This window comes from Stigmatopora argus, chromosome 17, assembly GCF_051989625.1.
Source record: "Stigmatopora argus isolate UIUO_Sarg chromosome 17, RoL_Sarg_1.0, whole genome shotgun sequence".
NCBI lineage: Eukaryota > Metazoa > Chordata > Actinopteri > Syngnathiformes > Syngnathidae > Stigmatopora > Stigmatopora argus.
This window is the reverse complement of record NC_135403.1, coordinates 15,035,982-15,101,215: the sequence shown is the minus strand read 5'-3', so window position 1 is coordinate 15,101,215 and position 65,234 is coordinate 15,035,982. Positions and strand designations below refer to the sequence as shown.

General features: G+C 57.1%; 2 protein-coding genes, 1 long non-coding RNA gene and 1 pseudogene across 7 annotated transcripts in view; all 4 read right to left on the bottom strand.

Moving 5' to 3' along the window:
* Positions 1-4,793, bottom strand: part of LOC144091833 (uncharacterized) — a 6,573-nt gene extending 1,780 nt beyond the window's left edge. Inside the window, exons 1-2 of one of the 2 annotated variants that reach the window (XR_013305887.1) lie at positions 4,696-4,793; positions 2,660-2,806 (exon numbers count right to left, since the gene is read on the bottom strand). This is a non-coding gene — a long non-coding RNA (uncharacterized LOC144091833). Of the gene's footprint in view, positions 1-2,659; positions 2,807-3,847; positions 4,198-4,695 lie in introns of those variants that run through there. The other variant, XR_013305888.1, reaches the window with a different exon arrangement.
* A 7,794-nt stretch (positions 4,794-12,587) lies between these two features.
* On the bottom strand, positions 12,588-39,654 carry LOC144091646 (histone-lysine N-methyltransferase 2C-like; annotated as a pseudogene). The gene is made up of 75 exons (XR_013305790.1): positions 39,485-39,654; positions 38,028-38,192; positions 37,614-37,699; positions 37,204-37,519; positions 36,949-37,128; positions 36,789-36,817; positions 36,608-36,697; positions 36,422-36,531; positions 36,197-36,347; positions 35,942-36,122; positions 35,745-35,859; positions 35,518-35,681; positions 30,638-35,433; positions 30,413-30,568; positions 29,667-30,334; positions 29,497-29,598; positions 29,247-29,372; positions 28,976-29,095; positions 28,799-28,900; positions 28,603-28,707; positions 28,339-28,520; positions 28,096-28,260; positions 27,909-28,018; positions 27,756-27,809; positions 27,577-27,679; positions 27,379-27,458; positions 27,190-27,303; positions 27,003-27,113; positions 26,826-26,914; positions 26,610-26,736; positions 26,401-26,472; positions 25,846-25,920; positions 25,741-25,773; positions 25,556-25,648; positions 25,229-25,489; positions 25,070-25,143; positions 24,587-24,754; positions 24,333-24,437; positions 23,292-23,868; positions 22,627-23,186; positions 22,293-22,532; positions 21,798-22,081; positions 21,583-21,722; positions 21,143-21,502; positions 20,680-21,047; positions 20,498-20,567; positions 20,138-20,428; positions 19,945-20,059; positions 19,786-19,861; positions 19,648-19,702; positions 19,337-19,569; positions 18,900-19,250; positions 18,704-18,832; positions 18,067-18,609; positions 17,714-18,007; positions 17,440-17,601; positions 17,078-17,371; positions 16,843-17,018; positions 16,659-16,771; positions 16,478-16,588; positions 16,182-16,412; positions 16,004-16,078; positions 15,771-15,935; positions 15,571-15,686; positions 15,302-15,494; positions 15,010-15,219; positions 14,581-14,909; positions 14,387-14,499; positions 14,184-14,320; positions 13,976-14,103; positions 13,693-13,894; positions 13,507-13,623; positions 13,349-13,422; positions 13,155-13,263; positions 12,588-13,087 (listed from the first exon to the last, which is right to left on the bottom strand). The product of XR_013305790.1 is annotated as a histone-lysine N-methyltransferase 2C-like (transcript).
* A 277-nt stretch (positions 39,655-39,931) lies between these two features.
* xrcc2 (X-ray repair complementing defective repair in Chinese hamster cells 2) lies at positions 39,932-41,770 on the bottom strand. Of its 2 annotated transcripts, XM_077624166.1 has the most exons (6): positions 41,519-41,770; positions 41,344-41,431; positions 40,975-41,010; positions 40,742-40,891; positions 40,345-40,615; positions 39,932-40,271 (listed from the first exon to the last, which is right to left on the bottom strand). In XM_077624166.1, the coding sequence occupies exons 1-6, from the start codon at positions 41,540-41,542 to the stop codon at positions 40,013-40,015; spliced, it is 828 nt and encodes a 275-aa protein (XP_077480292.1). In that variant the 5' UTR covers positions 41,543-41,770; the 3' UTR covers positions 39,932-40,012. The 2 variants fall into 2 exon arrangements, with proteins under 2 accessions (XP_077480292.1, XP_077480291.1); XM_077624165.1 differs by lacking the exons at positions 41,344-41,431; positions 41,519-41,770 and having other exon boundaries at positions 40,975-41,322.
* A 166-nt stretch (positions 41,771-41,936) lies between these two features.
* Positions 41,937-62,738, bottom strand: LOC144091647 (receptor-type tyrosine-protein phosphatase mu-like). 2 transcript variants are annotated; one of them, XM_077624163.1, is made up of 36 exons: positions 61,863-62,738; positions 57,601-57,720; positions 55,769-55,915; positions 55,581-55,690; positions 55,204-55,282; positions 55,012-55,127; positions 54,750-54,924; positions 54,546-54,658; positions 54,140-54,320; positions 52,108-52,410; positions 51,920-52,029; positions 51,644-51,845; positions 51,471-51,573; positions 50,640-50,821; positions 50,425-50,519; positions 49,862-49,898; positions 49,165-49,260; positions 48,825-48,957; positions 48,170-48,282; positions 47,998-48,072; positions 47,843-47,872; positions 46,437-46,624; positions 45,670-45,757; positions 45,516-45,595; positions 45,213-45,249; positions 44,997-45,094; positions 44,528-44,644; positions 44,290-44,444; positions 44,083-44,218; positions 43,824-43,973; positions 43,492-43,665; positions 43,275-43,406; positions 43,041-43,166; positions 42,804-42,967; positions 42,575-42,710; positions 41,937-42,505 (listed from the first exon to the last, which is right to left on the bottom strand). In XM_077624163.1, exons 1-36 carry the CDS (start codon positions 61,957-61,959, stop codon positions 42,452-42,454), a joined length of 4,452 nt encoding a protein of 1,483 aa, XP_077480289.1. In that variant the 5' UTR covers positions 61,960-62,738; the 3' UTR covers positions 41,937-42,451. The 2 variants fall into 2 exon arrangements, with proteins under 2 accessions (XP_077480289.1, XP_077480290.1); XM_077624164.1 differs by lacking the exon at positions 49,165-49,260.
* Positions 62,739-65,234: the final 2,496 nt, after the last annotated feature.

Below are 65,234 nucleotides of genomic sequence, written 5' to 3'. Positions count from 1 at the left end.
GCTGAGCCAAAATGGCCACAAGACCACACAAGCCTAGCCAAAATGGCCGCAAGAAATCCATACGAGTTGAGCCAAAATGGCCGCAAGGAAACCATACGTACGAGCTGAGCCAAAATGGCCACAAGACTACACAAGGGGGCAGCCAGGGGACCACACGAGCCGAGCCAAAATGGCCACAAGACTACACAAGGGGGCAGCCAGGGGACCACACGAGCCGAGCCAAAATGGCCACAAAGGGACCAAGCGCTGAGCCAAAATTGCCACAAGAGGGAAATAAGGTAACCACACGAACTTAGCCAAATATGCCGCAAGGGAACCATACAAGCCGAGCCAAATGGCCACAAGGGGACCACACAAGCTGTGCCAAAATGGCCGCAAGGGAACCATACGACTTGAGCCAAAATGGCCGCAAGGGAACCATACGACTTGAGCCAAAATGGCCGCAAGGAAACCATACGACTTGAGCCAAAATGCCCGCAAGGAAACCATACGAGCTGAGCCAAAATGGCCACAAGACCACACAAGCCTAGCCAAAATGGCCACAAGACCACACAAGCCTAGCCATAATGGCCGCAAGAAAACCATATGAGTTGAGTCAAAATGGCCGCAAGGAAACCATACGTACGAGCTGAGCCAAAATGGCCACAAGACCACACGTGCCTAGCCAAAATGGCCACAAGGGGGCAGCCAGGGGACCACACAAGCCGAGCCAAAATGGCCACAAAGGGACCAAGCGCTGAGCAAAAATGGCTACAAAGGGACCAAGCACTGAGCTAAAATGGCCACAAATGGACCACATGAGTTGAGACAAAATGGCCACAAAGGGACCACAAGAGCAGGGCCAAAATGGCCACAAGAGGGAAGCAAGGTGACCACACGAACTGAGCCAAAGTGGCCAGAAAGGGACAGCAAGGGGACCACACAAGCTGAGCTAAAATGGCCACAAAGGAACTCTATAATTGAGCCAAAATGGCCACAAGAGGGAAATAAGGTAACCACACGAACTGAGGCAAAATGGCCACAGCGGGACCACACGCACTGAGCCAAAATGGCCACAAGGGGGCCATACGACTTGACCCAAAATGGCCGCAAGGGAACCATACGACTTGAGCCAAAATGGCCGCAAGGAAACCATACGACTTGAGCCAAAATGCCCGCAAGGAAACCATTCGAGCTGAGCCAAAATGGCCGCAAGACCACACGAGCCTAGCCAAAATGGCCACAAGGGGGTAGAAAGGGGACCACAAGAGCGGAGCCAAAATTGCCACAAGGGAACTATACGAGCGGAGCCAAAATGGCCACAAGGGGACCACACGAGCTGAGCCAAAATGGCTACAAGGGGACCACACGAGTTGAGCCAAAATGGCCACAAGAGGGAAATAAGGTGACCACACAAACTGAGCCAAAATGGCCACAAGGGGACCACACGAGCTAAGCCAAAATGGCCACAAGGGGGAAAAATGTGAGCACATGAACTGAGCCAAAATGGCCGCAAAGGGAAGCAAGGTGACCACACAAACTGAGCCAAAATTGCCACAAGGGGGAAATAAGGTGACCACGATTTGAGCCAAAGTGGCCGCAAGGGGATCACACAAACAGAGCCAAAATGGTCACAAGGGGGAAGAAAGGTGACCACACGAACTGAGCCAAAATGGCGGCAAAGGGACCACACGAGCTGAACCAAAATTACCAGGAGTTGAGCCAGAATGGCAACAAGAGGGCCACAAGTGGAACACACGAGCTTAGCCAAAATGGCCGCAAGGGAACCACACGAGGGTTAACCCTTACCCTAACACTAATAAATTACTATGAAGACCCGAATAATAGTAGGCACTGGAATAATAGTAGGGAGTGGAAAATTCCAAATGAATTAATAATAGTAGGCACCGGAATAATAGTAGGCAGTGGAAAATTTCAAAAATAATGAATATTAGTAGGCACGAGATAATTAGTGTCTAAACAGATTCGATGCATAGAATTAAAGCTATGATGGAATATTTATTATAAAATCATAACAAGGACAATCATTATTATTTTAATCAACAGTTTACTAGTAGCATGAAACAAAATAATGTTTAAATTCCACAATTAGCTACAAATTAAAGTCATGATGATCGATTACATACTATGCGCACACGCATTCCCCTTTCACACGAAACAGGAAATGATTAAATCATTTCCTGTTTCGTTATTTAAGCAGCTATGAGTCATAGCGCTTGGGTCCGAATACATTCACGGTCGCGTCACGACAACGCGGCGCGACCATAACACTTTTACGTGCACCCTATGTGAGTAAATATGTGCCGCGTTGCATTTGTACGGTTTTCTATTGCTTAATACGGGGAATTCCAATCATTAATACGGGGAGGAATTGGCCCAGGTGGACAGGTATGACATTGTAATTATGTATATTGCAACTCTACCAGTGGCAATTGCACGTTCTTACTAGTACTGGTACGTTAGTAAAAACAGCACGTGTGCTTTACACGTAGAAAGTTAATGACATTGAACAATGTTGCTGCTGCACGGACTTAATTGAGGCAAAAATTAATAATCGTAGGCACCCGAATAAGAATCGTAGGCATGCGAAAATTTGAGTTGAAAAAATAATCGTAGGCATACGATTATTCGGGTCTTCATAGTACAAGAAGTAACTTACTTTTGACGACTTCAACGATGGCATCCACGCGTTGCATTCTGGGATACATTATGCATTCTTTGATATGTGATGCATTCTGGGAGTGCATGTCGTCACACGTCGTCAGTTGGACCCATAGGTGACGTGATCAAGGGTCGGTAGAAGAACCTGTAAACAAACCGTGTTTACCATCCTATTTAGAGCTGTGGTACTTTTTACTTTGAAAAAATTACAAGGCACACCAACATTTGAAAATCTTACAAATTAAAGTTAACAATGTCATTCTCTTTAAACCTTTATCAACAAGAATTAAATAAACCCTCCAAAAAATATTTCAAATTCAAATGTTCACAGTGAGCATTGTCACAAAAAGTTGCACCCAATACCACGACAAGGGACCTGTGCCTAAATAGCCACAAGGTGGCAGCAAGAGACCATATGACCTTAGCCTAAATGGCCAATGGCAATAAATATACTGCAATAATTTTCTACCAATTATTTATTGCGGACCGCTGTGAAGAAGGACTTATCGCCTATCCTAACCCTACCAACCCCATGATCAGATAGTAACAGGCACTAAACTTCAGTAAGAGATTTCAAATATGGCTCAAACTTTTAAGTTACTTTTTATAATAAATAATTCATAACAGCACCTAATACCACGACAAGGAAAAACAGCAACCAAACGAAATTTCTTTAAAAGGACACCTACGTCTAATATGAGTGAATAAAACATCTAATATTCGCCACTTTGAACACATGAATTTGCATTAGACGACAGCTTGAGACGAATTCAAAGATGGGGTCCACACGTGAGGTTGATTAGGGGACTGCCGAAGCACCTGTAGACTTAACAGCTTTTTTCCATAACTATTTGAGCTGCGGTAGTTTTTACTTTGAAAAAAATTACAAGTGACACTGACCATAGTCGCAAAAAGTTGTACCCAATACCACAAGGAAAAAGACCAACCAAACAAAACGGAATTTCTTTAAAACGTCTAATATAAGTAAATAAACGAGCCAATAGTCGCCACTTCGAACAAAACTTGAGTCTTACGGGGTTTGGAACGTTAACATTTATTTCAACAATTTCGACGAAGGGTCACAATGAATAGTTACAATAAACTAGTTTCAGCAAAATACTATCGCCAAATAAGCGTGCAAGAATACGCCAAAACGGAGAAAAACAATCAATTACAAGACACTTACATTCTGCGAGTGCTTGAGACGGCGTTCGACTTGTAAAATGGCGTCCCCCACGTGGCGGCTTGCCTTTGTTCGACAAGGAAACGCACAACGCGCATGCGCGGGCAAAAAGAGGGCTTTCTGGGTAATGAAGTATACTTGTGCACACAACACCGCCCAATTTTACTTCTATTAAACACATGTTATCACTATTAAAACACTAGTTATGTGTTACTTTGTTAATAGATGGCGAATTAGAAGAAATAAAACTTTTTTTTCCAATCCGATATCCTGTTTTTGGTGTTTTTTCAGAGAGTGGGAAAGAATTAACTCCCCCCTCTCTCTGTCCGTCTCTCTATCTCTTCCCCCTTCGAAATCCGTATAATTTTAGTACTATTAAAGACATTTTAGTAATATTAAACCACTAGTTATGTGTTTATTTGTTGATAGATGGCGAATTAAAAACATTTTTTTCCAATACAATATCCTGTTTTTGGTGTTTTTTCAGAGGGTTGGAACGAATTAACTTTTTTTTGAATTGTCGCCACTTTGAACAATACTTAAGTCTCACGCGGACGTCCGGAATGCTAACATTTAATTCGACGTCAATCACGCCTATAAAAAAGTTTCAGGTTAAAATGTTGCTAAAGCCGAATGAACGTCCCACAAAACGCAAAAAAGAGAGAGAAAAATCAAATGCAAGGAGAAAATGACCATACTTCAAAGCCAAACGCTGACCAGACATGGAGGCCATATCGTCAATACACTAACTACTACAGCCATGACTAGGGCAACATTGCAACTGCGGCGCATGTACAACAAAAAGATAAAAATAGCCAACTTTAGAGTTATTATGAATGGAATGTACTCACGTTCTTTCACTGACGCACATCCAAATTCTTGCGACATACATGCGTCACGTGAGTGAGTGGACTCGACGCAGCTTTTCGTCGTCACTCTCGCTCCCATCGTGGCTTTCGCGAGTGACGTAGGGGAAAAGGAAGTTACGGAAGCTTATTGCGTTCACCTTAAAAATCCTCCGTTTTTCAAAATAAAAATACTTTTATGCGGTTGTTTAATTTCTCGCCAGATTTGAGACAGGTTCACAGTTGTACGCCGTAGGGGCTTTATCTTAAATTTAACGTGCAAATAGTATCACAACATTGCCCCTCTTAAACAGGTATAATTACGATGTTTAGCGATACCATTTAATGAGATATCTTCCCCACATCCATCAGAAATCTAAACTCGCGCTAACATAACACACATTCCCCTCTGCGGTGTATGAACAGATGTTTGGTTGGTGATCTGCCTCCTACTAGCTGACTGAGGAAAGGTAAGTGGAAGACAGTGAGAGGTAAGCGACCTGTATCCTCAATAATAATAATAATAATAATAATAATAATAATAATAATAATAATAATAATAATAATCGGACATAGGCCCTGTCGTCATTATCACAACCCAGCAGCAGATTGAAGAGGATAGTCCAAGGTGGGCTACAACAGCCCACAACAACAGCGGAATGACAAATTACAAGTCCGTAACTTACACTTATTAGGTCTTTTGCCGATTAAACGTAGCTTATGGAGAAGCACCATCAATTTCGTCACACGCAGTTTCTGCGTGTGATGACAAGTAGGCTGTTGTGATAATGACGACAGGGCCTATGTCCGATTATCCATATATTCTCAATTTTGATGACGTGCACCAAAAAGATATCAGACTTTAAATACGATCCGTATCTTTTGGTTGCTTGTTTATAAATTGAAGAGTTCAAAAATTGTGTTGACAGTAACACACTTCAACATCGCGGTAAAAATAAAAAATAAAATTAAAAAGACGTTTTGTTAACTCTCTCTTTCTCTCTCTCTCAGACCAAAGTGGGCATTAATTTGAATATTGGGGGGGGGGGGGGGGTGATCAGATACAAAGGAATTTTCATATAAGGATTTTTTTAAAGCTTGCTCGTCTTTTAATTAACTTGATTTAGTACTTAGGTTTTGAGCTCTTTCAGGTTTCTTGGACAGCTAGGAAGAAGGAATTATGGGTCTCAAGATAAGTGTGGAATGTATATAACGTATACAAGACTTGGGTGATATAATATACAAAGTACATGTTCAGTGTAAGTGATGTGAAAGGTTTGCAGACTGGTGATTATTTATATATATATATATATATATATATATATATATATATATATATATATATATATATATATATATATGTGTGTGTGTGAGACATACTAGTGTTTGATTTATTAATGATTGAATGTTGAGAATGCGCAACGAGTTTGGATTGAATGTGTGTATCGGTGTTCGATTGTTGATCCTTGGATCCACATGGCAAGTGTGGGGCATGTTAAAGAAGATCGGTATTCGATTATTGATGTCTTAGCAAATAGCTTGAGGCACGGGAGGTGCGTTGAATCATTACAGTAAAAGTTGGATTGAAGTAACAGCAACATCTCACTGTTCTGATTATTTCCCCGTGTGTGTCAAGGTATGCTGTTTGTTGTAAAGGCTGTTTGAGTTTGGGGTTTGTAATATACACTGTTTAGCGTGTGAGAAAAGAGATAATGGTTATTAATGTTTATTTACTTTAGAATTACGGGCGTGAATGTGAGAGTCTCGGGTCACGCACATGGAATAGCATTTAGCACGCTACCTTCGGCCACCATTATCGTTGACAGTGTCTATAACGGTCATAGAAAGGATTTTATATTATGGATATTGCATTGTTTGCCCTGTTGAATAATAGTAGGACTACTAGAAGTTGTAAAAGGAAAAGATATAACAAGTTATGACCGTGTGTTGAACGAGTGTGTGTGTGTGCATTGGGTTTTAATAATAATAATAATCGGACATAGGCCACTGTCGTCGTTATCACAACACAAAAAGCCTACTTGTCATCACACGCAGAAACTGCGTGTGACGAAATTGATGGTGCTTCTCCATAAGCTACGTTTACTCGGCAAAAGACCTAAATCAGTGTAAGTTACGGACTTGTAGTTTGGCATTCTGCTGTTGTGGATACAGGTCGCTTACCTCTCGCTTACCTCTCACGGTCTTTCACTTACCTTTCCTCAGTCAGCTAGTAGGAGGCAGATCACCACCCAAACCTCTTTTTATATTACCGCAGAAGGGAATGTGTGTTATGTTACCGCGAGTTTAGAGTTCTGATGGATGTGGGGAAAAAACTGTCCTTAAGCCTATTTGTCCGTGCTTTGGTTCTAAAGTGTTGATAATATATATATTTATATATATAGGTGTAATTGTAGTACATTATGTTTTGGGTTCTAACGTGTTGATAATGTATATATATGGGTGTAATTGTATGTTATGGGTTTTTGTGTTAATTGATTACAGGAAAAGTTGGATTGAAGTAACAACAACATCTCACTGTTCTGATTATTTCTCCCTGTGTGTCAAGATCGAATGCAGGGTGTAACATTTTGGAGGCACTGGGATTGCTGTTCAGATGTCCAGTGTCCAAGACCTGCTCACTGAATTCTGAGCCAGCTAAATCCCCCCACAAAACCAGGCCGATGGCAGTGAGAGGAGGTGTTGCTGTTTAAGAAGAACTGGAAGTTGGCGGTTGAGTACTTGTCATCTGAGGCCTACGAGATCATCAGATGGACAGTAAAGACGTGCCAGTTCAGAGTTCACTCCTGTACAGTCAACAGAGCTCCTAGATCGTCAACAAAATGGAACAGTTACTCGAAGAGGTGGTAGGAACATTGAACAACCTGACGGAAAATAACCTACTGGAAATATGTGGTTTTTCTTAACATATTAAGAAGTGTTAAACGGAAATCACGTCTATCATTAGTGGCTCACATTGTGAAGTACCTAGAAAGAGAAGAACTAGAGGAACTGCAGGATGAAGGCATGTCTGAATTGTTGAAACTGAAAGATAAAATATCAGATATGAAGCATGAAGTCAAAATAGATGAAAACGAAAAGCAAGGATCAAGATTGGAAGAGACTCCAATAACTTTGCCCCAGCTACCAGATGCTGCGGACCCTCAAGGGGGTGTGTCTCCCCAGCCAAGCTCATACTGGCGCAAGGACTTCAAAATTGCCGCCCAAATAGGTGAACCAGGCCAGAGGGACAAGCTGACATTCTCCAGCCTTGTTCATCAAATTGAAAATGGACTGAATAGGGGTTACCGAGATGTGGAAATTATTGATGCGGTTATCAGAGCTATCTCCCCCAGTTTGCAGCTACGTAATTATTTGGAAGAGAAACCTAACCTCACTCTTCCCACACTCAAACGCATCCTACGCGCTCATTTTCAGGAAAGGAGTGCTACCGACCTCTATGTGCAGTTAGCTTCAGAAGTGCAGCATATCAAAGAGACTCCTCAAAGTTTCTTAATGCGAGTCTTAGTTCTTAGACAGAAGGTACTGTTTGCATCTCGAGAATCAGAATCAGGACTCCAGTATGACCCAAGTTTAGTCCAGCGTATGTGCTTGCACACGATACTCACTGGTCTCCAGAGTGACAGTGTTAGAGTAGATATGCAGCCTCTCTTGCTGAACTGTAAGACTTCAGATGAGCTTTTGCTAGAGCGGTTAAATGTAGCCTGTGCTAATGAAACAGAAAGGAGAAATAAAAAGAAGTTTAGTACCCCACAGGCAGCGACACATATTAGCAAGGTGCACTCAGAAGAACTACGACCTACCAATTGCCCTGGAGAAGAAAAACCAAAAGTGTCCCGTGAGGTACGAGCGGAGTTGACTGAACTTAAGGCAAGTGTTGCTTCTCTTAAAGATCCGCAGTGCAGAGATAGCTCAGATCAGAGAGACACTACAGCAGGCTATGTTTCAGCCTCAGTCCTACCTCCCACCTTCAGTTAGAAGACCAGTTAGGGAGCCCCAGCCACCTTTTGCAAAACAAAATTACTACAGCAAGCCCCCAGCACCCCCCTGGAACACTAGCCGCCCTGCTTATGTCCCAAGAAGGTGTTTTGCTTGTCAGCAGGGAGGGCGAGATGTGAAGTGCACACATTGTTATCGGTGTGGGAGTGGAGAACATTTCCAAGCTGGATGTAAAATCCGAGGAGGCAGACCACTAAAAGAAGAGACTATAGCAGAGCTAACTCAGGAAAGGGATGGTGTGGTTCGTGTGCTTTGTGGCACACCCAGTCCACTGGCCATCGTCAATCCTCCCAGCATGCAACAGCAGCAGCAGGTGGGAACTCAGCAACACCTGATGGTGGAACCTGCCGATTCAAAGGCAAAGATCAGACGACTTAGACAAGAGCTAGAAGAGAGGAATGAACAACTGCTGGACAACAGACACCAGCAGGAAAACATGGAGGAAGAAATAAAGAGGCTCCAGCAGGAGAATTTGAAGCTGCTCGTAGACGCCCGTGCAGCCCGCGCCTATCGCGATGAACTGGATGCGCTGAGAGAACGCGCAATCAAAGCTGACAAGCTGGAGTTATACAAGGCCAAAGTGGAGAAAGGGAGACAAGGGATGGAGGAGGCGTACACCATTGCCACCGTGAGTGTACGAAAAGCTGCAGAACGAGGTAAAAAGCACTATGACACCAAAGTGAGGAGCTCCGTGCTACAACCAGGAGAGCGCATCCTGATAAAAAACCTGACACCAGAAGGAGGAAAAATTGACAAGAGTATGGAGAGAAATAAACAGCAGCCGGTATCTCATCTTCAAGAGACAGACCAAGACAGTGGTTACGAAGATGACTTTCACTACGAGCCCCTCCAGGTGCTAAATGAGAGAGATGCCCAAGGGATGGAGTCTAAGCACAGGCCACTGCCAGCGAATCAGAGACTCGAAGTGAAGGGCCCTGCTTCCGGACCAGTACAAGCAGAAGATGACTATCAGCTGGAGGACCTGCCTGGTGAGGGAACAAATCTGGCTGTTGAAGATCCTCGTGATGATCATTTATCAGAGACCTCTCCGCCAACCGCTGTGAATGAACCTGAGGCGTTGACTTATGAACGGCCAAGAAGGGAGAGACATCCACCACGACGAACGACCTATGATCAGCTTGGTGTCCCCTCCTGTTATAGTACTCAGTCACCACATCAGCTGCTACCTGCTTACCCTGCACCAGGAGTGGTTCCTTGGTTAGTACACCTGCAGCCATATTACATTCAACCACCCTTTATGTATGGACTCCAACAGGCTTGAGCCTACAAGGGTGACATGTATTATGCGAACATGGACTGTTACGGACTGTGATTACAGTTTCCATCCAGTGAACGTGGACCGTACGGGTTGTGGATTATATTTGAACTGTGGCCCTTGCCGCCTGGCGTTTTCATGAGTATCAGTTTACAAAAGAGGATGTGAAATGACAAGTTCGCTAGACTGTTCAGCATTACAACCAACAAGGGGAAGATATTTGGAATATACTGATATCGGGACGACATTTGTTTTTGTGGGGGAGAATGTGACATACTAGAGTGTTTGATTTATTAACGATTGCATGTAAAGAAGGTATAACGAGTTTGGATTGAATGGGTGTATCGGTGGTCGATTGTTGATCCTTGGATCCACATGGCAAGTGAGGGGCATGTTAAAGAAGATCGGTATTCGATTATTGATGTCTTAACAAATAGCTTGAGGCACGGGAGATGTGTTGATCATTACAGTAAAAGTTGGATTGAAGTAACAACAACATCTCACTGTTCTGATTATTTCCCCCTGTGTGTCAAGGTATGCTGTTTGTTTAAAAGGCTGGTTGAGTTTGGGGTTTGTAATATACAGTGTTTAGCGTGTGAGAAAAGAGATAATGGTTATTAATGTTTATTTACTTTTGAATTAAGGGCGTGAATGTGAGCGTCTCGGGTCATGCACATGGAATAGCATTTAGCACGCTACCTTCGACCACCATTATCGTTGACAGTGTCTATAACGGTCATAGAAAGGATTTTATATTATTGATATTGCATTGTTTGCCCTGTTGAATAATAGTAGGACTACTAGAAGTTGTAAAAGGAAAAGATATAACAAGTTATGACCGTGTGTTGAACGAGTGTGTGTGTGCATTGTGTTTTGGGTTCTAAAGTGTTGCTAATTTATATATTATATATATATATATAGGTGTAATTGTACATTATGTTTTGGGTTCTAACGTGTTGATAATGTATATATATGGGTTTAATTGTATGTTATGGGTTTTTGTGTTAATTGATTACAGTAAAAGTTGGATTGAAGTAACAACAACATCTCACTGATCTGATTATTTCCCCCTGTGTGTCAAGATCAAATGCAGGGTGTAACACGTACTTAAAAAAAATCCCGTCCAAAAGTTGTTATACGGCGTACACAATTTGAAATGATCAAAAAACGTATAAAATATGGGAAAAACGTATAAGTTGACAGGTATGTATTAAACACATTTTATTACTATTAAACCACTAATTATGTGTTAATAGATGGCGAATTAGAAGAAATAAACATGTTTTCCAATCCAATATCCTGTTGTTGTTGTTTTTTCAGCGGGTTGGAAGGAATTAACGCCCCCACCCCTCTCTGTCCGTCTCTCTATCCCTTCCCCCTTCGAAATGCGTCTAATTTTACTTCTATTAAACGCATTTTATTACTATTAAAACACTAGTTATGTTACTTTGTTAATAGATGGCGAAATAGAAGAAATAAAACTTTTTCCAATCCAATATCCTATTTTTTGTGTTTTTCAGAGGGTTGGAAAGAATTAAGGCCCCCACCCCTCTCTGTCCGTCTCTCTATCCCTTCCCCCTTCGAAATGCGTCTAACTTTACTTCTATTAAACACATTTTATTACTATTAAAACACTAGTTATGTTACTTTGTTAATAGATGGCGAAATAGAAGAAATAAAACATTTTTTTCCAATCCAATATCCTATTTTTTGTGTTTTTTCAGAGGGTTTGAACGAATTAACGCCCCCACCCTTCTCTCTGTCCGTCTCTCTCTCCCTTCCCCCTTCGAAATTCGTCTAATTTTACTTCTATTAAACATGTTATTACTATTAAACCACTAGTTATGTGTTACTTTGTTAATAGATGGTGAATTAGAGGAAATAAAACATTTTTTCCAATCCAATATCCTGTTTTTGGTGTTATTTTTCATAGGGTTGGAACGAATTAACGCCCCCACCCTTCTCTCTGTCCGTCTCTCTCTCTCTTCCCCCTTTGAAATGCGTCTAATTTTACTTCTATTAAACACATTTTATTACTATTAAACAGTGGCGGGCGGTGCATTTTCTGGTAGCGCCTTCAACGTATCAATCCAACCCTCAAAAACTATTTTATGGCTATAAAACCTCTACTGCAGCTACAGCTGCGACACATAAAAAATAATCAATAAATTAATGCACAAAAATGGGGGAAAAATCCACTTCCTAGCAGCATTTCATGATTAAATACAAATACTGGAGCTTTTCAGATATTAAAACCAGGCCAGGGGGTGATTTTCCTGGGAAAAGACAGCGATGAACGTCAATGGCGTACGGGCAAACATTGGGGTGGGGGGTGGGGGGGGGGTGATTTTTCCCGGGAAAAGACAGCGATACATATATAGCCCAGTGTTATTTCGACAAAACAAGTTTTGTGTTACCTCGAACCTTACTTACTTGGCCAAAAGTCTGGACTCGCTGGTGCGGATGGTCTCGCAGCCTCCCCTCCGTTCGTTCGTTTGACGCCAACTAGCGTTCAGGGCGAGAAGTGCAACAGAACGGAGGCCCAAGTCAAGCCTCTCTGTCGAGACCGTCGCAACGCGATGCAACCCAGGCGACAGGCATCATCTCAAAGTGTCAGCTCTTTTATTTTCTGGAAATGTTTTGACTACACGGTCACGCAGCGGGGTACAAAAAAAAACACAAAAAAAGGAGTCAAAGTAAGCGGCGGGCGGCGTGGCCGCAGGGCCAATCCCAGCACGGGGGACGAAAGAAAAGCCTTCCGAGTGAGAGGATAGCTCTTATTTAGATTGACGCTCTGCCTGCCAAGGGCCACCCGGCCCGAGTCAGCGTGATTAGAAAATAAGTTCATTTAGTAATAAATACAAAAACAAAGCCGGGTTATTTTACACAAAAGCCTCTGCTGATCTTTGTACATATTTACAGGCAGGCAGAGGAGAGGAGAGGGGAGGGGAGGAGAGACGAGGAGGAGGAGAAGACAGGAGAGGACCAGCCTCTTGTCAGCCCGCTCTCGGCTCAGTTCATCCACTTGCGACAGTTGAAGGCGCCGCAGTGGCACGGAATCTTGTGCTGGTCGTCTTCCAGGTCGAACTTGTAGTCGTAAGACAGCTGAAGAGTGGAGGCGATTGGACGGTGAGACCCATGGAGCCCAAGGATGACAACACCGGCGGCCTACCTCCTCGCCCCTCTGGATACGTCGACACGAGCTGATGACGATCTTGTTCTCCTTCTCCACGCTCACCACCTCCGTGATGCAGTTGGGCGAGCACGAGTGGTTGACGTACCTGCGGATCGGATCGGATCGTAGCCAAAGGTCGGCAGGATGAGTTGAGATGAGTGAGAGAGAGAGAGACGCCGACGCCCGCTCACCTGGCCGGTCCTCCGGCGATGGTGGCGTCGATCACGTAGTCGTTGTCGATCCGGAACATGTAGACACCTCGGTTCTAGGAGCGTTGCGGGAGTGAGACCTCGGGCGCCAAAAGACGGGAGGGATGGAACCCCGCCCTTCACGTCCCCGGCAAAATTACCTGACTCTCATAGAGGCGCTCCTTCCGGTTGGCCACCTCGCTCCTGATGATGGCGCCGATGTACTCGATGACCATGGTGCACTTCTCGATATCTCTGGCGGCGTACAAGCCCAGGCCCTGCGGCGGGTGGACCGCCGGTCAGGGCGCGGCCGCCGAGGTTGACAAAAGGGCGGGGCGTCGGCTGACCTGGATGCGCGAGCGCGCCAGGTAGACGTTGGTCTTCCAGTCGGCCTTCATGCGCCGGTACTGCGCCAGCTTGGAGTGGCGCCCCTGATGAGCGCCGGCAACCGCCTCGCCCGGCGACAGAGAGATGACGCCTGGGACCAGGCCTACGATGGAACCCACCGAGCCCTGGCAGCGGGGAGCCGTGCTGGTTGGCAGGTAGGGCCTGGGGGGGGGGGCGTCCTGGGGTCAGCCCTGTACAACTGGGGCGCTCGCTCTCCCCGCCCACCCGCTCGTCATTCGCTACCTCTTGGCCTGGCTGGCTTTGGGCTCCGAGCGCGCCGAGCCGGACGGGTTGAAGGCCAGCGGCCACTCCATCAGAGGGTTGCGGCCGTAACGGAAGGTGTAACGCTCGCACGCCTCCACGCCGGGCAACTGCGCGCGGCGACAGTAGGTCAGAGAGGTCCGAACCGTGGGGGACACAGATTTTTTCTCTCTCCCCCCCGTGGACTTACCGACTCCACGATCCTGCAGACGGCCGAGGCGCTGAGCCCAAAGAGGTCTTCTCCTCTCAGGAAGTCGGGGAAGAGTTTGAGCGTGCCCCCAGCGCTCCGTAGTCGGGCCACGGAGTCCAGGATTTTCTCCCAGGCCCCTGCGGGCCAGCCGGTCAGCTCGGGGCGCCCGCGCTCGCTCGGCCGCCCTTTTCGGCGCGACGTACCTTTGGGCGTGGGCGCCGTCAGGAGCAGGTCGTCGTAGCCTTTCTCCACCACCTTCACCTTGAAGAGCGGCCGGGCGTCGCACTCCTCGATGATGCACGTGTACTTGCAGCGTCTGAATGTGGCGTCAGGGGGGGAAAACGGACCGGGTTAGGACACACCCTCTTCCCCTCGGCCAAGACCGCGCCTCAGTTACCTGTCGTGGTGGCGCGTGCTCCAGTAGATGCGGTCGGCGCGGTAGCCCACGGGGAAGATGGCGGCGGCCTCGTGGAAGGCGCTCATCTGACGGGGCAGCAGCCGGCCCACGTCGCCGAAAAGGAGGCCGCCCACGCGGAAGGTGTGGCGCCGCTCGCCGCGCTGCACCATGGCCGCCACCTGCCGCGCCTCGTCCCGCTGCACGTACACGCGGCGGAAGACGGCGAAGCAGCGCAGCTCCGAGTCGTACGGGTCCGGCGCCGGCGGCGGCTCGCCGCTCTGGCTGGGGGGCGCCCTGGGCCGGTGCATTTGGCACAGCATGGTCTTGTCCTGAGCGAAGAAAGGCTCGGCGGGGGTTGATACGTTAGGCCGCCGGCCGGGAGGCCGTCTCCGTCCGTCCGTCCGGCCAAAGTACATCGATAGCGCGTACCTTGAAAAAGGTGCAGTGTGCCCTGAGCGCGCAGGTGAAGTGGTACGTGTTGGGGCAGCGCAGCCTGTTGCAGCCGCTGGTGGCGCCCGTCTGCTGGCAGTGGGCGCAGCGCAGAGCCAGACTGCGGCGCAGCGCCAACTCCACGTTGATCAGCGCGCCCGCCTGAGTCTCGTACACCTCGCTGGACCACAGAGCGCAGTTCAGATGCACCTGAGGGAAAGCAGGCAGACGCCGGCGATGCCGCTTTCAGCGCGCCGACCGGACCGGACCGGACCGCCCGCCGAGCACTCACCCACAAATCCAAGTCCAGGTTGAGCAGTCGGGCGGGTCCGTCGGTTTCTCCGTCTCCCTCCTGGTGACAAAAGCAACACCTCCGCCGGTCCGGGGGAAAGGGTTCGGGACGCAGACACGCCCCCAGCTTCTTCAGCAACGCGTCCACCTCCTCTTCACCGGGCGCGGCCACGGCCCGGTCCGATACGGGGCCCCTGCGCCGCCGGTGACCGACCGCTTTAAAGACGCGGCCCCTCGGAAACATTGACGCCCCCCCTCGCCAAGCCTCACCGGCTCAGAGCGACGTTGACGTTCCAGCGCCGACATCGCGAACTCTTTGCCCTTTTGCCGTGTTGGAGGTCCCCTTCGCAGAAGGCGTGAAGGTGGGGCTTGAGTTTCAGTTTCACCTGTCGGCAGAGCGAGGATGGAAAGCGGCTCCTCCGGCGTGGCCCGCCCGGTCCGTCCCACCCGGTCCGTCTCGCCCGCCTCACCTTGAGGCCCTCCGTGCCGGGTTTGGCCTCCGCCGTGACGCTGGAGGCCGAGGGGAAGCGGAGGGGCGGGGAGGAGCGCCGCGCCCCGGTCGGCGGGGGAGCCGCGGGCAGCGAGTGGACCGCCATGGCCGACATGTTGTTGGCGTAGTGGTGCTGAGGTGGCCGCTGGCGACACAAAAGCCACGGCGTCCTCATCGAGTACGGACTCTTTCCGCGCCGGGTGTCGTACATACCTGCTCGCTGGAGCCGCCGCTAGAGTAGAGCGTGGAGCAGTTCGGGCTGCAGAATAGCACGCCGGAATGAGCCTCCTGCAAGCCGGGGGGACAAAAAAAATTCACGTCACGGGGATCGCGTCTCGGTACGAAGTTGGTGTCCCGTCCTGCGGAGATGCGAACCTCGGCCCAATCTAACCTGTTTGATTTTGCGGACGCAGTTTCCCAGCAAGACCTTGCAGAACCCGCACGACGGAGGCCTGGACACGGCGGGAGCGGCGCCGGCTCCGGATAACTCCGCCCGCGAACCTGCGTCAGAAAGGACTCGGTGGCCGTCGTGAACCGGACGCACGCGGAACGGGCGGGCCGAGGGGTGCGCGGACGGACCGGCCGCTCGCGCCGTTCTCTGCCGTCCGTCGCTCGCCGAACCCTGCGAGGACAAAGCTCAGATTAACGTCGGACGCGGGCCGGGGCGTCGACGGGCGTACGAAACACCTGACGAAACAGCGTGGAGGCTCCGGGCGGCGGGGCGCGGTTCAGCTGGTAGTTGACGGAGGTGGGGACCCGCAGGAGCTTGGCCACCGCCGCCATGACGCCCGGAACATTCTGAAAGGACCGCCCAGTCGTCACGTACCGCCCGGCGGAGGGGGCGGCGGCGGAGAGGGGCGTCCTTTACCTGCGAGGCCGCCGGGTTCAAGGTGATCTCGATGGTGACCAGATCGGTGTCGGCGCAGGAGGGAGGAGCTCCACGCTCCACCTCCGTCTTAACTTCCCGCTTGAGCGGGGAACCTGAAAGGACCAATGGCGGGAGGCGGTCGGGCGGGGAGCGCCCAAAGGAGCCGGCGGGGAAAGGGACCGACCTTTGCCCCAGGAGCAGGGCATGATGGGAATGGGCGGCGACGGACAGGGAGAGAGCCACTCGGTCTTGACCAGGGACAGGTCCGGGTAGCGGCTGACCTCCACCCCTGCCACGCTCTCGGGGGACGAGGACGGCACGTAGCCGTCCGGACTGCCCGGCGGGGACGAGTCTCGGACCCTGCGACCCCAAAGCGGAAATTCAAACCCGCGCCGACGACGCCGGGACACGTCACCCACCGTAATTCTTCCTGATTGTTGTGAGGGGGCGTGGGCAGGGAGGCAGGCACGTCCACGCTCTCGACGGCCCGACGAAGCCCGACCCCCTCGGACGCGGCGCCTTGCACTGGCGGGCGGAGGGGGAGAGCCGGCTCAGAGCCCGAGGTTCGCGGGCGACGCGGGCAGGAAGCACTCACCGTCCTTCCCGCTCACTTCCTCCAGCGTGGCGAAACCGTTGAGCAGCTTGGCCTTGGCCACCGGGGGAGGGGTGGGCGGCAGCGACGCCGGCGGCGTGGGCGGGTTGCCCAGGATATTCTGTGGCGTCGTCAATGTCCGTTCACCACGGCCCCGAGAAAAGCGCGCCGTCGGGCCTCGGGCCATACCTTGCGAGCGAGCTGCGCGTAGAAGTCGGCCACGCCGTCCAGGCAGGCGTTGCCGAAGGAGCCGCTCAGCCTGGAGTCGCGGCCCGGAGACGAGCTTCCGTACGGGGGGAACGGGCTCGGGTCCAGAGCCAGAACGGGCTCCACCAGGGGCAGCGCCGACAGCTGAGAACGCACAGAGGGCGGCGCCGTTAGCGCCAGGACCGCGAGCCCGCCGTCCGATCCGGTCTTTCGTCATTTTCTCATCGCAAAAGGACCGTGGCGGCCGGCGCTCCACCTGCGTAAGGTGGGTCACCGGCTCGCGGGAGGCGAGGGAAGCGCACTCCGGGAGGTCGTCGTCAAGCCTCCTCCTCTTGAGGGCGCTCGGCTCTTTGTCGTTGTCGGCTGGCGTCGCTCTCTTACAGCGCTGGAAGTTCGCCGTGGACAACAAGTCCAGGCCGCCAACGCCGCCCTCCAAATGCGAGGCCTTTTCTCTCAGTAGATGCCTGAGGAGCTCCTTGCCCGGGTCGCCATCCAAAGGCTCCAGCTTGAAGGCGTCACCCGCGCAGGAGCCCCGCTCCTCGCGCTCCTCCTGCCGGCAAACCACTTTAGCGTCGAGGCGCCCGGGAGCGGATCCACCGCGTGGCATACCTTGACCTCAGCGCGGCTCCCTCTAGGCGCCTCCGCGCCCCTCGCCGCAGACGGCCCCACCTCCGGCGCTAGAGCCGAGGGCGGCGCGTCCGAATCCGCCGCCTCCGCGCCGCCCCGGGTGGGGGGCGAACGGGAGGCGTCGGAGAGGGCGGGAGTAGGCACCGCGTCGTTGGAGCGAACGGGCGGCGGCGTGCGGTCGCCCCCCGCCTCCCGGTCCCAATGGACGCCGCCGCGCCTCCTCTTCGAGGGGTCGTCGGGCGAGATGTCGGGGTGGTCCGGACCCGACGAACCGCCGGCGGGAGTCGGAAGGGCCCGACCCGGACCGTCGACGGCTCCGGATTTGGCGGCAAAGCCGGGGGACGGCGGGTCGGCGTCCGGGGTGGCGGGCCCGGGCCGGGAGAAGGGCGGGGGGGACTGCAGGAAGTCCTGCGGCAGCTCGGAGCTGAAGAAAGGCATCTGGGAAAGGGCGTCCCCGCCGGGACCCGGCCGGAGTCTGTGCTGATCCAGATCCAGCCTCTGCAGCAGGGCTCTCTGATGCTCCGCCTGAAACAGCAGCGGAAAACGGGGGGTTCCCAATTTTCTTCCAATTCCCTCGTGGAGCCGTTTGAGAAAATGATGGGAGCGATGGGCCACCCACGCCTTGCACGCCTTGCACGCCTTGCACGAGTTGCACTCGCTGTCGCTGCTCTCGCTTCTCTCTCAAACGCTCCCTCCTTTCTCTCTCCTGGAAACCTTCGCTGAAGGGGTTGTTGTCATCAAATTTCACCTGCGGAGCCACAAAAGCCAAAGCTCACACTAAACATTTCACGTCATCGAGGTGCATAACTAACTACCAGAGGCGAGGGGGCCGAGACGTCGCCCCCGGGGGGTCCTCCGGAGGCAAAGTCAGCCGTTGTCGTCGCCGCCGCCAGAAGCCCGGGTGCGACGGCCGACACCTGGGGAGGTGTCGAGAGGCCGGGCGGCATCTGAGGTGGCGGATGAGATGCTACATTTTGCCCCATCAAGCCCGCAGACGACCAACCGGGGGGCACGTTCTGGACACCACTCTGCAGGGGGAGCATGGGAACGGGCGTGGGGGCGCTGGCCGGGGCGTTGGCCGGGGCGTTGGCCGGGGCTCTTTGCAGCCGGCGCTTGGCCCCGTAGTCCTCGATGAGCACGGCGTGATCTTTCTGCTGCTTCCGGATCTGAACGGGCGACGTGGGCCGGTGGGGAACGTCCACAAAGAGCAGCTACCAAACGCGGCGCGGGGACGGGGACGTCGGCGCTATACCTGCTCCAGCTGTTTCTGGACGGCGGCCTGCTGCTCCAGCACGTAGCGCAGCTGGGCGGCGTCCTCCTCGCCTAGCTCGCGGCCCACTTTCTTGGCCGTCCTCTGTTTGGCCGACAGCGCTTTCTTGGCCTTGCGGTGCGTGGCGATCTGGTCCTCCAAGAGGCGCTGTTGCATTTGCAGGAGTCGCTGCGTCTCTCCCAGCCACTCTTCGTACTGGCGCCTCTGAGCGTCGTCTGCGGCGGCACGGTGGCGCTCACAAAGCCTTTCCGGCGCTCGGCCTTTCCGCCCCAGCGGGGGGGGGGGGGACTTACCGTCGAAGCTGGACGGGTCGGGAGGCCGCGACGGCCGCGACTTCAAATCTGCATCCTGGTGGGGAAGGGGGGAAGAGACGTTTCCAGTTTCACACCTTTGACGTGCGGAGAGACTTTAGAGCGCACGAGGCACACCACCTGTCGCGGAGGCTGCGGGCCGGCCTCGGGAACGCCCACGCCCACGGCGACGGCCACGCCGGGAGTCTGACCAAACCTGAGCAACGGCGCACGGGGGGGGGGCCGTGAGAGCCCGGTTACGCTGAGCCGGCCGACCGACAGAGAGGGCGCCTCGCCTACCTGTGGACGGCCACGTTGTTGAGGCCCAGGTTGCCTTGGCTCATCACCTTGTTGATGCCCTTCAGAGCCACCATCTTGGCCTTCATGATGGGGTCCGAGATGGAGCCAAAGTCTGCTGCGCGCGGGTGGATAACGAGGTCAAGCGTCGATCGAAAGCCACCGCCGCCGTTCGGGGGTGGGGGGTTGGACTTACTCAAATCCGGCACGGCGGGGTCAGGGGCGGACTTGTGTCGGATCAGTGCCTGCATCTGTTTCTGTTGCCTCTGCTCCTGGCGCTCCTGATCCAGGAGATCCTGCAGCAGGAGCGGCTGCTCTTCCAGGAGCAAAGGTTTGCCCCGGTTTTCCAAGTGCTTTTGCGGCAGCTCTTGGCCCCGAGGAGGGTCGAGGAGGAGGCACGGCGGATGGAGCGAAGTGGCCGCCGGGAGACCCTGAGGAACCAGCAGATAACCTTCGGCGGGTCTCTGCTGGAAGCCAGACTGCGGCCCTTGAGGCACACAAACACCGCGCTCAAAGCTCCGTTCCACTCCTGGGCCCAAAACGAAGGCAGACTCACCTGGAGCCGGCGCGGGAGTCGCGGCCCGAAGTTCTGGCAAAAGTCCCGAACAAGAAGCAGCCTCCGAGCCCTGCCGAGACAAAAAAGCAGCATCTATTTTGCAGGATTGGCCATCGACCTCCCCGCTACGCTAACGTGGATAATTGCTCGCCGAAATACATTTGAAGAGCCGGAAGGTGTACCTTGGTCAAAGCGGGCGCTACAGATCCCGCCGCCTGGACCCCGCCGGGAGCTTCGGGTAGTCCAAATGCTCCGTCTGGCCCCGCGAGCGGAGGAAGGTCGAGAGAAGCGGGGCGCTGTAGAGGGACCGCCCCGAGGCGCTCCTCATTCTCCTCGTCGAGCGGATGGGGCGCCACGTCGCCGGGGATCTTTTTGGCCGGCCCCTTCCGGTCCCGCAGAGACTCCCCGAGCTCAAGTTCTTCGTTGAACATGTCCTTCTTGTCCTCCAGGTTGAGCTCCGGGTCAGCGTAAGCGATCAGGTCGAACTTCCCCGACAGCAGGAAGTCGTCGAGGTGAAGGTCATTGGGACCCAGGTCCAAGTCTTCCTTGCCTGATGTGGGAAGAAAGGCCAGATGAGAAACGCAGCTCGCTGCGCTGGTTCTCTCTCTCTCTCTCTCTTTCCACGCGTGAGAATTCAATTCTCACCATCTTCCGGATCCAGGTTGAGATTGAGGTCAACCAGATCTTTGACCTCCACGTCCTCGAGATCTTTGACGGCAGAGTCCACCCCTTCGAGGTGCTCCTCCATGCCGTCGGGAGCTTGCAGCGCCACGTCGCCGACCTGACCCGGCGCCGCGTTCTGCCCGTCCCGCCGGTGGAGCGCGGGGTCCTCGTCGGCCGGCAGGGAGAAGGGGAGCCTCAGCCGCTTCTCGGGAGCGCGGTGACGGAGCTCGATGTAGGGCTGGCCCATGATGCTGTGTTGCTGCACGGGGACGGGAAAGGCCCGTGGGGGGGCGCCGGCGCCGAGGCCGGCGGCCGCTAGTCCTTTCACAAAGGTACCGAGGTCTTCCGTGAACGTCGTTACGGCGGCGAGAGGTGAGGTTGAGATATTTTTATCTTTTTTTTTTTTTTACTCTTCTTCTCACCTGAGGCCACGTGAGGTCGCGGGCCGGGACCGGTCGGTAAACGGAGGACGTTCATCTCGCCGGGGAGCGGCTTCCGAGTCTGCGCCGGGCCTCCAAAAAGGTCAGAGTGAGCGTGCTGGAAGACGTCTCGGGGACTAAACCTGAGAGGGAGGGCGGGAGCTCAAGTCGGGGTCCTTGGCCCGGCCCACTGTACGTACCTCCGCTTGGCCTCTCACCTGGATGCCACCGTTCCTCTCTGTGGGGGAAACGGAGAGGCGTCGGGGGTCGGGCCCCCGAGCCCATCTGCCGGAAGTGCCGGCGCCGGCCCGGGAGGGCGGGGCGTGCCGGGGTAGGGCGGCGGGGGACGGCCAAAAACGTCCGGCCAGCGATGGGACGCCGGCGGTGGCGGCGGCGTGCCGGCAAGCGCGGCCAGGGGCCCGGGGTCCCGAAGGCCCTTCTCCTGCCGCAGAGCGCTCTTCTGTTGCTGCTGCCTCAGGATGAGCTGGCGCAACCTCTGACGCTGAAGGACACAAAGGTCATCCGTTGGGCCTTCACGTAGGCGCACTCGGTCCGCGTTCTCGCTAGTGGGCGTGCTGTGCACGAGCCGCCCATGACAGTTGGCAGACCAACGGCTGCTGGCGTCCGGAGCCCTTTTTTTGCCCCCCCAGGGGGCCACTGTACATTGGCCTGAAAGTAGTTAAGGTTTTGTGCCGAATGACAAAAGCTGGTACCTGTCTCAATCTCTCCTCAGAATCCCCAAGCTGTGGAAGCAAGGCCATGGGACCTTCCAAAGAAGACGCACCCACCGCGGCCGCCGCCACGTCGCCGGCTGCCGTCTCTTCCGTCCGCGGGGGTCCGGACGTCACGTGACCCGCCGCGCCTCTGTCGTCGGAAATCCCGGGGTGCTTTGGGGTGGGGTTACCCGTCGGGGTCCTGGCAAAGGAGTCCTGCTGCGCCACTCTTACCGGCGACTGAGAAATTCCACAAAAGAAAGGTTGCAAACCACACGTGGCGAGCTAGCTAGCTAGCTAATTCCACAGGCGGGCGAGACCGGGGTCCCGTTACCTGCTGGCAGTTTGTCGCCTCGCCGCCAAGAGGAGATCTCGCCAGCTGAGCGGGGAAGCTCTCCGCTTGGGCCCGGCTAAAGGCTTCCGGGTTCTTTTGAACGTTGAGGGTGGAGGGTCGCGGGGTCCCGGGCCCTATGGCGCAGGGATCCGAGCTCAGCGCGGCGTCGGGCGAGCGGGGGATCCGCTCGGGAAACGGGGGCTGGGGAGCGCCGGGCTCCGTCGCCGGACGGAGTGCGGGGGCCGCCCTCGAGCGGGCGAGGCCCAGGTTAGGGAGGTACGAGCCGTCGCGGGGCGTGCCCGGATTCGGCGGGGTGGCGTAGCCGTTGGATTCCGCCATCTGATGGCCGTAGTCCGCTCTGGGCGTCCCCGGTGCGGCGGCGCAAGGGCTCGGGAAGGGCTTGTGAGACTGAGGCTCCCGCCTGGCGCCAAACGAGTCGGCTTGCGACTGGCTCTGGGGCGGGACGGGGGCCCTAAACACCCCGCCGTGGAACGGAGACCTGTGGTACACCTGCGAGCCCGAGGGCGGGCTATTCATGGCCGCTCTGCTGTGCTTCTGACCTGCACGGGGAAGCGCCGAGGCGGTCGGTCGGGGAGAGAGAAACAAAGCTAAATTGGACCACGAGAACGTGGTTACGACAGGGGAGTCTCCACCGGACCACCTACCCGAAAGGCTTCGAGCGCCGTCGGAGGCTTTGGAGTCCGGCGAGGGCACGGGAGAACCCAGGAGGTCGTGGCCGGGCGAAATGCCGGGGGCGCAGCGTTGAGCGGGTCGAGGCGTCCCCGCCGGCTTGCAGTAGGGGTCCCAGGGGGATGCGGGGCGAGAGGAAGGAGGCGAAAACATCTGCGGGGAAGACGGGGGCTGCTGGATCGGAGAGGGAGAGTGAGGCGAGCGCGGGGAGTGGGGAAGGGAGGAGTAGCCCGAAGGCGGGGGGACTTGCGGTCTGAGGAACACGTCGTGGGCCGGCGAGGAGCCTTGGACCGGGATTTGCCTGGCCCCAAAGTCCGGCGAGGAGCCTTGGACCGGGTTTTGCCTGGCCCCAAAATCCGACGAGGAGCCTTGGACCGGGTTTTGCCTGGCTCCAAAGTCCAGCGGGGAGCCTTGGACCGGGTTTTGCCTGCCCCCAAAGTCGGGCAAGGTCGCCTCCTGTCGCTGCCGCTGCTGCTGCTGCTCGCTCTTCACCTGCTCCAGCTTCTGGGTGGCTTCTATCTTGGCCAGCTGCTTGCTCTTATGCCGCATTTGCTGAGGGGCGAGGGACACGGACACACACACACGCAAGCACGCACGTCAGCGTCCGGTGGACCAGACGGACAGAAAATCACGGCAGCGCACGTTCGACTTGCTAGCTAAGGGTTAGGGTCGGGGTCCAGCCCGGACCCCCTCCCCCGCACGAGGTCCGAGACAATCCTGGCAGGTGGTCCTGCTCTCAGGCGGAGAAGCAAACACCCCCGCCACGCACTTTTGCCGCCCCCCTTGACAAAGGTCTCGCCGCGACGGCGCCATAAACGAGTGCTTTTGACCGAGGAAGGGGAGTGCCGCCCGCGTCCGCGAATCTGAAATCCTCCCGCGGAAGGCTGGGAGCGCCAGCGCCGGTCGTTGGATTAGCGAGCCGGCGGGCGTGGGACAAATTTGGGAGTGGCGAGGATTTCAGGGGGGGTGGGTCGCGAACGCGGGCGATCGGGAAGGGCTTCACCTCGAGAGCTTACCAGAGCCTCTTTGCCACCTCCTGCTAGAGTTGTCTGGTAGGGACAAGCGCTATGTGTATTTTCCTGCCTCTTCTTACCGGCTGGCCATCTGTCTTTTACCTCTCCCTTTTCAATGAAACATCAGAGACATTAGTAGAGGAGGCGGGACCGACACACTCATCATCATCATCATCATCATCGCTCCTCAGCAGCCGTTCCATGGCATGCGGGCGGGCGGGCAGCCCCGCGGTTAAGAGAGCAAAGGCCGGACTCACCTGTCTCAACTTCCACTCCTGCTCTTGCTCCGACTCCCTCGGCCTGAGCGGGTCCTGGGGCCCGGCTTCGTCGTAGGTCGACCGACAAGGCGGCGCTTGCGTGAAAGCTTCGCCGGACCCGTGGACCTTGCTGATGCGTTGAGCCGCGCGGTTGTCACGCGCCCGTTGCTGTCCGGTTTACAGTTAGTTAGTTTCATTTATCACATTTATGAGCCATCTTTTTGACATCCATATATCATACATTCAAAATGAATTGGATTTGACTTTCCTACACCGATTTCATCAGCTCACATTGAGCCCCGCTAATGGAGAGGCACGGTCAAAGTGACTCGCTCCATCTCGTAGTATTTAAGATGACAAGCGTAACGGGCCCAACTCAAGCCTCTGGTTCACACCATGTATTGGCGTCCCAAAAAGGGAGCAACCGTAGTTTGGGCACCCCTGGTTAAAACTGCAAATTGGGTTAGACTCAGCGCCACTCACCACGTAAGGCGCACGGTCCTGGGAGCTGGCCTTCCTCCAGAGCTTGGCGATCTGCTTGACTCTCGTGGACCACTCTGGGGACACGCAAAACGTCACCATCACCGTGGCGTCGCGTCGGCGGCCGGCGATTGACCGCCACCCCGGCGCCCACGGGCGTACCCGGGTACTGCTCCCTCAGCTGCGGGAAGTTGGTGTTGCAGTAGAGCACGGGCGCCACGGTGGCTCCTTCCCCCAGAGCCTCCTCCTTCTCCCACTTCAACATGCTCCTTTTGGCCGTAGACATGCCGTCGCGCTCGCCGTCTCCCGCCGGCCGATAATTTGGGGGCCGAGCCGGGGCGGAGGCCGGCGAGGCTCCCCCCGCGTCCGCGTCGGGGGCGCGGCCCCCCGAGCCGTTGGGCAGAGCCGCGCCGAGGAAGGCGCCTGCCGAACGACGCCGGCGTTAATGGCACGTCCCGCGCCTTCCGACCCACGCACCTGCGCGCGTACCCGCGTGCGCCTCGCCGCCCGCCATGGCGCCATCGCCGCGGTCCGGGCTGAGTACGGCGGTGAAGAGGTCCTCGACGTCCTTCCCTCCCAGTTCTGCCGGCAGAGCAGAGGCGCGTGAGCCACTTGCGGCCGCTCGCTCGCTCGCTCGCTGACATTCCGGACCGGACCGACCGGAGCGCACGTACCTGGAATCTTGTACAATTTGCTTAGAAGAGCACCTATAAAGAAAGACAAAGATGGCCGTTAAAACTACGGACTGGGGGACGGGGGCTCGGGCGGGGCCGGCTCACCGTCCGACACCATCTTATCCAGCTCGGGGTTCAAGATGGCGTCCAGAGGCTCTTCGTTCAAGGCTTTTGGGCCAGCTGAGAGGCGACACACAAATGGGCTCGGTGAGGCATCGGGAAGGACAGACGAGCGTGGCGTGGCGTGGCTCCGGGTGCCCGCCGCGCAAACGTGGCCTGTTTTTTTTCTGGTGGGGGCGCCTGGGCGGCGGCACCGCCAAAAGAAACCTTTGACGCGAGCCACCCGCGACCACGTATCGACATAGATACGAGGGGAGGAAGAGCGGCAGAGCCCAAACTTAAGTTCAAAGGGGAGCGCTCTCGCCTACCTCCCAGCTAAACCGCCACGGTCCGACCAGAACATCGAGGCTTTTGACGGGCTAGCGGGAGCGAGCGCGCCCCAAATGTTTGAACAGCCCCAATTTAGGTTGATCCGGAAATTTCTCCGCCAAAGCGTGACGTCCCCGAGCATTGGCGCCAAGTCTTTGCTTTGGACCAAATGATGACGAGAGAGGTGCGAGAATGGGGCGGGGGGAAAGGACAGACAGCGGCCCCGCCTACCTGTTGGTCCCGTGGCCAGAATGTGAGTGTGGAGAACGTCACACAGATCCACCAGCGCGTCGTCCGACGGCGCTGCTCGGCGACACGCAAGCAATGAGGTCACGACGAGGTCGCCGCGTCCTCGCGACGGCCCGTGTCGAGGACGCCAGATCCGGGGAGAAGGGCCGTCCTCAACACGGGCGCTCGCTTTTGGGAGGCGTCCGACTCACCGAGTCTTTGGTGCTCTCGGCCGCTCGTCTTCTCCCAGGGACCTTTGGCGTCCCGCGCCGCCTCCGAGGTCACCCGCCGGTCCACCTGACGGATGCCATAGAGGAGATCCCGACCGAAGAAGGCTTCCTTGAGGGGACACCCGGAGCGGGCGGGGTTAGCGTCGGCGTGAGCCCGGGCCGGAGTCGAGCCAGCGCCCGCGACCAGCGTCGTCTTACTTGGAGGTAAGACGGGAAGGCCTCCTCCAGCTTGGTCTTCTTCTTTCTGTACCTCTTCTTCACCTTGTCGGCGGTCAGCTCGGCTCCATCTGTGAGGACGAGCACCATGAAGCCGGCGAAGGAGAAAGAGGAGGAGGAGGAGAAGGAGGAGGAGTAGAGGGCGCTTTTTCTCGTCACCGAGGTCACCGTCGTCCGCATGCGGCATCTCGCCGGAATCTCTACGGCATACTTTGATGGCCCCGGGTCCCGCCTTGGCGCCGCGCTGTCGCACCATGAAGCCTCCGATGCCTGGGGAACGGCTTGGCGTTAGCCACGTGTCGGGGCCGGTCTGGCGTCTCGCAACCCCGGCGGGTCCGTCTCTCACCCGGCCTGTACGGCTTCCTCTTTCTCTTGGCCGCGTCCTTGATGACGTCACCCTCGGGGGCTTGGTGGTCTCTCTCGGGGCTGGAATCTGACTTGAGGTCGCACTCGGCGTGGCCTGCTCAAAGACACGCGGGCGTTGACGGAGAAGCGCCTCCGGACCACCGACCGTGACCGTGTGCGTGCGTGAAACCTGTATCCGGATGGGGCGGGGTCTGCAGGACGGACACGCTGTTCTGGTTAATGATCCTCAGCTTGAGTTTGGGTTTGCACCTAAGAGAAAAGAGCAGATAGACACTTGGGTGGAGTCCACCAAAGCGGGGTCGACCGTGGTGGTGACGGCGGCAGGTGGGAAAAGGATCCGACCCTTCTCTCTCTCTCTCTCTCTCACCTGCGGTACCTGCGAGCCGAGGTCAAGGGTTCAACTAGCGCTTGGAGTTGAGAGAGTCCCGACTCGGTCAGACAAACTCCATCCTGATTATATGTCTTGGAATCTGTGCAAGCGCGTGTTCATTTTCCTTGATGAACTCTCATGAAACATTTGGCGACTGGGCTGCGATGGAAACGCACCTGCTTCCCGACTCCTGGAGATGATTTGAGCCACGTCCAAGTGATCTGGTCTCCCTGCAACATTCACCCCGGTCACGGTCGGCGTCACACGGGCGCCTCGCCGGCGCCCCGCCGGCGCCCCGCCCCGCCATCGTCCGTCGACGTGGGCCATACCGTACGGGAGGCGACGGCGGGTTCGGCACAGCGAACAGTCGAAGCCCCGGTCGGCGCTCGTCTCCGCCTCTCCTTCGGTGTTTAAGCCCTCGCAGATGGCGTGCAGCCACCTGGCGGACGCGCGATATGCGCCACGACGTCAGCGGGGAAGAAAAGGCGGGCGGGGGTGGTCGCAATCGCAAACTACCGGTCACACTGCTGGCACTGGAGAATGAGGTCGTCGTCGGCGTAGCTTCGCTGGCAGAGGGGGCAGCGGGCCAGACTGGCGCAGGGGCCGCAACGACTGTAGTTACTCTGCCAATCGCAGTGGAGCCCGGGGGAGGCCGAACCGCACTGGACGCACCACACGCACCTGGGGGGCGGACGGGGGCGATTGGGGACCGGGGCGCCCGCCATCGGGCTCGAGCGAACATCACGTTTGGAGACCCACCACTTGCACTTCCAGGCGCCTTTGGGGACGGTGTGCAGGGGGGGGTCCAGGCAGTACGTGTGGTAACTGATGTCGCAGTCGTCGCACAGCAGCAGACGGCCGGGGTCCGAGGCCTGGCCGCACGCCTCGCACACGGTACACTCCAGACAGCGCCAGCCTTTGGTTAGGATGACCCGAGTCACCTGCGTGGGAGCCCAGGGGGCGGGGGGCCTTCTTTTAGGGTCCCGTGGTCAAAGCCCTCCCGGGAGTTCGGGGTCAGCCTACCTTGACGTTGACGCAGTACGGGTGGTAACACTGGCCGCACTGAGAGCAGGCCAAGAGTCGACCTTCGGCTCCCCGCCCGAAGCTGCCGCAGACCACGCACATGTCCTAGGCGACAAAGGGCAGAGGGAGGGCTCGGTCGGCGTTTCCCGTGGTGACGCCGGCCGGCCGCCCACCCTCCGTCCGTCCGTCCGTCTACCTGTCTGAGCGTGAAGTTGTCGGACGTGGAGAACATCACCACCGTGTTGTGCATGGAGTTTTCCTCCTCTTCCTTGGGTGGGACGGCCTCAACGAAGGTGTGCTGCAACGACACCACGTCTTGCCGTCTTCCCCGAGGGCCGACGGCGATTTCCCCAGCGCTCCCAAAGGCGCTTACCGCGGGAGAGACGGAGAGGCGGTCCGGCGTCTTGATTCGACTCCTGCCTCGGGCGCCACGGCCCGCTCCGACGCCTCCTCCTCTGGACCTGCGCCTCCCCGGGAAGCCCGAGCCCCGACCCTGCAAAGCGCACGGTGGGACCGAGCGACCGGCTTTCAAGACTCATGTGAAATCACACTCGCGCACACAGCGGGAGGAGGCCCGACATGGCCCGGACAGGTGTGGCTCGGTGTCGGGTCAACGTGCCGCCAACGAGTTGGCGCTTCCTTACCATTCTAGCACTCCAGAGAGGCCAGTCCGCCCGACGGGCCTTGGGGCTGTCCCGGCCCCCTTCGCTCATGGAGTCCAGGGAGGAAGAGGGTGGGCTGACCGCCCTGATGTTAGTCCACCACGAACCCTAAGGTGGGGGAGCAGAGGAAGCGTCCAGATGACAGGGACAGGGGAGGTGGGGATTCAGGGAATTTTCGCCAGCAACGGAGAAGTCGTGCGGAACAGAACCGCCGCGCCGAGCTCACCCCTACCTGCCTCACCCGGGCTCGGCCGGGCGAGAACTTCCTCTTCGAGATGGCGGGCTTGCCCATGCCGATCTTACGGGTCAGCGGGATCACCGTGGTCGGGGGAATCTACGAGACCGGACCAGGGTTCGAACAAAGAACCCCGTCTCGCCTCGGAAGATAAACGACGAACTCACCTCGCAGAGCGGGGGCGACTCTCGGTACGGAGGACTGAAGCCCAGGGGCGGGGAAAGAGGGGAGAGCGGCGGCGGCGTGAGGGGCACCCTGGCGGGGGACGTCTCGGGCGACGCTTCCGTGGAGAAAGGGGACTGTCTGAGACGGATGGAGAGCTCGTCCGACGGGGGCAAAGAGCGATGGGGCGGCCTGAGACTCCGCGGGGAGAAAGACGGGGGACTGACGGAGGAGGGGGACGCGTGGCCGGCGCCCACCGATGACGAGCTCAACAGCATCATCACCTCGGCGTCTAAAGACGGCTCGGTCTCCCCGTCGGTGCTACTCTCCCTCCCGGCTTCCCGCCGGTCGGGCCCGGCGGAGACCCAATCCGGGGTGGAGCCTCCCCTCTCGGGGGGGCCGGCGACTCCCGCGGCGCGGCTTTCCGGTATCTCCGGAGACGGCCCCGCCGCACGCGAGTCCCGGCGTCCCCCGTCGCCTGCCCCCTCCGGAGACGACGAGGGAGCGCCCGGCGCCGACCCGAGGGGAGGGGAAACTTCCCAGGCCACGTCCCCGTGTCCAAGAGTGCCTGGCGATGGTGGCGCAGAGCACTTGGGGGAGGGGGAGGAAGGAGAGGCAGGGGTGGAGAAGATGGGGGGCGATGCCGCGGGCTCCCCAGGAGACCGACGGATTCCTAACAAGACACGGAACATTGTTAGGGAGGTCAATCAAACGCCGATTACTACACTTTGAACGAGACGGCGCTCCTCACGGTTCTGCTCCTTGATCTGGTCCCGCTCGCTATTCTTCTCTTGCTTGTTCCCCTCCCTCTGCTCCTGCTGCTGCTGCTCCTCCTCCTCTCCCTCCTCCAGTATGGCTTCTTCTTTCTTCTGGTGCAAGTGGAGATGTTCTCTCTGTTCCACCATAACTGTTGGACAAATAGTGTTAGTCATGTGTCTCAAAGTTGGGAGAATGTGGTGTGCTCAACCATACTTACTGAAGGCGGACTCCCTCTCTGTCAACACGGCTTCACTTTCTGGATGCACGCGAGTACCAAGAGATGAAACGGGGGCCTCGGGAATTTGGACAAGCTCTGCGTCGGGCGACCCCCGAGGATTCCAACAACGGCGCTCGTTCACTTCCACGGGGTGTGGAGCGCCAGTGGAGTGGGGCGTCTCGGGCTTTTCCGGAGAGCAAACGCTTTGAGGCGTTTCGCCCGGAACTACGGCCTGGCTAGCGACCGACGAGGCGCCGGGTGGGCAGCTCGGAGATTCCGGGGGCGTATTCGAACTACCGTCCGGTATAAGTGAACCGCCAATGACCGAATGCTCGTCCGGGGAGGCGCCCCGTGAGTCCGATTCCTTGCGGTCGTTCATTTCGCCGGCCCGGATCGGAGGTGGGCCGGCGGTCGTCTGCGGTGAGCTAGGCGTTTGGAAGGAATTTTGGCCGCCGACCTCCGAAATGTCCTTGGGAGATTGACTAGCGTGGCCGTCGGCGACAAATGTGCAGCCGGCGGGACTGTCGCTAGTCAAAGCGAGAGGCTCTGTTCTCGGGGAATTGCTGCAAGTCGAGACCTTGGCGGGACCAGAACGGCCAGACCGCGCCAGGTGAGGAGGCTCTGGATCGTGTACATGTGCGGTTGAACCGCCACCGAGCCCCGGGCCGGGACCGCTTTCAAATCCGCTAACGGGGCACGGACGGGCGGCTGTCTTGGTATCTTCACTTTGAGCTGTGGAGAAAATTGCCAGGGGGTCTGCTGGCTCTTGGGGAGAGCGACCCGTTAGGACCGCAAAGCTACCCGGTTGGCTCAGAGGACTAATGGGCATTTCATCGGCACACCGGGGGCTAGCGGGGAGACGTTCCGAGCTTGCCCGCCCGGCCACGGGGTCGGGAGACGGGCTACCGTCGTCCACCGAAGCGCTTAGGCCAGCCAGACTTTCCGGTGTGGGCGACGGCGGATCGTGAGCTGAACTCGACGGCTCCATCTGCAAACGGCAATATGGCGGGGGCGAGGGCACGACAACGGCAGAAGAAGTGTGAAGAACCGTTGGAGGCGGTTGTAAATCCAGGTTGATATCCGCTCCCACCTCGGCAGGCTCCGCCTCTTGGCAGACGCCATTTTGAGAGAGGGCAGTTGCCACGGTCTCGAGAGCAGAAGGCACCGGCGCGAGCAAATCCTTTACAGATTGCGTGGAGGGAGTGGTCGCTGCCGGACTGGCAGGCTGGGACAGATTACGCGCCAAGCAGCTAATGGGGCCTCTGGCGGGGCTACCGGGAGCCGAACGGGGGCGGCGAGCGGAGCATCGACTTCCCGCTCTCGACTCCGGTTTCAAAGTGATCCCACGAGCAGAAGCGCCCTCGCCGTCCGGTGCCGCTTCGACAAGCTCTGCGGGACTCCGCCCAGCTTCCGTCGCGACCCGGGAAGGACCGGGCAGATTGGGAAGGCATTTTCCTTGACCGATTTGGAGCATCGGCGCTTCGTGGGTGACGTCTAGCTCGCGGCTCTCAAAGTGGATGGTCTGGGGCTTCGCTTCATCACCGTGACATCCAAGAGCGGACACGGCACAATCCCGCCCGACGCTTTCGGGAGGCACTCCGGTGGCGAGGTCTTCCCCGCTCCTGTCCACCCACGGAGGACCCGCTTGAGGCGATGTGGACGTCGAAAGGACGGAGCTTTCCCGCGGATCCGAAGGAACACTAGGCAACTGAGGTGGTGTGGAACAAATGGGAGCTATTGGCGACTCGCTGTCTTTTTCTTTATCCTCCAAAAGAATGCGATCGACTAGCAGGTCGGTCTTTTGGCGGCCCGGACTAGGCCAACACGGAGCGGTATATTCGTGGAGCTCCGTAAACTCAAAGCGAGACCCGTGGCTGCTGGCGACGAGCTCGGGGGGACCGGGTGGGGATGCCGGAGCAACTTTTTTCAAGTCTACTTTACAAACAGGAGCAGGACAGGGGCCTTCCCTCGTGCTTTCCTCATCCACGATAGGCTCCGGTTCTATAGACGTGGAATTGGGTGTCAGACTTTGGAGGCGTTCCGCAGAGACCGGGGATGACGGGGCCGGTCTCGGGGGACGCTCCGGGGTCGCCGGTGGCGAGGGGACCGGACTTGACCCCGTGTCCGTCAAAGCAGAAGGGGATCGGACCGGACTTGGCCGGACCCCGGAGGGCTTCCATGAAGACGGCGATGAACTTTTTGGACACGCGTCGACGTGTGAAGATGGTGTTGGGTTTTGTTGGAGCTCCCTGGCGCCAGAAGGCGATGCTACTGCATTCTGACAAGGCTCGGAGACAGGAGGAGGAGGAGGAGAAGGGGGAGGAAGAGGAAGAGGATTTGGGGATGGAATTGGATCAAGTTGGTTGAGATTAGATGGAGATGGGACTGGACTTTGATGGAGCTCAGTGACGGGAGAAGGAGATGGGACTGGACTTTGAAGGAGCTCAGGCGGCGTTAAACTTTCAGGGAGCGCTCTTACTTCTGGAGGAAATAGGAGCGGACTCCCAGGACGCTCCATCGCGTTGGAAGGCGTTGTCTCTGGACTTGGTTGGGGCTCTGCGATGCAAGAAGCAGGACTTTGCGCGCTCTCTGTGAGGTCAGGAAGAGATGGGCTTTGGTTTTCTTGGAGCTTTGTCGTTTGAACGGGAGAAAGGACTGGACTTGGATGGACCTCCATGGCATTGGCGGGAGAAGGGACCAAGCTTTGCTCAACTTCTGCGGGCTTTGAGGAAGATGCTACTGGACTTGGCGAAGGCTCGCTGATTTCATTTGGACTTTGTGCCATATCTGTGACTTTTGAAGGGAGGCTTAATGGGGACTCTGCACTGCCTGAAGGGGAAGGGACTGGACTTTCCCGGAGACTGGCGGCGTCGGGAGACGGCGCTCCATTTTGATGATGCGCTCTGACCTCAGAAGAATGGGGTGGGTCGAGATTCTTTGTCGTAGAAGGAGATTGGTCCGGACATTGTGGGAACTCTACGGCTTTCAAAAACGCTGAGCCTGGAATTGGATGAAGCTCTGTGATGTTAGAAGGTGGTGGTGTTGGACTGAGATGGGGATCCCTTGGGTCAGAAGGAGGTGGGACTGGACTTAGAGGGGGATCATTTGCAGCAGGAGGAGATGGGACTGGACATAGATGGGGATCATCTGTGCCAGAGGGGGGTGGGACTGGGCTTAGATGGGGATCCTTTGTGTCAGAAGGAGATGATGCTGGGCTTAGAAGGGGATCTATTTCATCAGGAGGAGCTGGAACTGGGCTTAGATGGGGATCTTCTGTGCCAGAAGGAGATAGGACTGGACATAGATGGGGATCCTTTGTGTCAGGAGGAGATGGGACGGGGCTTAGATGGGGTTCTTTTGCGTTAGAAGGAGGTGGGACTGGACTTAGATAGAGGTCTTTGACATCGGGGCACGAGAGTGAACTGTGCAATAGGTCGGCCGGCTTCGGAGATTGGACTGAACTTAGAGAAGCATCCTTGGAATTGGGAGATGGGACAGGACTTTGCTGGCACTCTATTGGCCTTGAAGAATATGGGACTAGACTCTGGGGGAGCTCTGTGACATTTGGAGATAGGTCTGGACTATTCTGATGATCCGTTGTGCTCGAGAAAGGTAGGACTGAACTTGGTGGAAGTTCTGCCGCGTCAGAAGGGGATGGAACGGGACTCGCTAGTAGCTCTGTCGGGTCAGGCGTTAACGCTTTTAGTTGGAAGTCCGCGCTCTCGCATTGAGAGTTCGGCGGCGGTTCGCCAAGCTGCGATGGGCTCCGGTGACTCGTCTGCGGCTCGGTACCGCCTGAAGGACTCTGCCGAGGCTCCGAGTGGAAAAAGGAAGATGGCGTTGGACCGCGCGAAAGCTCGGTGAGGTTAGCATTTGATGGCGGGGGACTTTGTCTCGGCGCTTTGGAGCTAGAGGGTGATGCTACTGGACTTTTCTGCAGGTCTGCCGTGTTAGACGAAGAGAGCGTGGGATTTAGTTTCTGTTCCGCGGGGTCGGAAGGGGATACATCGGGGCTATGCTGAAGTCCTGGGGGGTCAGAGGGGGACACAACTAGACTAGGTCCAAGTTCTGCGGGGTGAGAAGGAGATGGTTCAGAGTCGAGAGAGGGAGAGGATTTGAATGGCTCGGCCCAAGGAGGCCATGAAGTCGGGCTTTGCCTAATCTCCGCTGCTTCAGAGGGAGACAACGCCGGACTTGGTCTCTGAGCGGTGGCACAAGTGGGAGACGGCGTGGCACGTTGCTCTCGTTCAGAGGGAGACGGGACCAAACCCACTTCTTCCTCCGTGGCATCCGACGGGGAGGGCGCCGGACTTGGCCGGAGCTCCGTCGGCTCGGAGGGAGACGGGACTAGACTCGCTCTTTGCTCCGCACAACCGGCAGGGGAGAGCGCCGGACTTTGCCCAAGGTCCGTCGGGCCGGGAGGAGACGGGACCGGATCTAGACCCGGCCCCGTGGGACCGAGACCGGAGGAAGTCGGACTTTGCCGGAGCTCCGTGCAAGCGGACGCGGAGGGCATTGGGCTTTCGGGTGACGCTCCGGTGAGCCCGGTCGGACTCGGAGCCCGCCCCGAACGTGAGGGCGGGCCCGGGCTGCGCGCAGTAGTATTCACGGAGAGAACTTCAGTAGGACTTTCCACGCGGGGCACCCGCGCGGGAACGGGAGGCGGCTCTCCGGCGGGACCCTTCTCGACCCGCGCTTTCTGAAGCCGACAGGTAGAGCAGACGTAACTTTGGTTGTGGCGTTGCGTCGCGTCCACGCCCGCCTGCTCCACGGCGACGCACTGGCCGTGGACACACCTGCGGCACAAAACGGGCCCAAGGGTGAGGTGAGAATTTTCTGCCGAGAACAGAGGAGGAAGTACCGTCCTCGGGGGTCCCCACCTGTAGCAGCAAGCGCACGTCACGTCGTCCCGCGTGGAAGACGGGTCCGGGGCTCGGCCGCAGAGAGGGCAAGGCAGAGCCGGGTCGCACGACACGCAAAGGAAGGGGTGATTGGCCCAGGGACCCGCCGACCTCACGCCACAGCGGAGACACACGCGACAGTTCTGAGGGAAGAGCGCCGACGTTAGACGGCGAGAGCGGCGTTGGTGCCGGCGCGGGCGCATCACCTGGCAGGTCCAATTGCCGTCGGGCGCGTGACCCAGCGGTGGAGTCAGACAGTGGGCGTGGTAAGCTTTATCGCAGCGAGCACACACCAGCAACACAGATGTGTCCTCTCGCGACCTACCGGGGGACGGCGGGAGGGACGCACGTTACGGTGCGTCGTTCCGCGTGCGCGCGTGCGCGCGTACGGCCAACGCGTTACCTGCAGATCTGACACGCGCGACACGGAGAACATTGCCATCCGGCCCGGATCAGGGAGGAGGGAGCGAGGGGCGGGGCCAGGCATCTGGCGTGGTATCGCCGACCGCAGACACAGCACATCAGCAGATCGCCGACGTCATCGTCGTCGCCGCCGCGCAAGCAGGACGTGCACGACCGAGCCGCTGAAACCAAAGAGCTCGCTCACACCTTTGAAAGCGGTGCCCTCGAGTCCCGCGGCCCACGCGCTCGTTCGTACCCGCGTGGGCGTGTCTCGTACACAGCGTACGTCTGCTCTCCCAGTCCTGGTGCGCCCCAGCGGCGGCGGCGCACGGAAAGTGGTAGCTCCGCCCGCAGCCCGTCTCTTGGCAACGCAGCGAGGCTCCGAAGCCACCGCAGAACACGCAGACCTGCGTGGGAAGGGGCTCGGTCAATGGCGCGCCGGACTCCATCGAGTCCACGGCCTCCCACTTTGCGAACCCACCTGCGCGCTCCCCGAGTCGATGGCTTTGTCCACGTAAAGCAACGACTGCCCCTCTCCGCGCCGCACGCCCTCGGACCAGGCGGCACACTGAAAGTGGGCGCAGCATTGACCTGCGCAGGCGAGAAAAGAAATGCAAATGGACTCCACCCACAAGCGTGCGCGCACTCGCTCGGGAGCGACGGTTACCCGTGGGGTCGAACAGCGATTGGACGTCGACGTCGCGCGGAAGGCCGATGGCGCCGAGCTGCTCCAGCAACAGCGAGGAAGACTCGCCGTCTGGAAAACCGGAAACGGCTGATCGTGCTGCTGTCGTCGTCGCCGCCGCCGCCGCCAAATCCGACAGCCAAAGGCGTAAGGGAGGACTTACCGCAGTGCGCCGGACTGTTGCCGCTGCTCCTACAAAAGCACAAACGGATGACCGACGTAAGGTCTGAGACGACGGCGCGCGATAACAACCATCAAGTATATATTTAACAATAAAGCCATTTTTAAAACACGTTTTTTAGCGCCGTCACGCATCAACTCACGTGTGCGCGCCCTGGCCGCGTCGGTAGCAGAGGTCGTGACAATCGCCGTCGCGGTCCGAAGAGGTTCTGCGGCTGAGGACGTGAAGGGGGATGTAGCCCGGCGTGGGTCCGAACACCACCAGCGGGCCCTGGCCCAGAGCGGGCCGGTCGCCGTGGTGACAAAAGGCACACTGCCGCAGGCTGGGGAGACGCCACGGCGGTGAGGGCCGGGGCCGCGGAGAGACGTGCGCCTGGCGCCGGCGGACGTGAACCCACCGTCTTTCCGTGTGTCCCGGGCTGGGGGCGGGGGACCCCGAGTCTTCCGACGCCGAACGGCGGCGGAAGAGCGGAGACGCCGCGTCCTCGTCCTCGGAGCGAAGGCGGGGAGACGGCGGGGGGCCGGAGCCCGCGGCCGACTCCGCGGGGCTCGGCGAGGCCCGCGGAGAAAGGGGCGGGGCCCGAGCACTCCTCTCGGGCGCTTCCTCCTCCGAGACGGACGCGGGCGGCAAAGGAAGGGGGGCCTCGGGCACGGGCTGGCTGCGCGATCTCCTTCTGGAGGCGGAGCTGCGCCGTCCGCTGGGGGCCTGGTCCGCTGAGCGACAAATTGGGACGGACGTAGCAGTTTGACTTTCCTCGTCTGTTGAGGGTTGCCGTCCAAGCATCCCATGAGAAATGCACCTCCTCACCTGAGGTCTTGTCTGGAGGAGGCTTTTTTTCCGCGGCATCCACGCCCTCTTCATCCTCCACCTGGGCTTGGCCTCGACTCCTCCCCCTGCGGGAGCGGGTCAAAAGAGACCATTTAGGGCGTCCTCTTCCTAAAAGGGGATGCTACAAAGTGGATGAGCCGAGCACCTGCCGATCATTTTGTCAGATGGCGCGTCTCTCTTTTAAGCACCCTCGGGAACGCAGCCCACTCGGCTACCCAACGCGAGCGACATTGGCTACCATTTCTTCCCACCCAACGCGTGACGCCCGAGTGCCCGCCAACACGGCGCCCCCGGCGGCAAATTTCAAGGCGGCAGAAATGGCGTCCGTGTACTCCATCGATGTGCCGTGATCACATATTGACAGAGTTGGCGATGCAGGTGGGACATACTTACTTCTTCCTGGATTTGGGAGGCGGGGGCGCAGGGGGAGGCGGAGGCGCAGCGCGGCCACCTACGCCATCTTTCCGGGGTCGCCCGCGAGGGCGCTTCTCCGACGCGGCGGCTTTGCGTCCGGCCCGAGTGACAGGAGGTGGCGCTCTTCGGTCCTCTGCGGGCATTCTGGGTCAGAACACAAGAAGCGGTCAACGCCCGCTCCGCTTGACGGCGTGGCCCCGGGCCCATTCCAAATGTTTCCAGCCACATATTTCATTGTTTCTCCCAACTATATGATTAGTAAGCAATCTGTGCGATCTTGGCGCATTCGACCCGCCAACTTGACCTTTAGCGTGACCGAGTCACAGTCGTTGTAAATCTAAGAAGTCAACGACAAGCTCAGGGGTGAAAAAAAGCAATTGTACTCAAGACGAATTGGAAAAGTGGCCATTATTGAACGGCATCAACAAGTGCCCTAAACTACCCACGGTGGCTAGGTGACTAAGCACGGCATCAAAACAAAAAAACACTGGCTCAGGTAGAGCCAACTTGGGAGTGAGGACACTTCCAAAACACGGCGATAGAAGGCACGCGGGCTTGGAATAACAAAAAAGGGGCTTTTACAAGAGGTGCCGTGTAGAGAAGCCGTCTAAATGTCGCCTCTCATTCTATTGGCATAGATGAGACGCTTACCTGCGCAGGCTATAGGTGTCCCGGACAGAAAAGAAAAAACCTGACAGATGTCAGCGAGCGAACACTTACGGAAGTGAGCTAAACGAGTGGCAAAAGTCGACCAAGTTGATTTGGGGAGGCGACGTTGGCTGTCGGGCGGAGAAGAGCCGTAACGCCGTGTTGCGTTTAAACGTGTAAACACGGGAGCCAGTCGCTAGCATTAGCATTTAGCTCGGCGGCGGGGTTAGCGCGAAACTAGCGTCAGCGAGCTCGAGGCGCCCCTTTCTCTCCCGCGGTCGAAAGCCGACCAAAGTCCGGGACCCCAGCGGCCCCGAAGACGCCCCACCGAAGCAGCTTACGGATTTGACGCGCTTCTCCGTTTCCTCTCCAGCTTGCCGTTTGCCCGCCGTGCTCAAGTCGAGCGACGGACGACGTGTTTACAGGCGACTTGTCGCTCCTCCGCCGCCGGCCGACATCGGCCGGCGTGCACTTTTGGGGTCCAATTAACAGCGGCTCGACCGCCCGCCCGCCGCCCTTTCGCTCGGCGCCGAGAAAATTGCAAAAGGAGCAAGGCGAACGTTCAAGTTACAGCGGATGATCCATCATGGAGGCCATGTTTGAGAGGACCCGAGCACCGCCCGCCTGTCACTGGCGCTAGAAAAAGTAGGGCCGATGGCCCAGCAACGAGCTAACGAGCGAGCTAGCTAGTTATCCGACAAGCTCGCTAGACAGCTAGCTAGACAGTCACCCGACTAGCTCGCTAGCTAGCTATCCAGTCATCCAACTAGCTCCTCCGCGTTACTCACCGGCGGCACTCTGTCCCTTCGTCGCTCTGTCCGTCTCCGCGTAGCGCGCTTGACTAGCATATAGCCGCGGCGACAGGTTATGGCTTCGAGCCGCGGGTGCTCGGGAGGCGTCAAAAGTGCATTTGACCCCGCGCAAGGATACGCTGCTGGCGGTGACACGGTTTGTGTCATCAGACCTCAAGTCCCGGACTGGCTTTCCACTCATTCGGATCCGGACTACGGTCGCCTGCCAACGAACGGCGGATGCCAAAGTGGATTTACGAAAAGGGCGGACGGGATTCTCCAATCTGGACGAGCATTAGGACTCGCTCTAGATTGGAGAGTTCCTGAATTTCGGACCTAACTACTTTGGATCCAGACTTGCAAAATACCTACGCCGACTAAATTCACAAGGATGGGGTCTGGATTGACCTCACCCGTGAGGTTCGAAGAACACAACACGAGTCGTTCCCAATTGTACCTCCAAAACTTTATGTACGTATACATCATTCAGCGCAACGCAATCCGTATGGTGCCGCCGACCGGGCGTCAAACAAATTCCAGGCCGGCGTCACCCACGCGGAAAGAGCAGCTTCGGTAGACTTTGCTTCCCGAGGAGGACGAGGACGTGCAGTGCGCGCTGAAGATGTGACTTCTGGGGGCCCCAGCGGTGGCGACTTCCTGTCTGGTGCAGAGCACGCGATGGGTGACCAGCTGTTGCCAGGGGCGACACAGGTCTGAGAAGGAGCCCTGAACGCAGCGCCTCCTGTTGGCGTGGCAGGTGGCCAACACGCTGATTCTGTAATCCCTGAGAGGATGCGTTCGTCCGGTCAAAAAGGGCGGCGGCGGGAGGCCCTCGGACGGACGGACCCCCCGCCCACCTGAGCAGCCGGCCCAACAGCCGCGAAGAGCGGCTCAGCTTCTCTTCGCCTTTGGTCACGCTGGCCCCACCCTCGCCACGGTCCAGCCAGTAGAAGGCGGACGCGCTGTCCAGGAGGAGGAGCGCCGGGCCGGACTCGGACACCAGACGCGCCTCTAGCGCGTGCAGCGTGAAGAGGAGCTCGCGCGAAGAGCGGCAGTGCGCCACCAGCAGGCGGGACAGGCAGGCGCGTAAATCCGCGTCGCGGGACGACGGCGAGCTCGGCGCTCCGGCTGAGGGGAGAAAGAAAGAAAGGACCGAGTTCGGGACCCGTCTCCGCAAAAGGACGGCGCAAAGAGCCAAGTGGCATCTTGAGCACGGTTCTAAAAAAAAAACACCGACTACTTCGGGCAGCGTACCGGCGGCGAGCTTGGCGTCCAGGACGGCGACCAGCCGCAACATGTCCAGACTGCCGTCGGCGTCCACGAAGATGACCCGGAGGCCCAGTCCGCCGGCCTGGGCGGGCAGAGCGGCACGGCACAGGAAGTGGTAGAGCAGCTCCGTCTTCCCTGCGTGCGGGTTACAAAGAGCGAGCGCTGGGGGCTCCCCGCCAAGTCCACTCGGCCAATCCGTCAATGGGCGGGCCACTCACCCGTTCCCTCCGTGCCGTAGAACTCCACCAACGCACCTGACGCAGAGACCTGGCGTGAGTGGGCGTCCCCGCACGGGCAGAGGAGCGAGGCGACCGGGGACCAAGAGGCCGCAGTGGCTTTGGCGTGGCATTGTTGCCGTCCGTATTTACTCATGAACACGGACGGTGTCAATACAATGAATGGAAAGATGCCTTTGGTGCACGAGTTGGGACTTTGGCGACACGCCCAATTTGTCTTGACTTTTATATGAAAAAGGATACGTGCCGATAGTAATGGGTGTATACGTAGTTTTAAAAACATTTGGACTAGGTGTCAACTTGTGAACTCGTTAGCCCCTCCCAGTCTAAAGGCAGTGGCCTGTGACTAACCGGTTCCTGTTCCGATTCCGTCGTCTGGAGGGAAAAGGCGAGGCTCGATGTCGCAAACGCTTCGGCGTCCGTCCAAGCGAGCGAACAGCTAAAACAACAAGAGCAGCAGCAAAGTTCTCGTCCACTTGTGTTACGGTGAACGGAAGTCATAGGACAACGACAAGACGAGTTTCACCTGTGCGCCACTTTCCGTCATCATAGCATCGCTTCTCGCTTTGTCTTCTTCGGCGCTCGTCTGTCCGTCCGTCCGAGCGAGCGAGCGAGCGAGCGAACAGCAAAGTTCTCGTGCGCTTCTGTCACGGTGAACGGAACCCCAACCGACAACTGCGACAAGACGAATTTGACCTGGGCGCCACTTTCCGTCATCAGAGCATCGCTTCCTGGTTTGGTTTTCTTCGGCGCCTACCGAAGGGGCCTGGCGGCAGCAGCGCCGCCCGCTGGTGGGGGTGGGAAATAAAAAGCCAAAGCCAAAGCAAAATGCACGTTGCCAAATGAGCAGCAGGTGGCAGTAGTCATCCGGGACCCCAAGTGGAACGGGCTCCCCAGAAAAGCCACTCATCTTCGTCACACTCTGTCAATGACACAATCGAGAGTTTCATCACTTGGACTTCTTTAATGAGTAGACTTAGCTTTCGACGCCTTCTACGGAGCGAACAACACAAATACAATACTTTTCAATAAATACAATGAACGACGGCGGCATGCATCGCGAGCACAACAAGGAAAGAATAAATAGTGCACTTTCATGTACAAAATACCAAACTAACTCCCCGCACGCGTGCACTTCCACCAGTACTCTCGCCGCCGTTGATGGCAAGAGGCGCACAGTTTCTTAGGGATGGGACGTCTGCGGTCCGTTCCGGTCCTCGAGGCCGAGAAACGACCACGACGAGGGGGAAGGCCTTCGGAACCGTCCGCACGCGACACGTCACAAATAAACAAACAAATAAACCCGTGTAGGTGCGTGCGTTTCAACTTGTTTTTTTGTTTTTTTATATACAAGTCAGTGCAAAAACATGCCCCCCCTCCCCCCACCAACATCTTCCTCGGTCAGTAGTCGGGCAGTCGGTTTTGACCGGCATCATCCGGACCGCGTGGTCGTGGTCCGCTACGCCGACGACAAATACTCCAGAGCCACTTCGTAACAAAACTTGTACTGTTCCTGTCGAGCCAAAGTGCAAACAAATAAGAAAAGTGCGTGGCGCCCGGCGCTAAAGTGCGCGCGTCTTACCAAGAGGTCCACCATGTTTGGTTTGTTGTTTCGCAGAGTCTTCACCGCGTGAAAAACATCCACGCAACGCTGTTGTCGCAACATGTCGCACACAATGTGGACACTGCAGAAGACGCCGCTGCGGCCCCCGCCGTTCCTGAAAAGGCCAAAAGGGGAGGGGAAAAAAACGTAAGCCACACTCGGGCGGCAAACTCGGAGCCCGCGGCGAGCGAGCCATCGTTGCCCGTACAGGCAGTGGACGAGCGTGCGTCCGTCGCCGCCGTCGTAGTCCTCCTGCCACTTGTCTACCAGGTGGAGCAGCTTGAGGAAGGAGCGCTTGTTGACCGGCGTGTCTCGGTAGCGGGGCCAGCCCAGGAACTGGAACTGCTGGACCAGACGGCAGCCGTCTTGGGGCTGCGGGGCGATGAAAAGGTCAGAGGCCGGGTCGGAGGCCGGCCGAACCCGGCAGTCATCGACGGCGCCGCACCCTAGCGTTGTTGTAGATCCGGAAGATGCGGCTGATCACGTCCTCTTCCAGGTCGGCCGACACAAACTCCACCTGCAGCGAGCCCAGGCGGTGGACGCCGTTCTCGGGCCAGTACTGAGGACACAGCTGGGGACGGCAAGTGGGGACCGACCGGGCCGTCATGTAACTCGCTGGCTCATCCGCCGCCACGCCGCGACAAATGCCCACGGCGGGGAAGGCGAGGGGGGCGCCCACCTGCGCGGGGTCCACGTCGTTAAGCATGACGACGGCGGTGCAGTGGTAGTCCAGGACCAGGCGCCAGAAGTCCTTGACGGTGTTCGGCAAGGGGTGTTGCGTCACGATGAAGGCGGACGGTTGCTTGTAGCTCTGGGAAGCCAAGGTGTAAGCGCGGGTGTTAGCGCGGGCGTGGCCTTTGGCCCGCCCGACGGAACGAGCCGACCGGGGAGCTTACGTCCATGAGCGCGGCGTTGATGTAGTTGGAGCTCTCGCCGTCCATGGTGATGAGGAAGGGCAGACATCGGTCGGGAGGAAGCACATCCATGCAGCGGTTCTTGTCGTGGTTGCGCGGCAACAAGGCGATGCTGCAGTCCTCCACGCGCAACGTCGGGGTCACCATGTTCAGCGTCTGAGCGCCGGGCCAAAGTTAGCGGCGTCCGTGAGTGAGTGAGTGACGGACAGGACCGGCTTTGAGTGCCCGATGGCTTTTCCGCAGCTAAAATGAGCTCTGGGCAGCCATTTTCCTCTGGGACACTAACGGAGAGTATGGAGACAGCTTTTACTTACCCTGAACTCCTCCTTGACGGGACTGGAGTTGGTCTGCGGGTCCAGTCGGTTGACGTCGTAGTAGACAGAGCGCAGCTGACCGGCGGGGACCGAGGTGTCGCCGCACAGACACGCCTCCAAGATGGCGTCGTGGATGAAGACGTACTGCTCCTGAGAAGGGAAGGTGAGGCGTCACCTTAAGCGGAGGTGGCGTCGGGGCGGGGCGGGGCGGGGCCCGGGCCGAAACCCGGCCGGGCCAAAACCCGGCCGGGCCACGTACCTCGGTCTGGACCATGTTGACCCGTCGCGCTCGCAGCTCTCGTACGCAGTTGTAGATGTCCACCACGCCCTCGCGCTCCGCCATGTCCAGCATGATGTCGATCACCATGAAGCAGCCCGTGCGGCCCGCTCCCGCGCTAAACCGTGGAGGTTTCCGGCGGTGAGGGAGGCGCCGGCCACCGGGGGGGATCGTGCTCGTCACTCTGACCTGCAGTGCACCACGGTGGGCCCCGCGGCCGGCGGCGTCTTGGCCTTGACGCGGCGTACGAAGCCCAGCAGTCCGGTGGCGTGGAGCGGCACCCCGTGGTCAGGCCAGCCCGTGAAGTGGAACTGCCGGATCTCCCGGATCTCGGCCGCGCCCCTCTGAAAGAGCCCGGGTTTAGCCTCGGACCGGGCCAGTACTCCACCGGTAAACCCCCCGCCCCCCCCCCCCGACTCTGGCCCACCTTCTCCACGGCGAAGGTGCGGACGACGTACTCCGACAGCAGCTGCGTCTCCATCAGCGTGACAGAAACGTCGCCGTAGATGTCGCTGTCGTCGGGCCAGTACTTGCAACATTTCACCTGTCAAAGTCATTGGCTGATGGAGGGCGCTGGACAAACATGGCCCACTTGGCGGGGACCCTTTGTCATTGCTTTTCTTCACACTTTTTACATTTCAATTTGATTTGGTCCTTGCAACAAAAAAACCCTCAATGAATAATAATAATAATAGTTAGAGTTGAAGCCCGGCATTCACGTTTAGTTTTGTGGGCCACGCTTGTGATTACGGTTTGATTTTTTTTCCTGATTAAAAAAAAAGTAAGTGAAGAAAAGCAAAACAAAACTTTGGGCGCTTTGGTCAAGTGTGGAGAACTGTTTTTTGTGCCGTTTGGTGGCACCGGCGGGGAAAGGACAGCGGGAGAAAAGCACTTACCCGCCCTACCTCCACCAGGTTGGTTACCATGACGATGGCAGCAGTGTTCTCCTGCCACACCATCCGCCAAAAGTCGTACACCGTCTCCTGCATGGGACCTGGGAGGCGTTCGCGGCAGTCAAGAAACGCCGCCTCTGGGTAAGGCTCGGCATGGGACGGACGATCCGACCGAGCGAGCGAGCGAGCGAGCGACCGGCGGCGGCGGCGGCGGCTAACCTTGCGTGGCAATGTAGTGGTTGGGGCGGTGGTAGCCCTGCAAACATGACACAAGAACAGAGCATAATGGACTTTAGCAACGGACACCCGTGGCCTCTTCAGAAGGTCCAAAGGAGCGGCCGCGGCCGTTTGTTTAACGTTTGTTTACGCCGTGGACCGCGCCGGCATTCGGGCCGACTGCCGTTGCCGTGGAAACAGAGAGGGCCGCCATCTTTCGCGCTGACCTTTAAAGGCGTCCGAGTGTTTATCGAACGCGTGCGCGCACGATTGTTTGTGGAAAAAGCCGCCCCGGCGGTTACTCACGTCCACGTAGTTGGCGTTGATGTAGTCGGAGCCTTTTTCGCCATCTTTGGGCTGCAGAAGACGCACGCGAGAGTGGTCGTCTAGGCGCAGAAAAAGGAGAATTTCAAGCGGCGGATGGATGGTGGTTGGACGCCATTCCCCTCGGCGCACGTACAGGCGATGATGTTGCCGTAGCGATTCTTCAACCGGTTTTCGTCCTTTTTGGCCGAGTCCCAAGGCGCCGACTGACCCTCCAAGAAACTCTGCGCACAAAAAGAAAGGCCGTGACCAAAGGTGGATCGGCCGACTCCCACCGCGTCCAAAAGTAGGCCTCTGTGCCAGGGGTGGCTGGCGAGCCACGCGCGGTTCTTGGGACGGCCGCGGACGCCGGCTCAAATACGCAAACCGCCGGTGACGCGCCAATAGAAGTCGGCACCGTGGCCCCTCGAGTCGCTTTTATCATCGTTGGACTCTTGCGCATGCATACTCATGAATTAGCGACAGCGCGACCATGTCGTCAAAAGAATGTTGTCCTTTGAAAGCGTCCAAACGACTAAAAACGGCACATTTTCAGGTCTTTTGGCTTTTAAATTGGGAATGACGGACGAGGGAAAAAAAGGCTCCTCTCTTCCTTCCATTCTTCTCTTTTTCCTCCCTTTGTTCCTCACTTCCTGCCCCTCGCTCGCAATGAACGCTACGTGTGCTTCCTCCCCTCCCTTGAGCCTTGGGGGGTTGCGGGAGTTCTTTTCGGAAGGGTCACAGATCGGGCGGCGTGCAAGCGGACGACCGACCGACGACCAACCGACCGACGGCTCTCCTACCTGGTTGAGCTGCACGACGGGTTCCATTAAGAAAGGAAAAGGAAGGGGTTAATAGTCACGCTGGCACGTGGGATTAAAGGGTGCGGGTGACGGCGGCGGCCAGCGGTCTCCTTCCACGCACCTCGTACTCCTCCTTGAAGCCGTATCCTTCGGCGCACTTCATCTGGGTGATGTGCTGCAGCAGGTCGGCCACGCGGACGGCCGGGTGCAGCCGGGCCGGGTCGGGGTGGTAGGGGGGCGGCTCGCGCTCCGCCTCGCGCTGCTTCAGGTGGTTCTGGACCAGACTGCTGGTCTCGCTGCTCAGTTCGTCTGCGTCCGGCCAAGAAGAAAAAACAAAAACAAACAAAAACAGGACACTTGTGAAACGGCGTCGGCTCCGTCCGCGTAATCCACAGGCACGCCAAATCGCGGCACACCAAAGGGAAAGTTGGCAGTTCTTGACTAAATTCGCCACTCATTCTTTGGCCGCAGCGCCACGGTTCAATTTCAGAGGGAGGCTTTTTTTGCCAAAAAGTGCAAACTTCCCGTTTCGATCAAACGATAGACGAGCGACCGCCGGGCGACCGCCGGGCGACCGCCGGGCGACCGGCGGGCGACCGCCGGGTGACCGCCGGGCGACCGCCGGGCGACCGGCGGGCAACCCCGAGCGACCGCCGGGCGACCGCCGAGCGAAACCACCCACCCGCCCTCTCTTTTCTCGCGGCCAAAATGACTCCAAAATCAATTGTTGACATTTGCTTTCGATTGGTAGGAGTGGAAAGTTTGGACATTCAGCGGCGCCCAAAGAGAGCCCAAACGCGGCTGAAAAGAGAGGCGTGGTTGGGCGTGCTTTGACGTGGCTCGGCGTGGCTTTCAGCAGACGAACGAAGGACCGTGCTTGGGCAAAAAGGCCAAAAGCGACGTTTCGGGGAGGCCACCGGGGGACACAAATGCACGGGTGACGTCACAGATGGTGATGGCCGTGTTTCCATGCGCCGGGCACGACGCCCAAGGTACCCACGGCCCCCGCCTGACGCCCCCCCCCCCTTGCCACCTGGCACAGACGCCTGCACTTACCATGAATGGGAACTTTTACACGGCAAAGAAGAAGAAGAAGAAGATTGGTTCAAGAAAGAGAGAAAAAGAGAAGTTTAAGCCAGCATTTTAGCTTTAGCCTCGGCCCAAACGCAAGCTAGGCCCACGGAACGCAAAGCCGTCGACAGGAAGCGGACTCTTGTCGCGCAAAAGCGCCAGCGAGCCCGGAACCTTCCACTTGGCTTGGCCCTTTTCCACCCCAAAAAAAGCAAAACGGTGGCCCCATCCAGTTGAAACCAATTGGGATTTGGTGGCTTTCCCGAAGGAGGCAAAAGCGCCAAGCGATGGGATGGGAACCGGCTGCCAGCCGCCAGCCGCCAGATGGACCATTGGTGAGCGGCCGGGCACAAAGCCCCACCCGCCCCGCCCTGCCCGACCCCGCCCACTTCCTGTCTGCGGCTTGAGGCGCGTCGACTTCCCGTCACAAAGCAAAGACAAGGAAAGACGGCTCACCCAAAATGGCGGTCGGCACCGAGGCGTCTGCTGGAAGCGCGCGCACAAAAGACCCACAGGCTTTAATGGCAAAGAGGCAAAAGAGGGGAAAAAGGGGAAAAAGAGGGAAAAAGAGGGAAAAAGAGGCCTGTAGCCAAAAAGGTGGACATTCTTACCCGCGTAGAAGGATTTGGGAATGGTGCCGCCGCCAGTCTTGGTGGCGAAAGACGAAGACAAGGACGACGACGCGGCTGCGGGAGGAGACCGTGACGCCGCGGCGTTCCCGTCACTTTTTGCCGGGCTTGGCGGCCCTTCGGACGGACGGACGGACGGACGGACGACGCTCACCGTGTCCGTTGAGCGCGTGCGTGTCCAACATTGTTGTGCGCTGAGAAGTGTTGACCATGAGAGTCATTTCCTGTCTGGAGCTGAGCGTTTCCTTCCTTTTCTTGGCCAGCTTCCTGCGTGCGCCAACAAACAAGCAATGGCGTAAAGGTCAAAGGCCGCCTAGGTCGCTACGCGGCCGAGCATCTTGGCGAAGAAAAAAGCCTTCTTGGAGCTGCCTTCAGTAAAAGCTTCCTCTATTTTCCATTCCATTCCGAGTGTGCAAATAAAAACATCCATTTGTTTGATTCGCTTTGAAACATGCACACACGCACGCATGCACACACACACACACACACACACACACACACACGCACGCGCACACACACACAAACACACTTGCAACCAGCGACCGACTGTGACCTGAAAATGGAAGAAGTACAGTCCTATGTATAAATAAGCACGAAAAGCGGCTTTTAAAATGGAGAGCGGCGTGTTCTCCCCGAGGCGAGCGCCTGACCCCGCCCCCTCATGTCTTCCGTTCGGGTGCTTTGAATTGACCGGAAAATGTTTTTTTTTCCATTTTGTTTCTTCAAAGTGAGTTAAAATTCTTTTGGACTTATTTTAGCGACTTGGAGTTCCGTCTTAGCCCCGCCCCCGACAAAGCCACGCCATTTACCTTTTCTTCATGAGGAGGACGACCCCGAGGAAGATGATGACGAAGAGCAAGACGCCGGCCGCGGCGCCGGCGATTTTCACCGTGCGGTCCGAGCGCTTCTCCTGATCCGCTTCCGGTTTGCGGGTGGCGGCGCCTGAAACGCGAGCGGAGGCGTTAGCTATATTCCTTTGAACCCGTGCCAAGCGTCCCCCCGGGAGCAAACGGGCGGGACGTCTCGCGTGGTCCCAAGCGCCGGCGTGACGTGTTCTTGTTTTAGTCGTGAGGAGAAAAATGAAGGCGTGCTGTCTTTTTCTTTTTTTTTTTGACCCCCCCGCCCCTCCCACCTTTCTTTGGCTCTGACCTGCGAGCTGCCTGTCGCCGGCGGCGGCGGCCACGCCTCGGAGGCCGAAGCCCGGGGCGGCGTGCGGCGTGCTCAGCTGAGTGCTGATGATGGCGGCTGAAAGGAAGAAAAGGAGGAAGCAAAGATAGAAAGGAAGAAGGAAGGAAGGAAGGAAGGAAGCGCATGCACACAGGTTGTTAACACATGCTGTCATCAAGCCTCACCCATGCCGACAGCGTTGGGTATAAATTAGAATATATCATCATCATCATCATCATCATCACAATGAACCAACTTGGCCTTTTGCAAAAGTAGCGCCATCTTGTACTTCCGGCCGGGAGAAGCCATCCATTCCAGAGGCTCAAATCGGACGTTAGTCAATTGAAAAGAGTTTAGCGGCAGTTTGGCGGAAACGGGAGGCTCCACGGCCCGAGGTTCACCGCTTCGAGGGGGCGGCCGCCGTTGAGCGCCGCGCGCCAATAAAAAGTGCTTGGAGTCACCACCGGTCGGTCCGGTGAGCCGCTGGACTTTTTTTTTAGCTTTGTTTGCCGCTCCGGAGCCGCGGTCGTTAGCGCTGCGTTAAGGTGTGTGTGTGTGTGTTGCACAAAGGACACCTTAGCGCACCTCTAAGCCCCCCCCAAAGCAGCGACCCACCCGGGTTGATTGCGCGGCTCCGCAAATTGGCGAGCGAGCAACATAAAAGTCAACGATGCTTTACCTTTGGTGGCCACGCGGACGCAGTCGATCTTTGTCTCCTGTGGGAGATAACAGCCACGCGCGCACACACACACACACACACACACACACACACACACAAACAAACACACACAAACAGGTTGTAAAGTGAAGGGACAGAAGGAAAATGGCTGCGGCTCAGCCCACGGCGTTTAACGGCCGACGCCGCGGCGTCAGATGGAACATCTTGTGTCTTTCCGCTGATAACAAACAGACGACAAATTAACCACAAGAGCTCATGAATATTCATGCGCACGCACACACACACATCGGCGTTGGACACGGTGGCACGTATGCGCGTGTGTGTTTGTGTGTGTGTGTGTCTGTTTTGTGTGTGTGTTTTGTGTGTTTGTGCGGTGCGGCGACAGTGAAAAGCTCTCCCGTGGCTGCATTATTCAACGCACAAACACACACGGCAATTAAAGCTCCGAGCGTCAATAATTAACACGCGAGACAAGAAGATCTGGGCTGCGTGCGTCGTAAAGCGTCGGCGGCGGTGGCAACGGCGGCGACGGCGGTGGCGAGGCCGTGCGATTGGACAGTTACCCCGTTGGCACTGCTGACGGCCTGGTAGTAGATGGCGTAACTCTTGTGAGGCAGCAGAGGGGCGTTCCAGAAGCCGCCGTAGGTGGCGTTGTCGCCTGAGAAAGCGCACGTTTGGTCAGAGCCGACACGCCGTCGTCTAACGTGGAGCGTCTTCGACGACGACGCCGACGACGTTCCCCGTCCCGGCCGGCCGGCCGGCCGGCGCTCGTCCTCACCCACGCAAAAGGGCGTCGGACGGTCCACGCGGCTCACGCTCAGCTCGGCGCTAAAGTAGTAGCGGGAGTCCAGCTGGGTGGCGTTGAGGAAGTGGACCGGCACCGGATAGCAGCGCAGGATTTCCGCCGTGCCCCGAGTCTGCCTGCGGGGGCGCTCTTCCTCCACCACCACCTGGTACTTGCTGCAAAGACAGGTGTGTGATTGCTACAAGCGGCTTCGGGATCGCCGCCCGACTTTTGCGCTTCAAGCAAAGCGGGCCAACGGATGGAAAAAATCCAATTAAAAAAATGGCCATCGCCGGCGGCGGCGGCCACGAGGCGAGCCGTGACTCTAGCGCCGGTAGCCAAAGGGCCAAACGGCCAAAGAATCGGACGTCTGTCGTCGGCGATGGCGGCCCACCGGTGACCGGTGGAAATAAATGCTTGTTTTGGGGAGAGCCGAGCCGCCAGCCAAAATGGCGTGCTGAAATATTGAGCAGAATCAATCTTCCGCTTCATTAAGTTTTCATGAGGCCCGCATGAAAGATTGAAAGGACATGTTGACACGATCAAAGTGTCACTTGAAATAGTTGACATGGCAAAGCCCAAGCGGATGGGGACGCCATGCTTCTTTTTTACCCCAACCCCTTTGCTTCCTTTCTTCCTTTCAGCTTTGGCGCTGCCGAGTACGGCCGCCACCACCAGACCGAGTTTGGCGTTAGCATCGTTTGACTCCAAAGCGCCTCCCCGTTCGCCCCCGTCCTCCCTTTCGCCCCTCCCTCTCAAGTCACCCCCGACGACAGACGTTTCCGTCCAATTGGTCCTACTCAAATAAGGCAAAAGTTGTCTGACCTGACGGGGGCGCCGCGGCCGCGCGCCGGTCGCAGCAGGACGCTGACGGTGGCCTCGCTCTGGTTGATGGGCGGCTGCCGCTCGTAGGTGGGCATGACCGGCGCTGGGGGGGGGAAAGGGGCGGAGTTGAGACCGGCGCCCCACGCGCGTACGTCTTTGCGTTGGCGGCCCACCTGAGATCTTGGTGGTGAAGCGAGCGGTGGCCGGCGGCCCGAAGCCTTTGGCGGTGGCCGCCCTCACGGTGAAGGAGTAGGTGGAGCCCGGGAAGAGGCCGGCGAAGACGTGGCTGCTCTCGTTGGCCGGCTTGAGCGCCTCGCCGCTCTGGTTGCTCAGGTCCACGTCCGAGTCGAAGGAGCTCAGGGCTTTGAAGGAGACCTGGTGGGGAGGAGGGGGGGCGGATTAGGACGGGTCGCTCCCCGGTCCCGGCCCCGCCCCCGAGCCGCTCCCACCTCGTATCGGCGGAGGCGTCCGTACGTCTGCGGCGGCGGCGCCCAGCTGACTCGTACGCGTTGCTCGTAGCTGCTGCCCTGGATGGACGCCGCCGGAACCGGTCCGGGAACTGTTGGGTGGCGCCGGCAACGGAGTTAGCCCAGAGAGGCAGAATAGAAGAGCGCCACCGCGCGCTTCCGGAGCTCACCGTCCTCGTCGGTCATCACCGCCATCTCCTGGCTTTCTTTGCTCCCCTCGGGGTTTCCCAGGAGCAGGCGGATGCTGACGTTGGTGAAGGGGGTGAGGCCGCGCAGGGTGTGCTGCGGCTGCGAGCCGCCACCGCCGCTTCCCGCCTCCTCGCGCCGCTCCTCGCCCTCCGCCGTCCGGTAGAGCAGCGTCACGTTGAAGGCGTGGCAGCGCGTCACGCCGTAGCCCACCGCGTCCCAGCGCAGCGTCACTTCCCTGGAGCGCACCGACGTCACCTGCAGGCCGTGGGGCCCGTGCAGCGGCTCTGGAAAGGGGGAGGGGGGGGGGGTGTTGGGGGAGAGGAGAGAGAGAGAGAGAGAGAGAGAGAGAGAGAGAGAGAGACAGACAGAGACAGAGAAGAGCGCCGCCATTGATTTTTTTTTAACTTCTCAAATGTAGCCGTCTGTCCATCCGCATTTCAAGCGCAATTCAAAAAGGAGGATACAACGCACGCCGTCTTTTGGCCAATACAAAGCGCTTCTTTTCGGCAACGTTTGACTCCTTCGCGGGGGCGGCCTTTTTTTAGTTTTTCTATTTGGGTTTTTTTTTTAAACCGGGGCTTTGAGCGCCACAATGGAATCCCAGGGAACGGTGGCGCTTTGCAAATGCGCGCCTGGGGTCCCTGTTCCACGCGGCCTTTGTTTCTCCTGACGCGCGGCCCCCCCGGGCGACCGACGAGGTGCGAAGCCAAGGCGGAAGGAGGGATTAGCCGAGCGCCATCTCCCGCATTTGGACCCGCCATTCAAGTCAAACGGCAACGTTTGCCAAGTCGACGGAGCCCCTCTCCGCCTCGGCTCCGCTTGGCGCCGGCGCCGGCCGGGCGGCCGCGCAGCTGCGCGTTTTGTGCGTGGAGGACGCGCCTTCCCGTGGCGAGCTCATCAGCGCGCCATTCACCCGTCATCATCGTCATTGTCCCCGACGGAACCGGACACGTTGGGAATTCGCGTCGGCGATCCGTCAATTCGCGGCTACGTTTGGCACCAAATGATGGACGCCGGGCGGCCCGTTTCTGTTTTTTGGGGGGCCGGACGTCCCCCCAAAAGAGCCCCCCCTCGTCCGTGCACGAACGGGTAGGACGTGGCGGTCCCAGCGATCGTCAACGAGAAGTCCGGCGGGAGTAAAAGAAATCCCAGAGAAAAATAAAAGGTCGCCGAGCAAAAGCTTTCAAATGTTTTCCGGACGAGTCGAGCGTGAAAATGTGACGTGAAAAAAGAATCAAAGTGAAATATTGATATGAAATATTTTAAAAGCCTCAACAAACGGCAAACACACTTTAATGGATGTTAACAGACGCGGTCGGGCGCCGGCGCGCCGGCTTTCCGATCAAAGCGCTCGCCATCTTTTGCCGGGGAAAAAAAAATGGGCTTTGACTTCGGGGCCTCGTCTGCACGCCAATTAAGACCAAACGCAGAGGCGCCCCGTTTGGTCGGGGAACCGACACAAATTTCACTTGTCTGAGAGCCAATAAGCGGGAAGAGAAAAAAACGGTGGCGGTGGCCACGACAATGAACGTCTGCGGCCGGGAGACGGACGGACGGACGGACGGGGGGGCGTCACGCCGAGTGGCCTCGCCGGGCTCTAAGTCACAAAGCTTGTATGATGGACGCCGCCGTTCATTATTTAACGCGCGCGGATTGTATAATTGATGTGCAGTCAGATGAATAAATAAAAGTGACTCGATGACAGACGACAAACGTCGGAGCGCCAATCGTCGCCGGAGGGAGGCTCGGCCGGGCCCGTCCGTCAATCCGGCGCGCCGAGCGACTCCCCAGGGTGCCTTTGTTTACGCTCGCTTGGAGGAGCTAACACCTTTTTTTCACTCGCATTTCTTAAATGGCCGACGGGCGCGCGACGCGCCACTCCACGACATTCTCCGCCGAGACTAGCCAGCCCGTCCGCATTAGCATTAGCCCGTCCGCCAAAGGCCTTTGGTCTGCGCCGGCTTTTTGTATGGGGGCGATCGCGCACGCGGTCGAAATGTGGGTGGCGCTTACCGGCACATTTGGTGCGGGCGCGTAACGGCGGCCCGGGATGGCCCGTGCCCCCCTCCAGCGGGCGCCTGAGCAGCACGCTGATCTGGTACTCGGTGTCCGGGTCCAGGTGGCCGATCTTGTGGGTGGCCTTGTCCACGGGGGTGGTGTCGATCAGCACGCCCGCCGTGGTGCGGTACTCCACCTGAAAGCGGACGCCGCCGCGGTGACAACATTACCGACCCCAAAAAAGACACTCTCTCGTGGTGTACGGGGAAGTTCAAATACGGGATAAAGGTTGATTTAAAGCTAGCTTGCGTCTACGAAGCGTGGACGCTCGCTAATGTCGGTGTCGGCGTGCACGCCATCGATGGCATCCAAAATACCAGAGGCCCAAAAGAAAGGGACTTGAGCGAGGAAGGGCGCTCACCTCGCGCTCCACGATGGGACCGTCGCCGTTGATGGAGTTGGCGTTGAGTTGGATCCACAGGTAGGTGGCGCCCACCGCCACCAGCTGAGGTGGGGCGATGGGCACGGGGGGCTCTGCGGGAGACACGGACAGGGAGCTCCTCACCTCTGACCTTTGGCAGAGCTCAAATGTACGAGTTCAATCGCACGCTCGAGAGACGCTCACGTTTGACGGTCAGGTCGGCGTAGGCGGACACGCCCACCCCGCGCTCCGATTGGCCGACGCAGCGGTAGCTCCCCGAGTCTTCTTTGCTGGTGTTGTCCAGGCGGAAGGCGGCCACGTAACGCCGGGAGTTGAGGGGCTTGCTTTCGCCGGCCCCGGCGCGTCGACCGCCGGCGCCCTGAGGAGCGCAAGCACCGAGGCCAACGTCAGGCCGGTCGTCACGCCGGTCGTCCCCCGCCGCCTCCCCGACCCCGACCGGACGTACCTGCAGGTAGAGGCGCACGTCGGGGCGCGGGCGCCCGCTCACCGTGCAGGCAAAGACGGCCGCCTGGCCCGCGTTGACCTCCACGCCTTTGATGTGCAGAAAGTGCGGCGCGCCGGCTGAAGGGGGGGGGGCACGCTACGGTCAGCGCCACCGAGGCCGCGGCTCGGAACCAGGGCCGGGCGGCGTACTTACCGCACTGGTGACCCTGGAGGGAGAGGTCTTTGATGGCCACGCCCCCTCCGCGCCCACCGCTCACCGCCTCAAACATCACCTGTGGATCCGTCAGTTAACGGCGTGGCCATCCGGACGGACGGACGGACGGACGGACACTTTGGCCAAAGCCCTTTTGTCCAATTAGCACACAAACAAGTTTTTTTTGGGGCGCAAATGTGATCAGCACTGGGTAACAGTTAGAGTTGGGCTCCATTGGCCTCGTTGCGGCCAAATTAGAGGAGAGCGAGGCGCTAGCAATTTGCCCACTTGGGCAAAGCTCCGGCAGATAAAAGTGGCAATTTTGGGGGCATTTGAGCATGTCCATTTTTTGGGATGGTTTCTTATTTATTTTGGACCTGGTAGACGTTGGGCCAGAAGGTGGACACGGCCAACTCCAACGAGGTCCAGGCGCCGGGGCGCCGTTGGGACGAGTTGAAGACGGGGGGTCCCGGCGGGCCGCCGTTCTCTGGGGGAAAATGCAAAATGCCGTCAAGGGCGGCGGGCCAGGGCGGGCGGGCGGGCGGGCACGGCCAGCGACACCCACCCGTGACGTAGACCCCGAGCTCGCCGTCTCCGTAGAACAGGAGGTCCACGCAGTGCGTGTCGTTCTCTTTCAGCGGCGGCAGCAGCAGACGGGCGCGACTTCCGGCGCCGCGGCCGCTCGTGTTGACGTACAAGAAAGGGGAGGAGCCTGCGAACGACACGTCGAGCGTCATCCCAACGATAGCGCGCTACCCGGAGAGACGCTTCATAAGTCGGTCGCTCGAGTCAAAGCGGCTCCCGTTTTAGCGTTTGTGTGTGCCGGCGCCCCAAAAACTTCTTTTGACCTCCGGGTCTCTTTCATGCACAAAAGCATTGTGCTAATATCAAACAACAACAACAACAACAACACACAGCTAGTGTGCATGACTGTGTGTGTGTGTGTGTGTGTGTGTTGGGGAGTTGCCTTTGGGCCTATGCTTGTGCGTTTGTGTGTGTGTGTGTGTGTGTGTGTGTGTGTGTGTGTGTGCGCGCTTTGTGTACAGCTGGCAGTGAGCTGATAACAGTCCTATTAGAAATATTAATATAGCCTGAACTCAGCAGAGACACAAACACACACACACTCGCGCAGACACACACACACACAAGCACACACAGTGGAATAAATCAATGAGCGGCTGCAGCAACGTGAATGACTGAGTAACATTTTGGTTGCCACGGTAATTCCAAATGTCAACACGGTGGAGCCCGATCGGAAAGAAAAATCAAGGCAAAAAAAAAAAGTGAAAAAAAATGAATGTCCTCCAAAATGACAGCACCAACCGACATGGAGTGAACAAATCGATTCTCTTCTTTTGGATACTATTCGACCGCCATCGACGTGACGGCCGCTCGCTCGGCCCCGGCGGATCGGACGTCGAGGGCCGTCGGACGATGGCGCGCCGTCAAATATGGTACCCCCATATGGCTATGGATGTGATTTTTTTTTCCTCCTCATATAAAAAAAAAAGAAAATAGGCTGTGTTTCTATAGAAGGCTGAAGCAGATGATTTAAGGCCTTATTAAATGGTGGGACGAGCGGCACGCATTTTACGACGGCCGGAGGCCCAAGCCACCGGCGTAGACGGAGCGCATCTGCCGAGCGGAGAAAAGGACGAGAGGGCTCGGCGGGGCGAAAACAAAAGCCAAGAGGAGAAGGAGGAGGAGGAGGAGGAGGACAAGGAGGAGGAGGAGGAGGCGAATAGGAGCGAGGGCGTCCTCGCCGCCGTTGTCTCTCGGGCGATCGGGCGCCTGATTTAAGAGCGCCGGCTTTCATTCGTCAGCAGAGTAACCTCGGCCGGCGCGTGACAAAGCGCCCGGCGCCGAGCATAAGTCAGCCCGCAAAGCGTGGCCAGATAAGACCCTCGCTCGCTCCCTCGCTCGCTCGCTCGCCCTGCCGGCCCGCCACAGCCAAGAGACGCCTTTTACAAGGGATTCATTTGGTTGTGTTTTTTTTTTCTCCTTTTTTTTTTTTCTCTCCCAAGTGTGTCTGAGCCGGCTCCTCCTCCTCCTCCTCCTCCTCCTCCTCCTCCTCCTCCGAGCTCTCTCGGTGAGCCAGAGAGTGCGGATGCAGGTTCCCTACCCCCGACCGTCCTCCCCAGGTGCTTCCAATTGCCTCGTTGAGCCGTGTGCTTCTAATATCGGCCCGTGTGGTATTTGATGGCTCGTTCGCGCCGGTGTCCAAAGTCTCAATGTGATTGGCGTGTAAGTTTCATTTGGCACGTTGTCACTTTGTGACTTTTTCCTGACTTTTGTATCTCAGTGAGTTTAGTGAACTTTTTTGTCCATATGTACAGTTAAATCCAGTCGCCACTGTCTGTCCACAATTGGCTCGACGGACTGCAGACATTTGCTCACCTTCCGGCATCCAGGCGTCCCCGGTCCTCGGGGGCGGGGGCGGGCCTCGCTCCCAGTCCAGGCCGTCATCGTCTTCCGACTGGATCAGATCGCAGTCGGGCCCTTGTCCCGGCAGACATGCTGAAAAATGGGAAAAAATGAATAAATAAAAGCTATAGTCGTACAATCATCACAAATCAAAAGGTCCCCTTCTTCCAGAATTTTTTGTTTTTTTTCACTTGCAATGGATGCACTCTGCAATTGGCAGACTCCGCCCCCGTGGCATACCGCTTCGTGTCGCGACGCGTCAATCGGCGGAGCGACGACAGGCGCCGCGAGGACGTGTCACCTTTGGTCGCCATGTTTTTGTCCCCCCCACCCCCACTCCCTGGCCCGTCCACGGCCCATCCCCCCCCCCCCCGGCCCATCCGACCCACCTTTCCCAACTTGTCGGGAAGTGCCTCTAACTTTCCGGAGCGCCGCTTTTCCTTCCCGTCTTTGTCTGGAGAGCGCGCGCACGCACACCCGTAGACGTGCACGCTAATTAGCGGTGTGAAACCACGCTTGTCTAATGCGCCTTATTATGGGCTGCCCAAAGCCCACGCGCTGGCCACGCCGCTACCCGTTAGCGTGTTGCGCTAAATTCAATTCTGCCAGACGATCGGAGCGGACGGCGCGGCGCCCGGCGGGCGACCGCTCGTCCGCGCGTGATTAGAGGTGAGAGTGGACGCGCCGCGACAGACGGCCGCGGTGGCATTTAACCGGCGACAAACGGCAGGCGGGAGAGGCGGCGAGGAAACGGCCGCCATCGGAGAAGCGGCGACGTGGCCAAACCGTGACGCCCGCCGAACCTCCCGTGGCCATTTGATGGGTCGCCGCCTAGGTGAAGGCTTCTCTTTTTTAAGAGCGCCCGGGTCACGTGGGGAAATGACCGTCGTGACGCGTCGAAATGGTCACGGAGAGACGCGTGGTCGACGGACTAAACTAAATGAAACTAAACTAAAGTAAAAACATTTTTTTTTAAAAAAAACATCGTTAGAATGCTGATCATCCCTTGAAGTTGCGGCGAACGCGCAATCCGCACGAGCCATCCGGCACGGCACGGCACGGCACGGCACGTCTCCCCTTTGAAGGCACCAAAGCGCTATTTATTCGATAAAGTATTCAGCGCGTTGAACAGCAACCGGCCGCTAACGGCTTTAGCGTTAGCGGAGCCGGCAAACTTGCCTGGGGCAAAATATGAATAATGCAGCGGTGCACCGGAGGCATCTCGGTGACGCTATCGGAATAATATGCTAATGACTCATAATTAGCCCGTAACGTACACACAGCTTATCTTGCCCTCCCCCTTCCTGGGGGGAAAGGGGGGGGGCATTTGGCAGAGGCTCATCGGAGGCATCCGAGCGTGCGGGACGGGATCCGTCCGAGTCGACGGACGGACTGCTGAACGCATCTCGCGCCCGCGACTAATTCCAAAAGGTTGACAGCGGGGCCAACGTCAAAAGACGGAAAGACGGACTTTGGCTGCGCTCCCCCCCGTCTCGACCGCTCGGTTCGGTTGGGTTCGGACCCGGCCGGGCGTGACGGAGCTGGCCCTTTTCAAATCCCCAAAGTCACGGTGGCGCGGAAGGGGGCGGGCGGGGCGGGCCGGGCCCACCGTGACGGGATTAGCGCCTATGATAAAGATGGCAGATTAGGCAGAAAAGAATATGGGAATCTGGCCACGGCGCACGACAAACAAAGCAAAGGGTGGGAGCAGCGTCTTTCATTATTTGCGGCGGGCGACAAAGGCCAACGTGCTCCTCCCTCCCCCGTTGCGGCCGGTCTGGGCTCGGCGTGGAGGAGAGGAGAAGGTCACCTCCGAGAGGGAGCCACATTCATCCTGACAGTCAAGCAAAAGGTCTTGGCGCACCAACCTTTCCATCGCAGCATCGCGCTAGTTCAGATGCGGCTGCGTGCGTGCGTGCGTGCGTGCGAGCGTGCGTGCGTTGCCTGGAGCCCCCTCCCGGTCTTCCACTAATGCAAAGTTGCTGCCAGCCTGACCGCAGGGCTACTCTTGCCTGCCTCCGCCCGGCCTAAAGCACCCCTGCCTGGGCTCGGCGGTGGAGGGGCCTTCCCTCGGCTCGCCGCTCCTTCCCTCTTTCCTTCACGGAGGGATGGGCGGGAACGAGAAGAGGAGCAAGAGCCAACGAGACGTTTTGGAACCGGCGGTCGGCGGTCGGCGGGGGAACAACGGCACGTTGACCGAAAGCACGGAAGACGCGCGGACGAGATGACGCGGCCTCGGCCCGTAGGAGTTTTTTTTGTGTTTTGTTTTAATCCCCGTTCTGAGATGTCAGTGTGATTAGTGCGGTGGCCCAAATCCCAGATCATATTCAAAGGATTATTGTTTGAAGATGCGCCGGCGCGTGCGCGCGTATGAGACACAAGTAATGAGATGCGGATTAGTGGCCGCCTTGTGTGTCTTGTCGCTTTAATCTGCCTGTTGTGTGTTCAGCAGGTTTGATGATTCCTCTTTGCCTGTCGCTACGTACTTGGCAATTTCAGCGCCGGCACGCCGGCACGCACGCACGCACGCACGCACGCACGCACGCACGCACGCCATCTGTCCGTGTCGGCGCGGGGACCGCCAACAATAAACGTCCCTCGAGCCAAAGGGAAACAGCAGATCGTGGTCAGAAGTCCCGCTCGTTATGCTAATTATTGCAAAAGGCCGACGTCCCACGTCGCCGTGTCGGAGACTACCTTTCCCCATCTTCGTCGGGGCGGCTTCTCGTAGACCCCCCCCCCCCCCCCCCCCCCCCCGAAAAACTACATTTGCGCCCGGGCCTCCCGCTAACATCAAATGGTACCGATCCGGTCCAGGCTCGGGGAAAAGAACATGGCCACCACGGCAGAAGCGCTTGGCCTTCTAGACTGGGCGAGCCAGGCGTGGAGATGGGAAGGGAAGGGAAGGCAAGGCTCCTCCCCTTTTGACCCCTTTAGAAACGGAGCCGACGGAGCGGCCGCGGCCGGCCCGAACGTGTTGTTGGCGTGTCAAGAGAGCAAACGTTGGAGCTTCGTTAAAATCCTGACGAGACAAAACAAAAAGCTGAGCCCGCACACGCACGCACACGCACGCACACGCACGCGCACGCACACACACACGCACGCACACACACACACACACACACACACACAGCCAAGGAGAAAAAGGTAGAGTCCTGACTCAGCCTCAACCTGGACTCATCAGGTCACGAGGGAATGCCTGTGTGTGTGTGTGTGTGTGTGTGTGTGTGTGTGTGTGTGTGTGTATGTGTGTGTGTGAGAGAGAGAGTGTGACTCTGCACTTTGTTTGCCAGTCCAAACGCATCGCGCCTTCCACGACACTCCGATTTGATTTTTTTTGTTCCAGTCCGTCTTGGGCGCCGAGAGTGTTATGTTGAAAAATGGCGTCTCGAAGGCAGGCCCGTTCAAAGAGCCATAAATAAGATCATCGCTAGAGCATGAAAACAAAAATCCAACCAACACAGGGCGAAAACCCCGACGTGAGCATCAACCCGTACACCGAACAAATCCAAAAAGGGGGAGAGGAGCCATAAAGAGACTTAGGACAGGTTGAAATTCCACGGGAAATCAGCAGGCCCGTGAACATGACCTGACGCGCACAAAGATGTGAAAAGACACACGTACGAGAGCGGGGAAAAAAGGGAGCACCGATGACCCAAACACCACACACAAAGCTAGAAAATGAACATGGTCGAGCAAACATAAGAGACGCCGTGGGAGCAAAAAACAGTGCAAACAAACCCCTGAGCGACAAGCTAAAAAGACAAAGACTAAACAGACTAAAAGTCCATCCGTCAAGTGAAAACACAAGGCAATGATGAGATCTCATGCCTATGAACACGGTCAGGCCAACGTAAAAAAGGTGACACACACACTGACACACACACACACACACACACACACTGACAGACACACACACACAGCAAAAGGACACGAACACAAGTGAAAGGAAGCCAGATTGAAAAGAAAAGAGGAAAAGAAGGGAGAACACGAGAAGATGATGAAAAGCAGGAAACCAAGGGAGGACATTTTCCCCATGGAAACTTGGATGCCGACGCACAGATGTCTGAGCCCCCCCCCCCGTCCCCGGCCCCTCCTCCCGCACACGCACGCGCACACTAGCAACCCGCCCAGGTCCAGGTCCAGGTCCAAGTCCAAGTCCAAGTTCGTGTTAGTGTTCGTGTTCTTGTCGCGATGAGTTGTGGCGTCGATAGGTGTTTTGGTGGTCATCTTACCTCGGAGAGCCGTCGTGTCCGTCGCCTTCGCCGTCACCGTCGTCGCCGTCTCATGCAGCCAAAGAAAAAGCAGCAGCAACAAAGTTGAGGCGTCCATCCGTGGTCGTGGTTCCGGAGCTGGTCCCGCCCGGTTGGACTTGTACTTGATGTTGTTGTTCCGTCGACTTGGGCTCGGGCTCGGGCTCCGGCTCGGGCTCCGGGCCACTCTTGCACTTTTTTTTTCTCCTTCCCTCCTCCTCCTGCTACTCCTCCTCCTCTTCTTCTTCTTTTTTGAGCTTCTTCTCTCCCTCCGTTTTGTGGCGTCCGTCACGCACACGCGCGTTCACGGTCTGACGTGCGCGAGCCCCTTCGCCTTTTCCTGAGCGGGGAGGGGGCGAGCTTCGTGACGTCACGTGCCAGGGAGCGAGAGAGAGAGAGAGAGAGAGAGAGAGTGAGGGAAGGATGGATGGATGATGATGGATGGATGGATGAAGATGCAATGATGAGGAGGGGCGATTTCTGATCGATTGTTGATGGAGACGATCATGACGATCCTCATCTTTGACTCTGCTTTCCTTTTCTTTTCTTTCCTTTCTGTGGCCCTCGTGCCTTTTGTCAATTAACATTCATCGATTGTCATTAGCGCGCCATCAATGCGCCTCTGTGTGTTTTCTGGCCGACTGAATGGCTTCTGGCTGACTGACTGACTGACTGACTGACTGGTTGGCTGGCTGGCAGGCATGGCACAAAGTCTCCTTTCACGTCCACGCGCGTCTAGCTCGACGGCGACCCCTGTCGGACGCCCACACACGACCAGGCGCGCAAAACTTTTCCGTCTCGACACTCCATGGCGACGGCAACCGCCGGAGGAGAGCAGCTCGGGAAGGAAAAGTTGTAAACACGTGTCGTGCCGTGGGTGCCGTGGCGTGCCTTGGCGTGGCGTGGCGTGTCTCAGCGTGGCGTGGCGTGAATCTTTTTTGGGCTCACCCGTGCTCTCCGTGCTCTCCGTGCTCTTCGTGCTCTTCGTTAGCGCTCTCTGTTCAAAGTTGTGGCCGGCTCGACGAACGGCTGTCGTTGGAAGCTGTTTGGCGATGTCGCATCGCCGCCTAACGGACAAAGTGGGGCGGCGCGGCGTGGCGCGGCGTGGCGTGGCGTCGAAATCAAACGCTTGACACACGCGACCGCCCCCTCGCGGGCCTATAGCGACAATACGTATACTACGTACGTAGTACTATCTTTTCTTTTCCCATACCTGTCAACCTGGGCCATTTAAGAGCGCCCTGATGAATGATATTTCACCCATTTGGTTATATACGCAGCTGTGGATGATGACAAAAAGGCTTTTGATTTGATATAAAGGTCTAGCATGCCATAAGACTAGGCTTTCATTTCAAACTAATCCACAAAATGTAGTTTTTCCTAAAGAGCAAGCTTTCCACAATACTAGTGTCCTGCGAGTGCAATCAGTGGATTGGCGTCAGGTGCTTGTCGCAGCCCAACCCCCGTCGCTTCAAAGTTTGTCAGCTCAGTCGGTCGCTGCTGGATGACTTGAACGGAAAGCTGCTCTCTCCCCTCCCTCCCCCCCACAGTAGCCCAACCCCTGTCCATTCAACTTTTTCACCTATGTATGTGCCTTTGTCACCTTTGCAAAGCTAAACTGTCAAGAGTCCATTCAAGACTTTTTGTTTTTGACCTATTTCAAACGTGGGCCATCAAAGTGCAAACTTTTGACCATTTTGACACATTTAAGAGCGCCCTGATGAATGATATTTCACCCATTTGGTTATATACGCAGCTGTGTATGATGACAATAAAGGCTTTTGATTTGATATAAAGGCATGACATCCCATAAGACTAGGCTTTCATTTGAAACTAATCCACAAAATGTAGCCTTTCCTAAAGAGCAAAGCTTTCCACAATACTAGTGTCCTGCGAGCGCAATCAGTGGATTGGCGTCAGGTGCTTCTTGTAGGCCAACCCCCGCTCCTTCAACTTTGTCAGCTCGGTCGCTGCTGGATGATTTGAACGGAAAGCTGCTCTCTCCCCTCCCTCCCTCCATCCCTCCGTCCCACAGCGGCCCAACCCCTGTCCATTCAACTTTTTCACCTATGTAGTATGTGCCTTTGTCACCTTTGCAAATCTAAACTGTTAAGAGCCAATTCAAGACTTTTTTTTGACCTATTTCAAACGTGGGCCATCAAAGTGCAAACTTTTGACCATTTTGACACATTTAAGAGCGCCCTGATGAATGATATTTCACCCATTTGGTTATATACGCAGCTGTGGATGATGACAAAAAGGCTTTTGATTTGATATAAAGGCCTAGCATGCCATAAGACTAGGCTTTCATTTCAAACTAATCCACAAAATGTAGTTTTTCCTAAAGAGCAAGCTTTCCACAATACTAGTGTCCTGCGAGTGCAATCAGTGGATTGGCGTCAGGTGCTTCTTGTTTCAGCCCAACCCCCGTCGCGTCAAAGTTTGTCAGCCCTGTCGCTGCTGGATGATTTGAACGGAAAGCTGCTCTCTCCCTTCCCTCCCTCCCTCCCTAATACAGCGGCCCAACCCCTGTCCATTCAACTTTTTCACCTATGTAGTATGTGCCTTTGTCACCTTTGCAAATCTAAACTGTTAAGAGCCCATTCAAGACTTTTTTTTGACCTATTTCAAACGTGGGCCATCAAAGTGCAAACTTTTGACCATTTTGACACATTTAAGAGCGCCCTGATGAATGATATTTCACCCAGTTCATTATATACAGCTGTGTATGATGACAATAAAGGCTTTTGATTTGATATAAAGGCCTAGCATGCCATAAGACTAGGCTTTCATTTCAAACTAATCCACAAAATGTAGCTTTTCCTAAAGAGCAAGCTTTCCACAATACTAGTGTCCTGCGAGTGCAATCAGTGGATTGGCGTCAGGTGCATCTTGTAGGCCAACCCCCGCTCCTTCAAGTTTGTCAGCTCGGTCGGTCGCTGCTGGATGACGTGAACGGAAAGCTGCTCTCTCCCCTAACCCTCCCTCCCTCCCTGCCACAGTGGCCCAACCCCTGTCCATTCAACTTTTTCACCTATGTAGTATGTGCCTTTGTCACCTTTGCAAATCTAAACTGTTAAGAGCCAATTCAAGACTTTTTTTTGACCTATTTCAAACGTGGGCCATCAAAGTGCAAACTTTTGACCATTTTCACCCATTTAAGAGCGCCCTGATGAATGATATTTCACCCATTTGGTTATATACGCAGCTGTGTATGATGACAATAAAGGCTTTTGATTTGATATAAAGGCATGACATCCCATAAGACTAGGCTTTCATTTCAAATGATTCCACAAAATGTAGTTTTTCCAAAAGAGCAAGCTTTCCACAATACTAGTGTCCTGCGAGTGCAAT

Bases quoted from the DNA above. Each gene is read 5' to 3' on its own strand.
- LOC144091647 (XM_077624163.1), bottom strand. From the start codon at position 61,959: ATGGACGCCTCAACTTTGTTGCTGCTGCTTTTTCTTTGGCTGCATGAG. The intron at 55,916-57,600 runs GTGAGCAAATGT...TGTCGTTCGCAG, and splicing joins GGACGCCTGGATGCCGGAAG to GCTCCTCCCCTTTCTTGTAC. The intron at 43,167-43,274 runs GTGGGCGCCCCC...TGCCGTCCCCAG, and splicing joins ACGACGTGGACCCCGCGCAG to CTGTGTCCTCAGTACTGGCC.
- xrcc2 (XM_077624165.1), bottom strand. From the start codon at position 41,275: ATGTTTTTAAAACTACGTATACACCCATTACTATCGGCACGTATCCTT. The intron at 40,616-40,741 runs GTACGCTGCCCG...TTCTCCCCTCAG, and splicing joins GGACGCCAAGCTCGCCGCCG to CCGGAGCGCCGAGCTCGCCG. The intron at 40,272-40,344 runs GTGGGCGGGGGG...GCATCCTCTCAG, and splicing joins CTGTTGGGCCGGCTGCTCAG to GGATTACAGAATCAGCGTGT.